The 69793-nt window shown below is 57.9% G+C and overlaps 2 long non-coding RNA genes across 3 annotated transcripts; both read right to left on the bottom strand.

Annotated features, from left to right (window-relative positions):
* Positions 1 to 24488: 24488 nt before the first annotated feature.
* LOC306666354 lies at positions 24489 to 29631 on the bottom strand. 2 transcript variants are annotated; one of them, XR_013765282.1, is made up of 4 exons: positions 28928 to 29631; positions 28648 to 28768; positions 27053 to 27273; positions 24489 to 25244 (listed from the first exon to the last, which is right to left on the bottom strand). It is a non-coding gene; the product is annotated as an uncharacterized lncRNA (long non-coding RNA). The 2 variants fall into 2 exon arrangements; XR_013765281.1 differs by having other exon boundaries at positions 28648 to 29631.
* A 13347-nt stretch (positions 29632 to 42978) lies between these two features.
* LOC306666281 lies at positions 42979 to 53464 on the bottom strand. Its single transcript, XR_013765260.1, has 3 exons — positions 53126 to 53464; positions 44700 to 46336; positions 42979 to 44666 (listed from the first exon to the last, which is right to left on the bottom strand). It is a non-coding gene; the product is annotated as an uncharacterized lncRNA (long non-coding RNA).
* Positions 53465 to 69793: the final 16329 nt, after the last annotated feature.

Below are 69793 nucleotides of genomic sequence, written 5' to 3'. Positions count from 1 at the left end.
CCCAGAGCGTGGTGGGCCTTGCCCGGCACTGCTGGCTGGAGTGTGACAAGGACATAGAGGCTGCTTTGGACAAAAACACTGCAGCCTCCTTGGGCCTGGACCCTCCTGTGGGCCTGTGAGGGGGTATCCAGTGGGCATCTAAAGCAAGGCGGGAACTTTGGCGCCTCTGCCCCACTGCACATCTGCCTCCTGGGCTCCCAGGCACCGTGGGGTCCAGGAACCACAGGTCTGATGTGTGGAGGCCACCCAGGTAAGAGCAGCCCCTTGTCATTGCTGAAAGAAGCCCCTCCTGACACTTTTGTGCCAACGACCAACCAGACCACCCTGCACCAAGACCCCCTGACTGCGCAGACCTCTGTCCCCTAGTCTAGATGACCTGGGAGCCCAGGCTGGAGACGCTGGTCCCGTGCTTCCTGGTATAGCTGTGCTGACCCAAACGTCTTTCCTGCTTCTCTGTTTGGCTTTGGAGTGAGTGGCCAAAACTGATTTGTTGGGACAGAACCCCAGAGTCCGGCCTTGGGCCTGGGCCTCCGTGACAAGAGGCCTCCTCCCTGCCCAGCTCCTGCTACCTCGCTCTGAAAGAGCAGGGAGGCCGCAGCACCCAGCCTCCTCCTGCCATCCAGTGTGGCGCCGCCTCTGACATTTGTGTTCTGCAGTGCTGTTCTGTTATGAATTTGCTGGTTTTTGGTAAAAGAGATACCTACATTCTGAACAAGCGTCATCGATAAACAGCTTCTCGAGAGAGGAAGCTCGAGCAAGGACAACACTTCAAAGTCACAGGCGTTTTCTGAATTCTGGAGCAAACAATCACTTTCCCCTTTAGAATGTGGCCCAGCGCCCTGAGAAATCGGGGTTGCAGTGGCATGTCCAGGGTGGCTGGCACCTCCTACCCAGTGTTCCGGGTCCCTCTGAGCAGAAAGTGGGCACAGTGGTCACTCCTCTCCCAAAGTCCCCCTCAGATGGGTCCATGCTGGGCACCAGTTAGTGAAGAGGCAAGGCAGGGGCAGAGAGGAAGGACAAGCTGGCTGGTCCAAAGATGGCCTGGCAATGGCCCTAAGGGCCATCTCAGCTAGCGACAGCCAGCAGAGAGCCCGGATGGTCAGTGGAGCGGAGACTTGCAGCCGCCATGGCGGGCGCCAACGTGATCCCGGCCCTGCAGTGGTCATTTCTTTGGCGACATTCTGATGTTATCTGAAAGTCACCAGATGTTCTGGGTTCTAAAACTCTAGAGATCACTGGCAAGCAGGTCACGCGATGGGGTTTCCTTGTTCCTTCTCCTCGGAACCCTGACGCCAGCAGTCAACAGCGGCGTTGTTTAGATATGATTTTCTTTAGAACCTAGAAAGCTGGGTAAAGGAAAAGAAAATGGAGCAAATTTGCAAGGGTCAGCTTGCAAAGGGCCTGCGGCCACATCCTATGGATGTTGACACCCTCGGCCCTTCTTAGCTCCTGTGGGGCTTTGATTTCAATGGATCCAGGGCTGGCTGGAAGTTTGGACTATCTCTTCAAAGTGATGTCTGTGCAAAGTATGCGATCTGGACAAAAAAGTGGCTGAGGGCCCCTCTCGCAGTGGTGTAGCCCCTGAAGTCACATCAGGTGGCCGTGCAGAGAGGCGTGGCTTCTGTGTGCACCCTGTGCACCCCCACGGCATGCCGGACGCCACCCGGCTGGAGCTCCTACACCCCTCCCTGCCCTCCCTGCATTCCAGGGTCACCCTTCTCCCAGGACCCGCCATCGCAGTGAGCAGGCCCGGGCTGCTCCCACAGCAACAGGCGTGTGTGCCCTCGGAGCAGCCTCATCCCCGCCCTGGCTGCGGAACCAGTGTCCCCTTGCAGAAGGTGCGAACCCATGGCAAGACCCGCACCAGCTCAGGAAGGTCGCCCTGGGGCGGGCGGCTCCTCAGCCTGAGCAGGCCTGCCCCATGGTTTCTGAGGAGCCCTGAGCGGGGGCACCTTGCACACCTCCCTGATCTACCCAGTACTGGACATCACGGACCAGGAGGCAGGGAGCCTGGGTCGCCTGGATGTCCACACCAGAGGGAGTGACCCAGCCGCAGCCTGTCTGCTGGTGTCTGAGGGGACACACTGCTGCCTTCCTCTCTGCACCCTGGAACTAAGAGTGTGGTGGCGAACCAGACCGGGCTGTGGGATAACCGCAGACCATCATGGGAAGCTTCCGGTGCCCAGGAGGGTCCGTCCCCTCCCTCTCTCAGCCATTCTCCAGGAAGCCTCACCTACCGAGGCCCTCCCTTCTGCATCGTCCATGCTGCCCGAGAGTCCGACTGCTCCCACCTGGAACGCGAGAGCTGCCTGCGAGCACAGCCGTTTCTTCCCTGCTCTGTGAGCGGCCCTGTGTTAGAGACCCCACACGGGCTGTCAGCGCAGAGATTAGGAAGCTTTTCGGAAAAGAGGAAAGAGCCCAGTGATGGATGGGTCGACAACGACGTCAACAACCTGGAGACACGTGAGAGTGTGGACCGGCTCGGCCCTCGGAGTTTCGCTTTCCTCTGGGCCCACCGGGCTGACGTAAAGTCCTCCCCTCCAGTGCTGCTTGCTGCTTCTCAACCCGCCTGTTTCCTGCAGCCAGAAGAGGGCCAGAACGAGGCGCCGCTGCGGGCTTTCTGCGTATGCGCAATTAGGAACAGCCTGTTTGCAGGTCCTGCTTCTGTGGCAAGCACAGGCGGCCGAGCTGACGCCACAGGACTCGGCACGTCACTTCTCTCCGCCTTTCTCGACGTGTGAAGCACGGGTTTCCCTAACCAAGCCTTGTTTCCTGGGGGTCCACCCACCCATGATGGATGAGAGGGCTTGATTTTTCTAAAGTTGAATGTCTTGATTCTGCTTGATTTTCTAACATGCACGACCTGGAGTTCTTAAATTGTTAAGAGGTTGGAAAAATATCAAAGGATGAATAATATTTTGCAACACATAAAAATCATGTCTGACTGGGTGCAGTGGCACATGCCTGTAATCCCAGTGGCTTGGGAGGCTGAGGCAGGAGGATCTTGAGTTCAAAGTCAGCCTCAGCAACTTAGTGAGGCCCTAAGCAACTTAGCAAGATCCTGTCTCTAAATAAAATATTAAAAGGGCTAGGGATGTGGCTCAGTGGTTAACCCTAGGTTCAATTCCTGATACCCCCCCCCCCCCGGCCAAAAAAATCTTGTCTAATCAAAGTTCAGTGTCCAGAGTAGCTTCCTGGAGCATACCCACTCTAGTGTGTGGACACCCCCATTCCACACGGGAATACTGTCCCCAGGCCAGCGTTGCCAACCACCACTGCAAGGACCACGTGGCCCACGTGCCTACACACCCAGTCTCTGTCCCCCTTGGGAAACATTTGCCGCCCCTGGCCCGAAGCACAGCAGGCTCACCCACGGCGTCTGAAATAGCCACATCAGCTTGTGCCTTAGAGTCTTTTTTGTCTTATGACTATTGTTACTGACTTTTGCTAAATTATTTCTTTTCTCTTTTCCTTTTCTGTTTTAAAAGTCATATATGTTTGTTGTAACCAGTTAAAAAATAAGAGAACGATGTACTCGCCTGAAGAGGGCTGAAGAGGTTTGGGGGGGGATGTCAGGGCCCCTAAGGAAGGCTTTCTTGAATTGAGTGTCCCAACCTCAGGGCCACCTCTGCCCCGTTGGTCACCAAGCACCCCTGAGCTTGGTGACATGGGTGAACTGGTGCATGCATCCACAGGAGTTTTAGTCTGGGAAGCTGGCACGCCTGCCTGCCAGCTTCGCTGGGCTGGACACTGGTCTCCACTAAGCCACCGCTCAGTTAAGTGGGATGCAGAGAGAACACACCTGATGTGTTTCAGCAGCTGTTTGAAAAAGAAAGGAAGAAATTCTCCATGTGGAACAGGATCCTCCAAGCAAACGAACTCCAAATATTTACCTAGGCTGGCCGCACAGCCCTGTGAGCAATGGGAATAACAGGAACTATGTTTATTTTCTTTTTCTGTTAAAAAAATTTGTTCCAGAAATCTTAACTGATCATGTTTCTCTTCAAAGAGCAAAACAGCTTTGTAGGCAAACTTTGGGGCCAACAAAGGAGGTCATAAAAGCAATCCTATTCTCTGACACACCCTGGACCCTGACCAGGACACCGTGGCCTGGAGAAACCCTGGCCTGGCTCCGTGCCTTGCCCACCAGCACACTGACAGGGTGCCCCCACTGGGCCCTCACCAGCTCCTGCATTGCACGCCTCAGACAGTGCCCTAACCCTCTCCTGGATCAGCGTAAAGCCTGAGAAGTTTCCAGAAGTTAAATAAAGCAATGCACTCAGCACAGTGCCCACTAAGAGCTGTTGCTTAGAAAACAAGCTATTTCTTACAATAACAAACAACTCACATCCTTCCTGTTCTCCACCTCTAAGGTCCTTGGGATGCATCGGCTCTCTGAGTTTCCTCACCACGCGCGGGACAGGTGAGGCTAGGACAGTCCTCACTGAGGTCTACACTACACCATGGGGAGGCTGAGCCAGGGGAGGGGTGTCCGCGCATCCCTGGGCCCTCGAGGACTGCGCAGGTCCCCAGCAAGGCTGGCTTTGAGGGCAGATCCACTCTCGCCTCTGTTTCCTGGCCTTGCTTCAGAGCAGAGAACGATCACCCTGCACGGACCCCAATTTCCTGAAGTCCTTTTACTGTCTGGTTCAGGGAGGGGTCCGCACGGTGTGATCCAGAGCCAGGCAAGAGGTGCACACACCTGGTCTCCCTCTCCTGGGGACAGCAAGAGGACAGGAGGGAGGGGGGATGATGCGGGGGTGCCCTCGGGCAGAGGCGTCTGTGGGGCAGAGGGTGCCCTGGCGGGCCCAGTCTGCACAGTGTCCACCTCTATCCGTCTCTCAGGCAAGCTGTGGTTGATGACGCTGCTCCGTGCCTGCAGGGATCCAGGAAGCCCAGACCCAGGACGAGGACCGAGAGGACGGGGAGGCACAGGGGCTGCCAGCGTAGGTCCCCCGGAGGCGGAGCGCTGCTGGGGTTTACACCAGCCTCCAGGCTTCCCCTGGCCTCCACCAGAGTCCTCAGGGAGGAACCAGCCAAGGTCCTACGGAGGCCCTCTGGGCTGGTCTCCCTGATCCAAACCCGAGGGTGGGCTGGCTGGGAGGGGCCCTGGCTGGGGCTGCAGCCCTGTCCCCAGCAGGGGCCAAGCCATGTGGCTTCTCAGGGGCTCTTCAGCACGGCAGGCTCCTGGGAGGAAGGGCGTTCTGCCAGCAGGAGCTCTTGGGGAGGGTGCGGAGACCAGGCCTTGGCTCCTGCACAAGCTCCTCTGGCTGGAAACGCAGCGCGGGGCCCAGGCGCTGCTCTAGCCTGCTCTCCAGGCTGTTCCCAACACACCGCCTTCTCCTCTCTCCCAGGTCTGGCTCTTCCTGGGAACCTTTGGGATGTTGTTCTTTGAATAAACCCTCTGGACTTCCGGGTGTTATTTTCAAAGGTTACGTAACAGGAGGCTGATTGGTCCGGGGGGGAGGCGTGCTGAGCGTGCCTGGAGCTCCCAGGGGCCATGGACCCGAGGTCTGCCAGGGTGTCCTGGGGTCCGGTAGTCCCGGAGGGCCCTTGCCTCTGCCCCTGTGTGGGCCCTGCTGAGGTGCAGAGCTGAAGAGAAGGGCGCACCTTGCAGAGGGGCTGACGGGCCTGCGGTCCTCGGCGGGAGGAGCACAGCAGAGGCCCGGGCTGTTCACGGCAGCGAAACCCAGGCAGGCGAGCGGCTGGGTCAGTCCCAGAGCACCGGCCGAGCCTCGCGGCCTCCACCGCTTGGGAAGGGCAGGGTGGCGAGCTCCGAGCCACAGGGCGATAAGGAGACCGGCGCGCTGTCCTGTGCGGAAACTTCACAGCACAAAGCACACCCGAGCGCGCTCCGGCATCGAGGGCCTTAACACGGAGAGCTCCTGCGCGCTGGCCGGTGGGCGCCCGCTCACGCAGCCAGGCCGTGTTCTGGGGGGCAACGCGTGCTCTTGTCTGCTGCACGCGCCGCCTGGCAGTGTCTCTGCCGCCCTGCCTCCCCTCCCCCGCCACCCGGGGCTTATTTCTGGGTCTCTTATTCCTGTGCAGTGTGTATGTATGTGTGAAGTGTGTACATGTGAGTGAGGTGTGTGCACTGGGTGTGTGTGGTGTGTATGAGTCACATGCACGCTACCTGGGTGTGTGGTGTGTGCTGTGCACTGTGTGTGGATGGTGTGGAGTGTGCATGGGACACGTGTGGTGTATGTACATGGCGTGTGTGCGTGGTGTGGAGTGTTCATGGGACACATGGAGTGTGTGGTGTTTGTATGTGTTGTGTGCATGTGTGTCTGTGCTGTGTGGAGTGTGTGGGACACATGGTGTGTGCTATGTGCGTGTGTGCTGTGCTGTGTGTGGAGTGTGCATGGGACACGTGTGGTGTGTGGTGTGTGTGAATGGTGTGTGTGCGTGGTGGGAAGTGTGCATGGGACACGTGGTATGTGCTGTGTGCTGTACTGTGTGTGGAGTGTGCATGGGACACGTGTGGTGTGGAGTGTTCCTGGGTCACATGGTGTGTGCTGTGTGTGTGTGCTGTGCTGTGTGTGGAGTGTGTGAGGGACATGAGTGGTGTGTGTACGTGGCGTGTGTGTGTGGTGTGCAGTGTTCCTGGGACACGTGTGGTGTGTGGTGTGTATGTGTGGTGTGCGTGTGTGGTGTGGAGTGTGCATGGGACACGTGTGTGGTGTGTGTGTGGTGTGCGTGCATGCATGTGTGCTGTGCAGTGTGTGGACAGCACCCTTGTGTGTACGTATGCCCCCGCTCTGCTCACTCGTGTGACAGGCACCTGGCTGGCTCTGTACCCCGAAAGCATGGGCAGCGCCCATCCCCTCTGCCACAGTCCTGCGGGGCTCTGGGGTGCGCACTTGCTTCCTTCAGGCAAGTGCGGGAAGGAGGCTCGGCTGGGCACCTGGTGGGCCTCCTCCTGGGTTCTGGGCCTCCGCCCCCCTCTGCCCGTGCAGTGCTCTCCCCGCTCCCACCGCAGCCCGCGGTCCTGTGCCGGGTTCCCCTCTCCCCCGAGAGGCACAAGTGCAGAGCCGCTCTCAGAACCCCCGCGGCCTCTTCCCATTTCTGCTAAAAGCCACACGACCTGGAGGAAGGGGTGGCGAGGCCACCCTGCAATGTCCTCTCCCTCCCCTGCTCGCTGGCTCCCTGAAGTTGGCTGTCAGGAGGCTCGGTAGGCCTGTGGCCCTCCGTCTCCTGCCCATGGCCCTCCGTCTCCTGCCCGTGGCTCTCCTGTCTCCTGCCTGTGACCCTCCATCTTCTGCCCGTGACCCTCCATCTCCTGTCCGTGGCCCTCATGTCTCCTATCCGTGGCCCTCCCGCCTCCTGCCCGTGGCCCTCCGTCTCCTGCCCGTGGCCCTCCGTCTCCTGCCCGTGGCCCTCCCGTCTCCTGCCCGTGGCCCTCCGTCTCCTGCCCGTGGCCCTCCGTCTCCTGCCCGTGGCCCTCCCGTCTCCTGCCCGTGGCCCTCCCGTGTCCTGCCCGTGGCCCTCCGTCTCCTGCCCGTGGCCCTCCCGTGTCCTGCCCGTGGCCCTCCGTCTCCTGCCCATGGCCCTCCTGTGTCCTGCCCGTGGCCCTCCGTCTCCTGCCCGTGGCCCTCCGTCTCCTGCCCGTGACCCTCCGTCTCCTGCCCGTGGCCCTCCGTCTCCTGCCCGTGGCCCTCCCGTGTCCTGCCCGTGGCCCTCCCGTCTCCTGCCCGTGGCCCTCCCGTCTCCTGCCCGTGGCCCTCCCGTCTCCTGCCCGTGGCCCTCCGTCTCCTGCCCGTGACCCTCCGTCTCCTGCCCGTGGCCCTCCCGTCTCCTGCCCGTGGCCCTCCCGTCTCCTGCCCGTGGCCCTCACGTCTCCTGTCCGTGGCCCTCCCGTCTCCTGCCCGTGGCCCTCCGTCTCCTGCCCGTGGCCCTCCCGTCTCCTGCCCGTGGCCCTCCCGTCTCCTGCCCGTGGCCCTCCCGTCTCCTGCCCGTGGCTCTTTGAGGGCCCTCTGCTTCAGCGCCTCCCATTCCCCCCGGTCTCTGGTCCACGTTTCTGCTCCTGCTTCTGGGCTGCTCCCCGCCCAGGTCCCTGTCCTTCTCAGCCAGCTCTCTCCAGTCAGCTGGATTCCAGCTTCCTGAGTCCACTCAGGGCAGCTTCCTCCTATTGTCTGTGCGTCATCCTCTGGGGGACACAAAGCCCAGAGAGTTAAAGGATACTGGCCGGGGCTGTCCACAGGGTATGAGCTAAAAAGCAAATGGCACCTGGGAGTAGCCAGTGACTGTTCTAGCCACACAGCTTACTGGGAGCAGCCACGCAGGAGGACTTCTCAGGAGATATTCTTCATGTGACTTAGTATGAAATTACATTTTCAACATGAAAATGTGCACCCTGTGGCCAGCAATTCAATGGATCGCAGGAGATATTCTGGCCCTGGCCTCTGTGTCAGCTGCAGGCTGCTCCAGCCAGGGACCCACATGGTCCTTGGAACACCATATACGTGGCCTGGAACCTGCGGGAGGTGCCCTCACCACCATTTCACCTGCACAGGAGGAGCCTGAGGCATAGCGCCTTGACCACCCAGAGCAGAACCCGAGCAGGATGCCCAGGGCCACACCCCACAGCCTTCAGACACTGGTGTGTGGGACACTGGCCCAGCATGGCCGTCCCAGCTGTTTCAGAGGAGGACCCGCCACAGGCATCTGCAAACCATCACAGACAACTGAGAGCACAGTGCCAACCTGGTAACCAGGCCGTCCAGCACAGATCCATGCAGGGGCAGGCCCAGCTGTGATGGGGTCACAGTGGAGGCCCCAGAGCTGAGCCCATTTCTCTAGTAGAATCAGTCGGGACATGGCCCCCAGGAAGATATGCAGCCTCAGCCCAGGCAGGACCTCCTGGAACAGAACTGTCAGGCTGAGGGACACTGACCTGGAGAGCCAGGTGCTGAATTTTCCTGGATAAACCTGACGTCAGTGTGTAAGGTTTTCCTGAGCTCACAAAAGTCACTTTGCTAAGTCACATGCCCAAATGCTACATGTAGGGCCAAGACCACAAGAGGCAAGGACTTTAGCAGGTCACTGGGGCAGAAACAGGGTGCTCAAGGTAGAACGTGGACACTCCTCAGGGAAGAGTGCGGAGTCAGGAGAAGACAGGGTGATCCAACAGGGAGGAAGACATGCTCAGAAAAGGTGCTCAGGAGCCACCAGGGACACCCTGGCCATCGAAGGCTCAGATCCAAGCAGCTCGTGCATGTCTGAGGTTGACACTCACCTGGACATGGTACCAGAAGTGACAAGGGCATGAACAGATACAAGAAAACCAAGGACGAGAAGCTCTGTATCTAGATGTCTGCCACTCACACAGGAGCGGCAAGCCCTCTCCACAGAGGCCACCCTGTAGATCCTTTCTGTCTTGCAGGCCTCCTGTCCCTGTCACAGCCACCCAGCTCGGCTGCTGCAGGGAGAAAGTGGCCTCAGAGGGAAGGCAAGGGATGCAGGAAGCTGTACATAAAACGATTTACAAGGCTGACTTGAGGGGTCGGGGCTGAAGCTCGCCCACTCCTGCTTGGAAAGCAACACAGGGACGCTTCAGAGAGCTGGCTAATGTCCTGTGAGTCTCCTCTGCCCATCTCCAGAGCACCCCAGCTTTGTAAGTAAGAGTTGGCATGACCGTGTCATCTGGACTCACACTTCCTGGGTGTTGCTTGCACACACATGCACGTACACTCGTGTGTGTACACACTCAGACCACATGAAGGTTCCTCCAAGGGCGTGTGCTTTCTTCAGCCTTCAGCCAACTCTGACCCCAGCTGGCTGAGCCCCCGGAAGCCTCACCTCTTGCACAATTACTGCCATGGGTGGAAGGACACACCCAGGCTCCCTCGTGGGGCCAGGTGGTGCCCTCAGCTCCCTGAAGAAGACATGGAAAAGATGAGCTGATAGCCTGGACTCAGGCCTCATCCCTGGACAGGGAGTGAGGGGCAGGCAGGGCTTCCGTCGGTCAGTCAGAAAAGAGACAGTCAGGGTTTCCTTTGGGGGGCCAGCAGGCTGCTGGCCAGCTCCCCGGTGCTGAGGCTAGGAGGTGGGAGTCCTGGGGCTCGTCTGTGAGGGATGGTCTCCGGCGCAGCAGCATTCAGAGACGGGACTCTAGGAAGTGCTTGAGCCTGGGGTCCAGCCTCACCAGCGATGAAGCCAGTGATGGATTGGTACCTGGTGGCTTTACTGGGGAGTCGTGGAAGGAGATCACAGGCCTGACTGGAGAAGTAGGTCCCGGGTGATCCTGCCCCAGCCCCTTCCTCTTTTCCTGCCCTCTCTGCCTCCCAGCAGGAGCTTCGTCCCTCTGGGTTGGCGAGGTAGGGTCCACAGCCCCGGGTCCCTCTCAGTAGGCGTGGGGGGCTGGCCCAGTCTGAAGAGTCTCTGTGGTGCTGGGCAGCGACCACAGCCAGATCACCATCAACAGAAAGGACGTGAGCTTCAGTGTTCAATGGCCACCAGAACAAGGATGTTCACATTTGGTCTATTTGATAGAAGGAATAAGAAATACGTCGAAAGCAGACATACAGGAAGGACGAGGAAAGATTTTAATTCAGAAGTTCTGCATTCTTTTCTGGGCCTGTCACCCCCAAGTCCTGCCTCCCTGGCAGGCCTGCCACCTCTGAATTCCTGGGCAATCTGAATATCTACCTCTGCACTGTTCATTAACTCCCAATCAATCAGTAGGGCAAAGAGAGATAGGAGACCCCAGGAACCTAAAATTTAGGGAACTTTCCAGCACTGCCTATTGAGCAGACCCTTCTGAGGGTCTGGAGATGATCCTGATCCCAAAGCCGTCTCACCATCACTGGCCTGATACCATTTCTACAGACTTTCCCAGGAAACCCCTTACCCAGTTTCCTTTAAAAAAACCTCAAAATGCATCTCTCACCCTGAAATCGACCCAAATTCTCCCTTGAATATGTCTCTACTTTCCTCAATAGACCTGTCTATGCCTTCAACTGGCACTTGCTGCAATATTTGTCTGTCCAGCATGCCAAGCACCCCACTGACCCGAGAGCCCCTCTGTCTGGAAACTGCTCAGACCCTTCCTCAGAGATACTCTCCAGCACACGGTGAGCACATGCAGTGACCATGAGGTTGCGGGTCCCGAGTGAACGGTGTAGGTCGCCAGTCGCCGCAAGTGCCATGGTCTCTCCTGCAATTTCTTGTTCTTTGGGACGTGATTAAATCAAGAAGCTGCATATGAGCCATCAGAGCTAAGCGCGTCAGTGACCCTGCTGACGTGCTGGGTGGAGGGGATGCCAGCCCTGCCAGGCATGGCCAGAGGCAGGGGTGCCACCTGGCTCCGGGTGCTGAGGCCACAGCCCAGAGAGGCATCACAGGCTCAGTGGCTCTCCACCACCTGCTGGGAAGAACCCACCCCTGGCTAGAGGGCATCCTGGCATATGCTATGAGATGCGGTCACCCTGACCCTGGTCCTCCAGGAGCTCCAAGGCCTTCCTGTGGCCTCCTCCCCGCAGGCCACAGAACAGGCTACGCAGCTCCTGGCACCCCTCAGGCCACCTGCCCCCGGTACCCCCACCGCACATCAGGAATTCAATATCCATCCTCCCAACCACAATATCAGCCTCACAGGGCAGGGCCACATCTGTGTGCCCCGCCCGGTCCTGAACCCGGCCGGGGTCTGTGTGCCCCAACATAGTCCTGAACCCAGCCGGGGTCTGTGTGTCCCAACATAGTCCTGAACCCGGCCGGGGTCTGTGTGCCCCAACATAGACCTGAAACCAGCCAGGGTCTGTGTACCCCAACATAGACCTGAACCCGGCCAGGGTCTGTGTGCCCCAACTTAGTCCTGAACCTGGCCAGGATCTTTGTGCCCCACCCAGTCCTGAACCCGGCCAGGGTCTGTGTGCCCCACCCGGTCCTGAACCCGGCCGGGGTCTGTGTGCCCCAACATAGACCTGAACCCCGCCGGGGTCTGTGTGCCCAAACATAGTCCTGAACCCAGCCGGGGTCTGTGTGTCCCAACATACACCTGAACCCGGCCGGGGTCTATGTGCCCCAACATAGACCTGAACCCAGCCAGAGTCTGTGTGTCCCAACATAGACCTGAACCCGGCCAGGGTCTGTGTGCCCCAACATAGACCTGAACCTGGCCAGGGTCTGTGTGCCCCATCCGATCCTGAACCTGGTCAGGGTCTGTGTGCCCCAATATAGACCTGACCCCGGCCGGGGTCTGTGTGCCCCAACATAGACCTGACCCCGGCCGGGGTCTGTGTGCCCCAACATAGACCTGAACCCGTCCGGGGTCTGTGTGCCCCAACATAGACCTGAACCTGGCCAGGGTCTGTGTGCCCCAACATAGACCTGACCCCGGCCGGGGTCTGTGTGCCCCAACATAGACCTGACCCCGGCCGGGGTCTGTGTGCCCCAACATAGACCTGAACCCGTCCGGGGTCTGTGTGCCCCAACATAGACCTGAACCCAGCCGGAGTCTGTATGCCCCACCCAGTCCTGAACCCCAACATAGTCCTGAACCCAGCCAGGGTCTGTGTGCCCCAACTTAGTCCTGAACCCGGCCAGGGTATGTGTACCCCATATGTTCCTGAACCCGGCCAGGGTATGTGTACCCTAATATAGACCTGAACCCGGCCAGGGTCTCTGTGCCCCAACATAGACCTGAACCCGGCCAGGGTCTGTGTGCCCCACCCAGTCCTGAACCCGGCCGGGGTCTGTGTGCCCCAACATAGACCTGAACCCGGCCGGGGTCTGTGTGCCCCAACTTAGTCCTGAACCTGGCCAGGGTCTTTGTGCCCCACCCAGTCCTGAACTCGGCCAGGGTCTGTGTGCCCCACCCGGTCCTGAACCTGGCCGGGGTCTGTGTGCCCCAACATAGTCCTGAACCCAGCCGGGGTCTGTGTGTCCCAACATAGTCCTGAACCCGGCGGGGTCTGTGTGCCCCAACATAGACCTGAAACCAGCCAGGGTCTGTGTACCCCAACATAGACCTGAACCCGGCCAGGGTCTGTGTGCCCCAACTTAGTCCTGAACCTGGCCAGGATCTTTGTGCCCCACCCAGTCCTGAACCCGGCCAGGGTCTGTGTGCCCCACCCGGTCCTGAACCCGGCCGGGGTCTGTGTGCCCCAACATAGACCTGAACCCCGCCGGGGTCTGTGTGCCCAAACATAGTCCTGAACCCAGCCGGGGTCTGTGTGTCCCAACATAGACCTGAACCCGGCCGGGGTCTATGTGCCCCAACATAGACCTGAACCCAGCCAGGGTCTGTGTGTCCCAACATAGACCTGAACCCGGCCAGGGTCTGTGTGCCCCAACATAGACCTGAACCTGGCCAGGGTCTGTGTGCCCCATCCGATCCTGAACCTGGTCAGGGTCTGTGTGCCCCAATATAGACCTGACCCCGGCTGGGGTCTGTGTGCCCCAACATAGACCTGACCCCGGCCAGGGTCTGTGTGCCCCAACATAGACCTGAACCCGTCCGGGGTCTGTGTGCCCCAACATAGACCTGAACCTGGCCAGGGTCTGTGTGCCCCAACATAGACCTGACCCCGGCCGGGGTCTGTGTGCCCCAACATAGACCTGACCCCGGCCGGGGTCTGTGTGCCCCAACATAGACCTGAACCCGTCCGGGGTCTGTGTGCCCCAACATAGACCTGAACCCGGCCGGGATCTGTGTGCCCCAACATAGACCTGAACCCAGCCGGAGTCTGTATGCCCCACCCAGTCCTGAACCCCAACATAGTCCTGAACCCAGCCAGGGTCTGTGTGCCCCAACTTAGTCCTGAACCCGGCCAGGGTATGTGTACCCCATCTGTTCCTGAACCCGGCCAGGGTATGTGTACCCTAATATAGACCTGAACCCGGCCAGGGTCTGTGTGCCCCACCCAGTCCTGAACCCGGCCGGGGTCTGTGTGCCCCAACATAGACCTGAACCCGGCCGGGGTCTGTGTGCCCCAACTTAGTCCTGAACCTGGCCAGGGTCTTTGTGCCCCACCCAGTCCTGAACTCGGCCAGGGTCTGTGTGCCCCACCCGGTCCTGAACCTGGCCGGGGTCTGTGTGCCCCAACATAGACCTGAACCCGGCCAGGGTCTGTGTGCCCCAACTTAGTCCTGAACCTGGCCAGGGTCTTTGTGCCCCACCCAGTCCTGAACCTGGCCGGGGTCTGTGTGCCCAAACATAGTCCTGAACCCAGCCAGGGTCTGTGTGACCCAACATAGACCTGAACCCGGCCAGGGTCTTTGTGCCTCAACATAGCCCTGAACCCGGCCAGGGTCTGTGTGCCCCACCCGGTCCTGAACCTGGCTGGGGTCTGTGTGCCCCAACATAGCCCTGAACCCAGCCGGGGTCTGTGTGCCCCAACATAGCCCTGAACCCGGCCAGGGTCTGTGTGCCCCAACATAGACCTGAACCCAGCCGGGGTCTGTGTGCCCCAACATAGCCCTGAACCCGGCCAGGGTCTGTGTACCCAAACATAGTCCTGAACCCAGCCAGGGTCTGTGTGCCCCAACATAGCCCTGAACCCAGCCGAGGTCTGTGTGCCCCACCCGGTCCTGAAATGGCCGGGGTCTGTGTGCCCCAACATAGACCTGAACCCAGCCGGAGTCTGTGTGCCCCACCCAGTCCTGAACCCCAACATAGTCCTGAACCCAGCCAGGGTCTGTGTGCCCCAACATAGACCTGAACCCAGCCGGAGTCTGTGTGCCCCACCCAGTCCTGAACCCCAACATAGTCCTGAACCCAGGCAGGGTCTGTGTGCCCCAACATAGTCCTGACCCCGGCCTGAGTCTGTGTGCCCCAACATAGACCTGACCCCGGCCGGGGTCTGTGTGCCCCACACGGTCCTGATTATGATGCATCCTGGAGACACACTGCTGGGTCAGCCAAGGATGTGGAGGTGAGTTGTGGATTAAAGGCAGGGTGTTCTCCAAGACCCGAGCAGAGATGGGGACGGGAGGGCTGATTGACGAGTACATGGCAGTTGACCGCATGTGGATGATTGGGGAGCAAGGGTGGGCCCTTCTCCGGGGGTCAGCACTAGCCCCTGGGGTCATGGTGTGATGCCATGATCAAGACAGAGGACGGTAAATCCAGTCCAAAGAGAGGATGTCTGTGTTGCGTGTGCCTGTGTCCCTGCCTGCCGTGCACATGTGTGCCCAGGGAGAGCCCAGGAGGAGACCCTGTGGTGGACCAGCTCTGGTTACAGGACATGCTGGTCTCCAAGAGACAAATGAGGGGTGAGGGGGCTGTCAGTCCTGCCACCTGACCTGGCCGCAGCCCTGCCTCTGTGCCCAGGAAGGCAGAGGACCAACTCCTCTATGGAGGGCACACAGCGTTCCCCTGCTGCTGCCGGACGTTGCAGCAGCATCTTCACTGCTGGCAGATCACATCAGGGCTACAGGTGGGCCACTGAGGCTGGTGGGCTGACCAGGGGCCCTGGGGTCTCCTCTGCCGGGGTGCGTGTGGGGGATGGAGGGCCAGGATGCAGCTGTCCTGGGGTCACACGTGGCCTCTTGAAGCAGTCTGCAGGCTGCTGCTGTTCCCAGCAGCCGCTCTGAGAGCATACCTAGGAAGAGGCAGCGTGCGCATGCAGGCTGCACTGTTGTCCCTACTGAGCACCGACGGCAGGCCCTGGGCCCTGTCCAGCTGAGCTGTTCCAACCTACACAGCTACCCTGCAAGGCCAGCACCCCTGCCCACGTTCTGCTGCTGGAGGCGGGTGCCTGGAGGGGTGATAACCCCCAGTGCAAAACTGGAGCCATGGAGTCCCCAGGCTGGACCAGGAGGGGAAATGCCCAGGCCCAGCCCTCTGCAGAACCCAGGGGCACTGCCCTGTCCGGACCTGCTGCGGGAGCGAATCGGGCCCTGGAGGCTGGCCGGACCTCGAAGCCGTCTTGCCACTCTCTTGGGTCTTCAATGGCTCCAGTGAACAATGACACGGGCTCCTGAGAAGCTGCTCAAAACGTAGAGCTGGGGACTCCTCTGACCTTCAGGCCCTGAAAGGCACAGAGCATGTTCCAGTCAGACCTTAGAGCTGCCTGCAGAGACCATTCTGTCCAGGCCTGGAGAGGGATCTGAAGTGGGCCACGCAGCGCTGAGCTCCCTCTCAGAGGCAGGGTGTCCAGGAGAGGCTGGGCAGACCCCAGGGAAAGCTGTGCTTGGATCCACTCCTTGACCTGCAGAGCCACCACCGGCAGGAGACGTCTCCTCTGAGCCTCACCAGAAACGTTGGTGAGGACCATCTTCCGTGACTGTGACGCCACTCTGGGTGTGAGCTTGAGCAGGGGACCCAGCAGGTCACTGCAGGCCCACCCTTCAGGAGAACTAGGAGGCAGAGGGACCTCATCAGCAGGGCTCCAGGACAGTGCTCTGAGCTGGGAAAGGAGCTGGCGCAAGGGGAGAAGTGCCACCCCAGTGAGGAGCTGGGTACACGGGAAGAAGTGCCCCCAGTGAGGAGCTGGCCCGCTTCTGGGGGCAAGCTTGGTAGTCTGCAGGCACCGACTCAGAAGGGCTGCTGTAAGAACAGAGGCAGGACATGTCTCTCAGGAGAGGACTGTGTGCCTGGGACCAGCACTGTCCAGCACCCAGGAGGGAGCACCCAGGGAGCGGGCATGGAGGGTGCCTGGAGAGAGGGGCACTTGCTGCCCCAGGCCAGTCTCCAGGTCACAGTGGGTCTCCTTGGCAGGGAGGGAGAGAGACTGCAGAACAGATGAGCAGGAGGAACAGGGGGCAGAGGCCTGGAAGTCCATGGAGACCTGGAGTCATCCTGTGGGCTTGGCTGAGGGCCACGTGGGGTGCAGGAGGCAGGCAGGGAGGATGCTGCCTGGGAGGCAGGCAGGGGGAGGCTTCCCTGGAGGTCAGCAGGAGGGAGAGGCCGCTGCCCTGTGGGAGGACAGCTGCCACCACCCTCAGACCTTGGATGCCACTCAGGCTTGAGGAGTCGAAAACAGCCTCCTGCAGGCCGAGCCACAGACACTGAGAAGCCCTGGCTCCCGCGGCCCGTCCTCCCGCAGGAGCCTCGCGCCAGAGGGGAGACACCCGACCGCCACCCTCCTCCCTCCCACACCCTCTCCCTCCTGCCAAGAGGCACAGGAACTCAGCGGAAATGGGAGTCACATTCCCAGCAGCACTCCTTAAAATTCCTCTGCCACTCCCCCAAATTCCAGACTCCTGGCCCTGCCAAAAGGCCTGGTTTTCTTTCTGCTTCAAGACATGTCCTGGGGTCGTGCTGCGGCCAGGACCTGCCCACTGCACTCCTGCTGACCCTTGGCTGGGTGGGACCCCAGCATCCCTGGGATGCTGTGCCCCACCCCCAACTGGGCCTGTGAGGGTCACTGGCGCTGGCCTTTCTGCCTGCTTGGCTTTCCACAGGGGGACATCCAGGTTTTGAAGACCCTGAAGCTCACCCAGTTAGGCGCCCTCTTTATAAACAAAGAACACAAACGGCAGGTACATGAGGCAGACACTGGGGAATCATTTGGACTGAGAAGCCTGCGGAGAAATCACAAGCCCTGGTGACCGTCCTCCCAGACAGCACAGGGCCCAGGTGAGGGGCTCCGCTCCAGGACACCAGGAGCCTCTCAGAACCGCCTGCCAGAGCGAGGCCCTGAGGCTGCTGACCTGTTCCAGGTCCCTGTCTATCACTCCTCACCTAGAATACTTACCTCAGGGCACAACCGGCATCGCCATTGGAGACCCAGCCCGCTGCCTGGAGAGGGTCTGAAAAGACCCGTGAATCTGTCCCCCTGGCCTCCTCCTTACCCTTCCTCTGCACAACCACAGGCTTGTGAGGAAGGGTTAACGGCCCCTGGATCCCTGCAGAGGACCTGGACTCTGCAGAGGGGGACAAATCTCCATGGTCAGAGACCTTGGGTTCCAACATTCCTGGTATCTGAATAAGAAAGGTTGGTTTCCAGGCAGGTCAGGAATTTTCCAGACAGGTTGGGCTCTTGCATAGTCAAAATCTGGATAATGGAGAACCCTCTGTCCTGACCTCTGTGCAGCAAGACCAAGGGTTCAGATGTTCACAGTTAGAGCTCTAGACCCAGAGCCACCTGCAGGCACTGAGGCTGCTGACCTGTTTTCAGGTCCCTGTCTACCACTCCTCACCTAGAACACTTACCTCAGGGCACAACTGGCATTGTCATTGGAGACCCAGCCCGCTGCCTGGAGAGGGTCTGAAAAGGGAAAGCAAGACAGGAGCCTGGTTGATGGGAAAAAGGGGCACAGAAGTGTGGGCCAAGAGTGCCTTCCCATAGCACTGGCACCGTCCCAGGGCCGCACTTTCCTGCACTGTGCACTCTCTCTCCTTTGACACAGGTCCTCCCTGCCCAGCTAAGATACAAAGTCAGGAAGAGCTAGAATTCCTTCCACACATATCCTGGCTCTGCCCCATGGCAGGAACTACAGAAGAAAATGTCTAGTTTGCAGGTAGGTGAGCAAGAGTCTGCAGAGAGCCATAGAGAGCTTGTGTGCAGCCCTGTGCAATGGGGAGTGTGCAGGGCCTGGGCTGTGCAGTTCCCAGGCTGTGTGCGGGGACCAGGCTATGTGCAGGGCCCAGGCTGTGTGCAGTTCCCAGGCTGTGTGCAGGGACCAGGCTATGTGCAGGGCCCAGGCTGTGTGCAGGGCCCAGGCTGTGCAGTTTCCAGGCTGTGTGCAGGACCAGGCTGTGTGCAGGACAAGGCTGTGTGCAGGGACCAGGCTATATGCAGTTCCCAGGTTGTGTGCATGGACCAGGCTGTGTGCAGGGCCCAGGCTGTGTGCAATTCCCAGGCTGTGTGCAGGACCAGGCTGTGTGCAGTTCCCAGGCTGCGTGCAGGACCCAGGCTGTGTGCAAGGCCCAGGCTGTGTGAAGTTCCCAGGCTGTGTGCAGGGCCCAGGCTGTGTGCAGGGCCCAGGCTGTGTGCAGGGCCCAGGCTGTGCAGTTCCCAGGCTGTGTGCAGTTCCCAGGCTGTGTGCAGGGCCCAGGCTGTGTGCAGGGATTAGGCTGTGTGCAGGGCCCAGGCTGTGTGCAGCTCCCAGGCTGCGTGCAGGACCCAGGCTGTGTGCAGGGCCCAAGCTGTGTGCAGGACCCAGGCTGTGCGCAGGGGCAAGGCTATGGTCAGGGCCTAGACTGTGGGCATCCAGTCTCTGTGCAGGGCCCAGCTCCATGCAGCAGCCATTGGAGGGTGCCTTGTCCAGAGCACATCATCCGTGCTCCAGCCTGCAGGCAACCACTTGTGCAACCTTGTCACTGGACCCCACCTTCCTGATTGTACCTTTCATCTGTTAATGATAGTGTTAACAAACCTGATAGGACTATTTTGAACAGAAATGAAAAAAATGCAAGAAAAGTGCTCAGAACAGTATACGTGCAGCAAGTGCTTAATAAGAGTGGTCAGCGCCTTACGTGGGAGTGTGTTAATGTTAGATCTGTTAACATTTCCCAGGTAGCAGGACTATTTGTAAACAAAAGCATTCTTTATTTTTTAATTTCAGCATGTAGAAAGCTTCCCAGTGTACTTTTAGTGAAAAGCAGTCAGAAAGACCAACATTCTATGCTCTTGATGTTTGGTCACAGGACAGGGTGGGGAGAGAGAGCAGAAGTTTGGCACAAGGGCCTGTGGACACCCTGCAGCCCTCAGCAGCCATTTCCAAGTCAGACAGAGGGGTCCCGCTCCCTGAGCCCAGGACCGTGTGCAGAGCTCCCCACGAAGCCTCTGCTGTGCACCTGGCTGCTGATGATGCGTGTGCACCTCTCACCACAGAGAACTGGCAAGGAGATTTGCAGGTGCATCAACAGGTGAGACCTGCCTGCAGTATGACTCGGGAGCTCTGGGCCTTGGTAAGCAGCAGCCAAGGCTGGGAGGTATCCAAGCAGGCTGACCCCAGACAGGAAGGATGGGGTTGGAATGTGGGAGGGAGCTAGACACCACTCCTTGCTCTGTGGAAAATCTGTTCGGTGTTGGGCATGATGGTGGTGCCCACCTGTAATGCCGGCTACACAGAGGCTGAGGGAGGAGGATCACAGGTTCAAAGTCAGCCTCAGCAACTTAGGGAGGTCCTGTCTCAAAATAAAGAGTGAAAGGACTGGGGCGTGGCTCAGTGGTAGAGTACTTGCATAATGCACAGGCGCCCCGGGCTGAATCCCCAGTACAAAAGAAGAGAAGAGAGAGAGAAAGAAGGGAGGAAGGAGGAGGAGAAATCACCGCCACAGGGATTGCTGAAGCCCTGTGGCCCCGGCCCTCAGGCACACGAGGGTTGGTGCCACTCTCTGGTGAGGGAAGGACCTCAGTGGGCTTTAGAAGGCGCTGACATCAGAAGACGAGAGCAGGGGTCTCTGGTGCCGTGGGCCTGAGAAAACGGAGGGGCGCTGGCACTGCAGCGCCCCAGAGCCTAAGCGTGGTACGGGTTTGCCCTCAGGGTCCCGCCCGCCCCTCCCCGGCCCTGGCACGCCTTTTCTTTACTCAGCTTTTGAAGTCGGAGATGAGAGCAGCCCGAGCTGAAGGGCTGTTACCCGGTTCTTTCCAGCCCAGGGTTGCACTGGTCACTGGAGGACGGGCTTCATTTCCCAGCCCTCGGTGATGAAGTGTCACGGACCAGGAGTCTGGAAACAGCAGGTCTTCCTCTCTCACAGTCCTGGGGCCACACACCTGGGAGATGCAGGGGGGACTCTTCTGGGCCTTTCTCCCCTCTCCTGGTGCTCCAGACTCTGGTGACCGTGGCTTGAGCAGCCAGTCTTGTCCTCAGATGCCTCCTGGCCCCTGCCCAGTGCCCACTTTCACAGGCATTTCCCGCGTCTTATGAAGACACCAGTCCAGCTACTTGAGTGGGCCCACCCGAAAGGCCCCCTTAGCCTGGTGACACTGCAAGGCCCTGTTTCCAAACAAGCTCAGGTCAAAACTCGGTGCACGTGCCGGGGTCACAGTTCGCCCGCAGCAGTGCGGACTTCAGTGCGCGACAGTTCTCAAAGCCCCCGTCAGTGGCGGCACACTCTGAGCCGCTCTGCTTTCTCAGGGCCTGTGTCCATGTGAAGTAGCCAGGTGGTCTGTTTTGCTGCCATCTTGCCTCCTCTGAAAGTGAACTCGGGAGGCACTAGTTAAGGTGCTCTGCTTCCTCCAAGGCCTCTCCTGAGTTCAGGACTTCCCATTTTCTGCCCTCGAATTGAAGGTCGTGTGCTGTGGAAAGCAGCTCAGGGGCTGCCCAGTCTGAGGCTGGGGCCTCCTCTTGCCTGTCTCCCTCACATGACCACCTTGGAAGCCAGTGTGGCACCAGTACTGCCCAGGACGTGAGCCTGACCATGTCTCCCTGCTCCCCTGGCCCCTGAGGACTGGGGAGAGAAAAGAGGAATTCGGGAAGGAGCGAGCCCATAAGGAGGAAGGGGCTGCTGGAGAGAGCGCCTCGATTAGGGGAAGGACCAAGTTTTAACCCCTGGGCTGCAACATCAAGCCGCAGAGAAGCCAGTGCTGAGTCGCTTTCTATTACGGACACCATTTTCCTCTGCAGCCACTCTTGGCAACGCCAGCAAAAATGCACTCACATCTCAGAACAAACAAAACCCAGACTGCTGAGTTGAGAATAAAGCAGCCTGTCTCTCAGAGAGAGGAAGTGTTCACATTTGCTCCAAGGGTTTTCTGGGGTTCCTTGTGAGATAACCTGCCCAATGCAGGGTAGTATGTACATGTTATCATTTCAAAGCCAATGTCAAGAGTGACACTCGAGAATTCTTTTGCCAAACTAAGATATGGGAGAAATGAACACACAAAGACACTGAATCCTTAAAAAAATTACAAGCTGTCAATGGCTGAGGCTAGTGAACGACAGGCACATTTTCCCAGGATAATAGTAGAGCAGGCTAGGAGAGAATCCATGGCCTGCGTACACGGTGACTGTCGTCCTCCTCAGAGCGGTAAAAGCAGACAGAGGCGATCAGAGGACCGCTGAGTAACCCCAGGGACCATTAAACACCACCTCCAGAGCAATGGTGACTGTTCTACTCAACGATAAAGAGAAATAGTGAAATGCTGAGGCAGAGAAAGCTGGGCAGATGCCCACTTTTCTGAAATGGGCTGATCTAGGGCAGCGCACACCCAGAGGGCCCTGCCGGCTGGCCTGCCTCCTGTGGCCAGCTCAGCCTGCGAGCCGGCTGGGGCTGCACAGGAGGGCCCGCCACAGGGAAGCAGCACAGCAGTACAAGGCTCCACGACAGAGACGCTCTGAGAAGTCACCACCTGCAGGCTTCACCACCTGCGAACACCACTGCAGGCACCGCACAGACCTGGCAGGTCCGTCACCGCAGGTGGCCTCCTGCGCACTCAAGGGGTGCGGCGAACTCAGGCAGGCCAGGCACTGCGGCGCAGCCGGCCCACTGTTCCCCAGCGCGTTTCAAATAAGCCTGAGCACACGCTGTAGGAAGGACAGGTGGAGCGCAGGCTGGCGGGCGCACGCCGGGGTCCCAGCGACTCAGGCTGGGGCCGGAGGGTGGCAAGTTCCAGGCCAGCCGCAGTCGGCCTGGCCTCTCAAAGAGAAGAGGCCGTGATGCCGTGGAGGAGCTCCCAGGGCTCAGTCCCAGCACCACCGGGAAGAAAGAAGGAGGAAGGAGAGTGGACACCCAGCTGCGTGCCCTGCCCTCGGCCTGTGCCCTGTGACGGGGGTCCCCACTTCTGCAGAAGTAGCCCAGCTCGCATAAGGACCTCGCTGCGCTGGACCAGGAGGCGGAAGCTTTCAGCTCAGTGACGACCCTCGAGACCACTGTCACCCACCAATCGGAGGGCTGCAGCCGTGACCCCACATCTCCAATTGGGGGCGTGGCTTAAGAGGTCCTGGCTATCAGCGCTACAGCAAGCTGGCGGGTCAGAAGTGGGGGCTCCCAGGCCCAGTTAGCAGGTGTGGACTCCTCAGAAGACCGCAGGACAGGACGGCCACCTGGGAAGGGCAAGGCAAGGGCAGCAGGCCCAGCGCCTCTGAGCGGGTGTCTGTCTGTGGGTTCTTATGTACTGGCAGGAGCTTTCAGAAACTCAGTAAGATTGTTTTCTAAATAAAGTGCAAGGGCTCAGAGTCTAGAGGTGAGGCCGGTTTTGAATGAAGCAAGGGTCAAAGGGTCGTTGTAGGTTTAACTCTTCATGGTTTTACCTACTGACTGGCTTGGTTTTGCCTCCTTTTCCTGGTGCTGGGGTGGAGCCCAGGGCTTGCACATGCTGGGAACGTGCTCCACCTCTGAGCCACGCCCCAGCCCTGACTGGTTTCTCCACATGCTACCGAATATTCTCCATTCACAGACACAACTGACAGGATTTGATTCATAATTCAGATGATTTGTCTGAAAGGAGGGGGGAGGAGATTTGATTTACTGTCGTATTCTTTCTTTTTAAGAGTAGTTTTCTCACTAGCTCCAACCTGCTGTGTTCCTGTGCCTTCCGGGCTTTGCCAACAGGGAAAAATGGAGCCAGGGAAGCACCAGGATGGCAGGGAGCATCCTGGACTCTGGCTCACAGCCCAGCCTGAGCCCCTTCTTTCTCCCTCACTCTGCTCACCCCACAGTCCCCTGCATACTACTGGGGTTCTTTCCTCCAGACCCTCAGGGTAGCCACGTGGGACCGGAGAGGGGATAACAGCCCCTGAGCAACACTCCAAGTTTACCTCTGAAATCTGATTTGAGAGAAATTCGGCCAATCCTAGTCTCCCTGTGCAGAATGGGCTGTCAGAATCCAATGTCTGAAGTAGATGAAACCGGCCTCTGCCAAGTACAGATAAAGTCTCAAATCTGCAAATACCCTGAAGAGGTCTCTTCAGGTCCAGCGATTACACCCAGCACCTTGCCTTGGGGCAAACCCCTTCTCCCAAGCACCCATCACCCAAGGATGTCCAGGCAGAGCTGCCCCACCAGCATGCATGCTGTGCATTCCCTGGAAGATTTTTTTCCAGGCCTTGGACTTCCTGGGTGTTATTTACACTCAATCAAAACACTCCTTGGTGGGCGAAGGATGTGACACTGAGCCTCAGGGAGAAACCTTGCACTGTTTCCCAAGGCTGCCAGCAACAAGGGGCAGGGCTGGGGAAGCCCACCCAGGGCCTTGCTGCAGCACCCGGCTGGTCCTCTGGGTCAGCTGACGGCCTTAGGGCTTTGTGGAGGAGCAGGGCCACTCCACAGTGGCCAGTCGGGCTCAGCGCCACTACAGAGCCCCTGCACCTCCAGCCATGTCTGGCTCCAATCCTCAGGCTCAGGCAATCCTGCTGCTTGCTGCTGCCCAGGACTTGGTGCTTGGTGAAGGGCAGTGAAATCCAAATGTGCCAACTGGGGAGAGGCTTCAGAGCAACAGACATGTACTGAAATCCACTGTTGTCAGGCTGTGCCGGGCCCTGAGGACAGGAGGTGACGAGGCACTCCCTCACCCCTGGGAGCTGAGAGTGAGAAGCCTGATGTAGACTTGAACACACAGCCCAGACCCTAACGCAGCTGAGAGAGATCACAGAAGGGGCAGAGGGCACAGAGGCAGGGCAGAACTGCAAAGAGAGGGGGGAGGGAGGATGGGGAGGCGGAACTAGAGAGGGGGAGGGGGAGGAGGAGTGGAGGGGAGGACCATGTTTCCTTAGGGACGCTGTTTCCCTCCCGAACCTGGATATGTGGCTGCACTTACCCTGCCCCGCTCAGGCTACTCCAGTGTGGCCCTGGCACAGAGCACCTGTGGAGTGTGGCTGTGGACCTGAGTCTCTGGCTCTTGCCTGGAGCCTAGTGGGTGTGTGGCTGCATGCAACTCCATGGTCACCTAGCACTCTGGGCAAGTCCTGACCACTCCTGGACCCCGGTTCCCTCAAGCATAGAGTGAGGGGGATAGCAGAGACCCTTTTGTTCCCTTTTGGTTCCTGCACATCATCCTTAGGAATCAAGACCTCCTAAAGCCTTAGTCCCTAGTCTCTAAGACCCTATGGGCTCAACCCCACACCACCCTGAAGACTCACAGCAGCACAGATGCCAGTTGCCACCTGGGCTGGGATTTTGCAACACAGCATATCAGACACAACCTCTGAGTTTCGGATGCTTCATGGAGCTGGGGCCAGGAGGGAGCAGAACTAGATGGCTCCTGCCTCCGATAGTGAGTGAGTGTTGAGTGGAAATCCCAGCCGTCACCCACTGCCCTCAGCATTCAGGTAGCCGGCACTTGCACGGCCTTCATTACAGACGATCGTTCCCCTTCGTTGCTCTTCCCCTCGGTCCCCACAATGTGGTGTGACTGTCGGTTCATCCGCTCAGATGAGCAGGCCAGCACAGAAAGACTGAACAAGTCACGGGCCTGAAAAGTGATGGACAGTGGAGTTAGGAAGAGACATGACCCCTTCCAAGACCCCAGAGCTGACACGGACCCAGGAGTTCAGCACCAGACGTGCCCTTCCTGTCTTCTGGGATGGGCATCCCTAGCCCTCATCAGAGCTAGGGGTCCCAGAAGACCACACACACACCCGCCCCGGCTGCCAGTTGCCTGCTAGGAGGCCATTCTCCTCTGACACCAGCCCCGAAGTCACTGAGGACGCAGTGGCAAGGACCCAGACCACTATGGGAGGCCCCAGTAAGAGGTGGAGCCGACGGTGGGCCTGGGGCCCTCCTGGCGCCGCTCTCAGCGCTGAGCAAGGCTTCCTGAGTGCCCTTCTCCTTCCTGGCGTTCCTCCAGCGTTGAGAGACCCTCCCTGCCAAGCCCTGGAGAGACCTAAGTAGCTAACTCATAGTCCTTGCCCTCAGGATCCCAGGCTGCACGGAGAGGAGGGGAGTAGGCTTCACAATACGGGTACGTGCCGCCCCGCACGCATGCCAGTAAGCGCCACGCTGCAGGAGAGCAGGCCCTCCCATCTGCAGGGCAGGACCAGCCAGGGAAGCCACGCCTCTGGGCGCCTTTCCTCCAACCAAGGAGTCTTACGGGTGGCAGGGCCCGTGAGGGTAAGGTCTCATGGCTTGTCCCCAGGGACTGTGCGCTCAAGTGGGAGTCCATCTCACCGCTGGGCTCCACTGTGGCCTTGGACCGCAGCCAGCACTAAGGCTATAGGTTCACAGAAGGCTGTGCCTTTAACGGGGTCCAGCACCAGGTCCCAGGAAGCCAACAAGCGCCACAGATCGAATGTCATGCCAGAAACAGTCTGAGCAGCCTGCGGCACGTGCTCCCTGCCAGTCAAGCTCTGCGTACTGAGCACACAGAGTCAGAGGAGCCAGGCCCGCGGCCTCCTGCCCGCCAGCTCCCGCCCGTCGTGATGGCAGCAGGAGAGTCTCCAGCTCCTTGATCAAGGTGCCTGCCGCGGAAGCAGGTGGCAAGCTCTGATCTGCAGAGTTCGGATGAGTCCCGTAAACTGCCCACAGGGTGTTTCCTCTCCCTGCAGGTGCTCAGCATTTGCCTTTGACTGAAGGCGCAGCTCGCCGGGCATCTGCCTCCTCCACCCAGCACGGCAGAGCCACCCAGAGGGATGCTGGGGCTTGCATGGAACTTGCTCATCGCCACAGGGGTGCAGACAGGGAAGCAGGAGCAGGGGTCCTGTCAGAAGTCCGGCCAGGGCCGCAGGCCTCCTGCGAGCCCTTCCTCCCGTCCACGCTCCAGAAGAGGATCCGCGGCCCCACTGTGGCTCAGCAAGCCCCCCGCGCCCGGGGCAGCCGCTGCCACAGCTCTTTAGTGACCTGCTCCTGGCTTCACACTCGCCCTCTGATCAGGTGCAAAGTCGGCCTACTTTAACTTCACACCTCAAGTTACTCATGGATTTTAGTCACAGCCCTAAGTGATGGGAACCCATCACACCCTACAGTCATCCGGAGCCCCAAACCCTCTCTCTGCACTTTCACTGTGGCCTCGGGCTCCTGCAGCCACCGTCTCCTGCCTGGAGGGTCCCTCTGGTCAGGGAAGCCTGGTGCACTGGCCATGGTGCTCTCCCTGGATGCCAGCCCCCTCATCCTGTGGCCCTGGGCAGCCCTGCTCACCAAGTTCTCTCCCAAGAGCCCCACGGGCCCCCCTGAACAAATAAAGGACCACATTTTAAATGTGAAGTCGGCCCAGTGGCTGTTGGTGAGGGTTTGTCTTTCCTCCGAGTGTTCTCTGGTGGGTTTCCAGCCTGTAGAGATACCCACCTGAACACTGCCGAAGCAGAAACTCGGTGAGTGCCACCAGGTTCTCACCTAAGTTGGGTTTTCCAAAGGGGACACTTCCAGCTGGTTCAAAATGTAAAACAAGGTCACACATGGCCGGTCTCTCTCCCATGCTGACCCCAGCCAACTCTCCTCGGGGTCCACACGGGTCTTTCCAGAGATGCTTTGATACATACAATGAATGCACAGACGTCACATAAAACCTAGAAGAGGGAAAACAAGAATCACCTGCAGGCCTCACAACCCAGGAGGAAAGCCACATCTGAGAGCAAGCTTCGGCCTTTCCCAGAACTGAGTGTTTCTTCCAACTTGCTGGGCGTTGCTGGGCCAGGCCTTTTGTGCCCACCCGCGCAGCGTGCTGGTCATGAAAGGGAAAAGTGTGCTCTCCAGGTGGCCGGTGGAAGCATGGCCTCCGCCTGCCTCCCTGATAGGAGGTCTGGGATGTTTATGGTGGAGGCCTGGGGAAAGGGCACTGGAGGCCAGGAGGCAGTGGTAACCAAACACCAGTGGCCGGGACACGGGCACAGGTGCCACTCATGGCCAACCGACCCTTGGTGACGATCTCCACGCGTAACGAGGAGCGGAGACGGCAGCTATAGCCGCGAGCAGGTGCTGTCTCGGCGTTGGCAAGCTACGCTCTGCAGAGAGACCCACCTCGTGTTTAACTCTCCTGTTTCTATGGCTCCTCTGGGGGAGCTGAGAGGAGGGCGAGAGAGCCCCAGCTCCACACGCCTCGCCCGCCTCCTACTCACTGTGGCGGAGGGCGAGCCTGCCTTTCGTGGTATGGTGACACCAGCGGAGGTCCCAGGGCAGAACGTCTCAGCTTCTGGAAACCTCCGTGCTCTTTCCTCTCCTTTTTCTCCCCCAAATGTTCCCAGTTCCAAAGTGTGACACTCCACACAACTGCTGCTTAGCCCAGGTGATCGAAAAAGGAGAACATCTCTGGACTCTGCCCAGGAGAGCGCTGCAGAATGCAGAGCCAGAAAGCCGCCCACCCGGCTCCACGCGCACGCACAGGGACCCCACGCTCGCTCCCAGCCTGCAGCGCTGCGTGACAGAGCCACGTCAGCTCTGTGGCAAAGAAAGGGCAGCAAGTGCTGGAAAAGTAAAGGGAGCATGTGACCAGGGAGGACCCGGCCTCCCAGTTGCAGGGGTCCACCCAACGGACGTAAATAGATCATGCAGCGTCAGAGAGAGAGCCCCACACAGCTCGCAGAGACACGCCACAGAGGAGGAGGGAGCAAATCCCAGAACTTACCTTTGTTGTATCTTTTTCAATATTTCCCTGCCTGGGTGCCTGAGTCAGTCTTTTTTTTTTTTAAGCCACAGACAACTTGACATTGAACTGTAATTTCTTCGAGCCCGTTGATCAAGGAACCTCAGTGTTATATCATTCCTCAGAGTTTTTGCAGCCCAGCTTCCCTTAAGCCAGCCAAGAATGTTAGGAAATTCAACCAGATTAATAATAAAATATCCGGATGGGCGTATAAACTTTCCCTCAGAATCCAGGTCAAGCTGTTTTGGGGTCATGAAGTTTGGCAGCATTATTGGGAAGCCAAGACCAGCATCAGACACACCAACCAAACTGGGGTGTCCACAATCAGTCACGTGTCCAGCCAGGACTCCCACGGTGACTCCTGGTCTGGTGGCTCGAGGTTCACAGCTCCTCACGGATCCCTGGCAAGTCAATCGTGAGAGCTGCAGCAGAAACAGATACTCATGAACATGTGGCCAGGGTGCTAAGCCACGCCCTGACTCCATGAGACCAGCCATGGAGGGTCCCTCCATCCCAGGAAGGGGGACCAGACCCCAGGACACGCCTCTGCCACCTGGGAGCAGTTTTGAGCTGAAACTGACCCCTCCTCTCCCTTCTTCAAGTCCCCTTCCCCACAGCCTGGATTAGAGAACTGAGTTCGTCCTTTGAGGGGAAGGTGTTGGACGGAAACCAGCTCAACTCTTTGAGACATTGCAGCAAAACTTGAATCACTTGTTTGCTGAGGAGCAGAGCCTCCTCCTTTGATTACAGCTCAGAGACTGAGATTTCCAAGCCTTTGCAGCACCAGGGGGCCAGCACTGCCCCTGCTTGGTGTGAGAGCCCCTGCAGGCCTGGGACCTGGGAAGCTGAATCCTCCGTCCCAGGAGAACTCTGCCTCCTCCACTCGCTCCCCGCTTGTTCTGGAACCAGGCAAGGGGCAAAGGACACACTGCTGCTGGGCTCGGTGCCTCCTGCCAGGTGAGGCCAGTGCAAAGTCTGTCACCCTGGCTGAGTGGGTCACAGGCCTGCCGAGATCTGTTTCTGCCAAGTCCTGAAGGCCCTGTGTGTGTTGCCAGTCTCCAGAGTGATGAGGCTGAGGGGACCCCCATCCTCACGAAGAGACCCTCCACGTATGATCCGCTCCCTGACAGCTGGCACCCTGCCTGCCTGGTATGGCCCACACCCATCAGGCAGACCGCTCCAAGTCTTTGGTGCCACAGCCTAGCACCCCCACCCCACACTCCTGACTCTGCCCCAGCTTACAGTCCGCAGCTCTTACCTGGCGGCAGCTGGGGGTGGGTGGTGGCCCTGGTGATGGGTGTGGCCGCAGGTTGGGTGCTCCAGGTGCTGTCACCTTCGTTGGACCGTGGTCTCCTCAAGGTCAGTGGCAGGAGCGTAAGGTCCAATAAAGCTGCCGATTGCATCACCTACTGCATCTGTTGGCCAGAGCAAGTCACCTGACCAATCTCAATGCCTGTGGGCAGAAGAGGAGCCAGAGGGCTCTCGCTGATCCTCCAGCTTACCACTGGTGGTCTATTGCAATATCGACCATCGCAGGTTGAAGTTTCGAACACAACGCAACGATGACAAAATGCAATTACAGATCCTGTGGAAGCCCTAGGCCCACAAGACTCGTGGAGATGAGAGGGTGAGCCTTTGGGCCCTTGCAGGGAGACACACTCAGAACGTTCATCTTCAACTGGCCATCCGAGGGGGAAGCAACCCAGATCACAGTGCAAACACATGTGCACGGAGTCCCCTGCATGTTGAAGAGACACCTTCAGGAAATGTCCTTTAGGATCATGCTTCCACGTCTGGAGGGAGTTCATGCTGCCTGGAACTCCATGCAGAAAAGTCCCACCAAGCCCCGCAGGCACGTGAGTTCGCCCTCGCGTCTTCTCATTTGGAGTCACGATGGGAACTGGACTTAGCCATACATGGGAGAAAACAGATCGATCTGCATGCCTCTAGCGCTTTGAGATTCAGCCCTGAAGCCAGACTGTGTGCCACTGTTTATTTTGGATCTTGGTTTCTGTTTGCTTCGGATCTTTAGGCAGATGTACTTTAAGTGGATAAAGAAGACCTTCTGAATAGAGGTCGGAGTTTAGGCTCTGAGACAAGGACACCTGGGTCCCAGCTCCCACGACCTGGGACGGCTGTGTGACTACTGGTGTGCTACTTCACCCCCTGACTCTTTCCTCGCTGCTCCTTTAAGGGAAGGCATCAGAACATATTTTCAGAGCAAACGTAACACTTAAGGGGTATCATCACTCAAGAAGTGACAGCCATTGAGTGGATCGGCCCAGTGGCTTGCTGATTTTATGTATCATTTTAGAAGAGCTAATTGAAATAAAGTTCACAAGATTAAGCAAACATTATGCAATCAAAGCTGACCATGTATTTGGAGAGAGAATTTTGCCTGCTCTTCTGCAACTTGCTGATATAGCATTTAAAAAGAAGATATAAACAAATAATGCTACTTATGCAAAAATTTAACCAGCATTGGCCGGATATAATTAAACTCACAGCTCCCATGCATCTGGGGCAAGACTCCGGGTGCTTCAAGAAGCTTGAAGCGTGGTGAAGACAGGCCCTCCCAGCCACCTGTACACGTGCCCAGGCAGGAGCTGCTGCAGGTGAATAGACGCTGTGGTAGAAAAGCAGAAAGGGAAGAGAACTGACAGGGAGTGGGGACCACTGCTTCTAAAACTCCTATTGCAAGATTTCAGGATCTATTCTGTCTTTTGTGGCATTGAATTTCAAATAAATTAGTCTAAGTACAAAGGCTGATTATGTGAGCAGGCGACTGGCAACGCTTCTCAAGGACATAAATGTATTTGTGAGTCCTGCCATAGGGAAGTGCCCAGGAAGACACCCTCCATGTGACCCTCAAGTCAGCGGGGCGTGGAGCTCCTGGCAGCCTGTGGCAGGAAAAGACCCCTGTGGATGGAGGACACCGAGATGCGAGAGAATGTGTGTGTATGCATGTGTGAATGTTGTGTGTGTGTGTGCGTGCATGTCGCATGTGTGCTTATATGGGCATGTTGCATGTGTGTGTGTGCATGTGCATGTGTGTGCTTGTGTAAGTGGGCATGTTGCATGTGTTCTTGTGCTGTGTGTGCATGTTGTGTGGGTGTGTATGTGCATATGTGTGCTTGTGTAAGTGGGCATGTTGCATGCATGCTTGTGTTGTGTGTATGCATGTGCATATGTTTTGTGTGTGCATGTTGTGTTTGTCATGTGTGTGCATGCTTGTGCAACTATGCATGTTGCATGTGTGTGTGCTTGTGTAAGCATGCATGTTACACATGCACTTGTATTGCCTTGTGTGTGTGCATGTGCGTGTGCTTGTGCAAGTGGGTATGTTGTGTGTGTGCATGTGTGTGCACTCCCCTCTTGCAGCCAAACTCAGTCCTCACTGACTGGGGACCTCCAGACTGGGGCACCCTGACCCCCGATGAGCTCGTGCATGGGTAGCAGCCCTGGAGCTTGTCTGGGAAGACTCCATGCCCCATGCAAGGTGAGTCCTCTCCTTGGTCCTTCAGGACAGCACTGCACTCAGCCAGCAGCTGAGGCTTCCACGCACAACGAGCAGTTGTGCATCATGCATCCCACATTGCTAGGTAACCAAAGCACACAGTACTTGCAACATAATTTTTATTTAAGCATGCATGTCTCTTTCCACTAACCTGTTGTGACTTTGTTCATTTACTGACAGAGGGCAGGAGACACACGTGCGTGTTGCTCATGGACTAGATTTAAATCTCACTAATTCCAACAGAGGCAAAGGGGTGACCTGAGCCGCACCAGAGCTGTAACTGGTGGTTACCCAGAAAGGGAAGTTAGGGCTCAGAGTAACCCACGTGGCTCAACTCGAGCCCTGAGACAGGTGCGAGCTGCCCAGGCCAGCTATTTAAGCTCCTCTCCTACACTCCGGAGTTCTCTTCAGTGCAGAAAGACGTAGCCGTCAGCAGGGGTGTTGACAAAGACATTAAATGAGCTGACCGGCGCACTCTGCTCTGACTGGCCCCAGCTTGGCCCACCTTCTCATGTGCTTCAACAACGGCCTTCTAGCCAAGTGCTGGGAGCCGAGCTGGATGGGGAGTGGTAAGGTAGATCTTTCTCTGGTGGTCCCAAGCCTGCCCAAGAGTTCAGGGAGCCAGCAGGACTCCCCTAGAGAAGGATGCTTATCCAACATGCCCCTCGTCTTCCTAAACGAGGGCAGAACTGTGAACGGGCTGAATCAGTCGGCAAGTTGAGAGGAGTCCAGCAAACCTGGAAGGTTTTTTTCTTATGGGGAGCCCTAACCTAACAAGCGTGTTGTATACTCATGCTGGCCACCCATGGAGTCCACTCAGAACCTGTGGAGAGGTCCCTCCAGGTCTCGGGAGCCAATGGTTAACTTTGGGAGATTTTCACACTCACTGTTAACCACAGCTAGGAGAAATGATGTAACTGAATTCCTTCCCATCCCTATGGCTATGCAAAAGCTAAAATGATGGTCTACCGCCGCGGGTGGTGCAGACGCGGAGAGAGGTCTCATTTTAATCCTTGTAATTTGCACAAGGTGAGGTAAGACATCACCGGGGGAGAGCATGCCAGATCTCAGGACAGCTCGTGGAGAAGATGAGCAGATTGCCTCCTGTGTGGAGTCGTGGCCGAGCTGCCCCAGATGCAGACCCAGAACTAGCAGAAGTCACCAAGAGCCTCATGTGGGATGGGGTGGGCTGCATGGACCACAGGATTCAGCTCTCTATGCTACTAGTATTTGAGATTGTGTGCTTTACACTCTCTATCAGAAAACATATGCACAAGCCAATACTGCATGTATAAATTTCTCACTCCAGGGAGCCATTTTTAAAATATTTGCCAGTACTGCTCTTCCTGGCCCGTCTCTCCCCCAACCCCCCACACTCTCTTCCCAATCTAAAAATAAATTTCCTGGTATCTGGGCAGAGAGTGATTCCAGCCAAGTTTCGAGGATCCTGGGTGAAGGAGTCATTGTGTGGCCTTGGAAATCTTCCCGAGTCTGAAAGAGACCTGTGTCATTTTGTTTGACGTGTGGGGGGCTGGGAGGGCCTTGGCGGGCAGCAGCAGGGCCTTCTGGAGGGAGCTCTTTCTCAGCTGTGGAGCCGTGGCTCTGCAGGAAGAGACTGCCCTGTGGGGCTGTGTCGGACCAGCACCCCACAATCCCGGCGATGCCATCTTTTGAAGTGGGAGCTGCAGGAAGCTGCTGGCTCACACCAGCCCACCCAGTGCCTAAAATAGTTTGGGAATCCCCTCCTGGACCTGCCTCCAGGGCGGGTTTGCGAGCTGCCCAAGAGCCAGCCTAATTTCCGTTTTCAACAATAATTATATTAACCAGCATTATTTTTCACTGTATTTACCTGAAAAGTCCCAAACAACTTCCACCTATTTGTAGAGTTTGAAGCGACAATGGAGGGTGATGACGTGTAGTAATGAGAGAGCCATTTCAACATCTAAGGCCAACTGTGCAGACCAGAGCCAAAGTAAGCACACTCTGGGGGGATTTCCAAAAGAACTTCCAAACGCTCCTGAGCCAAGTCCTACTCATCGGGTAGGTGCCCAGCCTCCCTTGGTGACCAGGCATCTGGAGCAGGGCTGTCTGGACGCACCAGAGTCACTGGTACAGCTGAGTTCTTGAACACAACTGCCTCCCTGTTCCCATAGCCGGGCTTCTCAGCCCGGAGGCCAGGAGCCCCGAGCACAGGCCCTGAGGCCCCTGCGCCCCCACAGGCTCCCAGACCAGGACCCAGGGCCTGCGCTGGCGCCTGGTCTTCTGCAGTGTGACCGCGACTTTATGCTGCCGAGCCCCAGGTGCCACTTGAGTTCTGGGATAGAAGGGCCGTAGCTCTGAGGGTCAGCGATGCGCCATCTTGAGGAAGGCCTGCTCTGCCAGCCACTCAGGCACATGGCCAGAAGGCCTGACATGGCGCCACGGTGGAGGCCACCAGGGAGCCCCCAAGGGGCAGCCACACGGCCACCCTCTCTCCTCACCCCCATGCCGCCGCGAGCCGGTTCCTGCTCACCTCACCCTCACGCGGCGGCCAGCCGTGTGCAGCGCCGTCGGGGCACAAGTGCCAAAGCTGATCCGTCAGCAGCGCCTGCCCAGGTCTTCCGGGCAGCCGCTATGCTCGGGCACCCAGAGCCGACTCGGGCCTTCGTGCGGGTCACAGCAGCTCTGCCCTGAGGCCAGCTGCAGCGCCAGCCCCAGCCCCGTGCCAGCCTCTGTAGCCTGGGGACGCTGCAGCTGCGCTCAGGCCCGTGGGTGGTTTAGCCAAGCTCTGGAAACCCTCCAGAACTCTCCGTGGGGGAAGGAAGGAACGCGCTCCCGAGGTCGCTGCAGGGGTCACAGTGGGAGGTTATTTACAGCCCCCAGAGGACGCCCAGGATTCCCCTGGGGAGGTCTGCACAGCCAAGACCTTCACAGAAAAGACAGCCAAGCCCGTGTCCTGTTCTGGGAGGAGAGAGGAGGCCTGCGTGCTGCTCGGGCTCCCGGGGGTGCCGGCCAGGAAGGCACGCAGCTCTCTGGCGGTGAGGGCAAGCGCACCTGCCCCAGGTCACAGCCTGAGGTGGAGGCACACTCTCAGACCTGCCAGCCCTCCCTGGGAAGGCCCGTGAAGCTGCCTCATGACCCACAGGTTGCACACGTGCCACACAAACATGCAACACATGCGTACACCCCCACCATGTGCAGACACACACGGTATCACCATCTCACACACACACACACACCACCACACGCTTACACACGCGGTACCACCACCTCTCATCCGTGCACATTCCATCTCATCCCAACACGCACCGTGCACACACATTCACACACAGTGTGGCTATCACTCATCCACCTTCACACACACTGGCTCCTCTGCATGTACAGCCTCCATTGCCAGCCACCCATCCCCGCGCAGGGCCCCTCCACGCCCCGCGGCTGCGTGAACAGCCAGGAGCTCCATTGACCCTGTGCGCTCCCGTGAACTGCAGCTGAGCGGTTCCGAGGGTGTTCAGCGGGTGAGGTCTTCGTGGCACCATCTCCCTGGCTCATCCAGGGAGTGGCGACAAGCCTCCCCAGCCCCCGCAGCACCCCATGAGGGTGACCATCCTCAGGGACTCCTCTTGGTGTCTTTGTTCAGAGCTAATGGAAGGAGTGGGCAGTTCAGTGACGCCAGCTCAGACAGGACAGGATGAGTGGTCCTGGGCTCTCCCCCTCCGCCCCAGTGCTGCCCCTGCCCGTCACTGTTGGGGCCAGAGTGGACAGACCGGGTTCCAGCCACTGCGGGCTGCTACTGTGCATGCTCTGACCAGCAGTTATGTCCTCCCGCACCTGCCTTTCTTCTCAGGTGCTCACAGGATAGTACGTCCACCCTGTGGCCAAAGCTGCTGGGAGGACCGGGACAAATCACCAGACATTCCAGGTGTTCAAGGTCAAGCTGCCCCACACACGAAGCCAGCAGGTGACATGAGGGAGACTCAGGCCCAAGCCTAGGGGACGGGGCCTTCAGACACATCCTGCGGAGGAGACCCATGAAGGGCAGTCCCCACGGTTCAGGGGAAGCTCCGCCGAGGAGATGTGAGCCTTGAGTGCCGCCTTTCAGAGACTCGATCTGTGCCAAGAGGAATTTACAAAAACTCAACAGCGGCCACTTCGATGTGCGGATGAAGTCAATGGTTCTGTAAGCAGCGCCCTTAGGAGAGGTGGTGAGGCAGAGTGGGCAGAGTCAGAGCCTTCCAAGCCCCTCTGGGCCCTGACATGCCATGTCCCAAGGGCTCAGGCCTGACCCCGAGGGCACACAGAGGCCAAGGTTGAAGAGGTGCTTCAGTGTCACATGGTGCTGTGCAAGGCAGTGAAGGTGACGCCCACACTAGCTCCCAGGTGCTGGAGTCAGGAGCCGGCAAGGGGAGGGCGGGAACAGCACCTCAGAGGGAGAGGGCCCTGTCCAGTGGGGCGACCAGGACTTGGCACAGGTCTGGAATCACAGCAGAGCTGCCTCGGGTAGCCTGTGCCATTGATGTCCTTCACCCTCCGCTACTTGTCACTTATACACACCTTAGGGCGGAGCACACTGGTGCACGCCTGTAATCCCAGCGATTCGGGCTGAAACTGGAGGATCCAAGGTCGAGGCCAGCCTCAGCAACTTAGCCAGACCCTGTGTCAAAAGCAAAGGACTGAGGACAAAGCTCAGTGGTGAAGTGCTGCTGGGTTCAGTCTCCGGCACAATAAATGCTCCTCAGTCAGCTCAGCCCCTCTAAGGAAATGCGCAGGCTGAGCGTGCCACTGTGTCCTCAGAGGGGTCCCTGCAAAGTGGGATGTCAGGGATCCAGCCTGACCCTGACTTCACACCTGCCAAGTGTCCCTGGGAGCAGGTGACATGAGAAAATAAAAAGGCAAAGGCTGTCCTTCCGTCCTGGTATGAGGAAAACACGAGCAGTGTGCACACAGCAGGCGCGGCCCATCCTGGGCCAGTCTGCCGGGCTGCTCTTCGCTGGCATTCAAGGAAGGGCAGTGACAGATCAGCCTACCCACCCCTGGGCTCCTGCCTCTGCTAGACTGTGCTAGCATTTCTGCTGCCCTGAGACTCTCAGCTGGTCTCGGCCTTTTCGTTGCAAATCCCTTCCCGTGGATGAGCTCAGCGGCCCATCTGCAGGTGCTCTGCCCGTAACCGTGAGACCCCTTCGGATGCTGAAAAAACCAATCCCGTAGCTGGATCCTGCAGCGGAGTCCACCCCAGACGGCACAGAGGACATCTCTGGAGTCAAGCCCAGCCTTCCAGACATGGGTAGCCTGGCCCACAGACACCTTGGCTCTGATGAACATGGATGCCATGAGGGGCCGGGTTCTAACAGCCGTGTCTCAGACACACAAGGACCCAGAAAAGGCCCCTGACACGGGCGGGTAAGCTTGCTCTCAGACCGAACTTCAGTGAGGACCAGAGATGATTCTAGAGTCTGCAATGAGAAGAGCACCCCAAGAGGGGGACAAGTCTCGGGGAGGCCATGGTGTGGGCAGGACAGTGGCCAGAGTCTGGGAGTGGAGCTGGAGAGCAGCTGTAGGCCCACACTCCAGCACACGTGTGTGTGTGTGCTCGTGTGCACACACTATGAATCTATGCACGTGTGTGCACCATGTGTATGTACACACCTGCACAGTTGTGTGTGTCCATGTGCAGGCACATGTGGGTGTGTATGCTCATGTGCACGCTATGAATCTGTGTACGTGTGTGCACCATGTGTATGTACACACCTGCACAGTTGTGTGTGCCCACAGGCAAGCACAATACGCAGGTCATGCCAGATTTGTGCTTCTATTTGGGGGAGTGGGGATTGAACCCAGGGTGCTTACCTGCTGGGGCACATCCAGCTCTCCTTTCTATTTTTTATTTTGAGCCAGTGTCTTGCTAAGTTTCTGAGGCTCGCCTGGAACCTGTCACTCTCCTGCCTCAGCCTCCCGAGTCCCTGGGCGTGCACCACGGTGCCAGCCCGTGTGTGCCATGCATGTCGCGTGCGTGTGGTGGCTCACGTCACTGCATGTGTACCATGTGTGCAGCGATGTGTGCATGCGTGCACAGAGCACGGCTGCCGAGTGCCCATGTGCCCGCAAACCTGGCCACTCAGGCTGCATGAGTGAGGACCGCAGAGCAAGCTGATCTGCCCTGGCCAGTGCTTCTATCTGTGTGGAAGGAGGGAGGCAACATCCTGAAGGGCACACTGCGATCTCCCTCCTGGGCTGTTCTGGGAAGAGGCCCATCTTCTGCCCCCGCCCTGCCTGCCAAGCCCCTGGGAACCCGTCCCTGTCCGCTGCTTGCAGGGTGTCAAGGACATGTGGCCTTTCAGTCTCTGTTTGATGCAACTGCTCAGTGTGAAGGAAGCACCATGGTTTGGGGGAAGCTCCTCTGAGCTCCAGCAGTTGCAGAGAGGGACCAATCACCAGGACTCTGCCCACCAGGGTTGCTTGGAGCCCAGTGCTGCCTGTCCTCTAGGGTGGAGAGCTGCCCACATAGTGGACAGGCTGGAAACGGCAGCACCTGGCCATCGAGAGCGCCAAGAGCATGTGTGTCGGGATAGGAACGTCCCTGCTTCTCGACGCACAGCTGCACAGCCCGGGGACTCTGAGCAGGGGCCCGCCTCTCCTGCACTGGGGCATGGCTGGAGGGCCCTGGGGAGCTTTGGGACGGGCTGTGGCTGGCGTCTGAAGTGGGGCTGTCCTGAGGCAGGGAGCCCTCGGCCTGGGGGTCTGACCCTCCTATGGACCTTGAGGACACTGGCTGCCTCGGGGTCTGGGGTCAGAAGTGTGGAAATCCTGCTTTTCCTTTATGTACACCTGTCTAAATTGTGCCCTTCAGGGCTCGCTTCCCCCGGGGCTGTGCTGGGGTGGGCGCTAGCTCAGTTGACCCTGCCTCCCCTCGTGGATAGGACCTAGGAAGACCCTCAGATGTGACAGGAAGCTCAGGAAGACCCACAGGGGAGTCCACCACCCCTACTTGACATCTCCTGCGTGGAATAGCCTGTGATGTTTTGCTCTTTTTGTTTACTTCCTCTGGGCCCAGGCAGGACCACAGGAGATGGTCGAGGTAATAAGCAGAAATGGCCAGACTCACATTTTTCAAGTTCTCAAGTGGGACTTGGGTGTCCAAATGCCACCCTCATCCTGCCCACAGAGCAGTGTATGGCCCAGCCTGAAGGAGGGGACACAGCCAAAGCCTGAGGATGTCAAGGGAGCAAACTAAGCCTGTGACTGTGGACAGGAATGCGGCCGCACTCCCCCAAACCCCAGAGTCAGGGCCGGGGTGGGGCAGGCAGGGCAGGGGTCGGCATTCCCTGTGCACAGCTTCCATTTGGGAGACAGCAGCATTCTGAATGGCCAGTGGGATGCTGCATAAGGCATGAGCTCAATGCCGAGGAACGGGTCCCTTAAAATCAGGGTGGCGAACTTCAGGGTGCCTGTACTGTATCACAGTGAAGTGCCCCCACTCCGTCCCCACTGCACCTGTCCAGCTGGGTGGACAAGCCCTTCCTCCCTCCAGTTGTCCTAAATCTACCTCTGGAGCGTCTCAGAGAGAACTCTTGTTCTGCGTCCTGTACATGCAGGCGTGTCCTGCCTCCACGGCCGGATTCCTCCAGTCAGTGAGATGCTGCGGGACTGCACAGGGGCAGGAGGGGGACACAGGAAGCCATAGCGTACCACACGCCTCAAAGGGCTGGATGCTGTCGCCATAGAGCAAGCATGAATGTTCGAGGAGAGATAAAGGTACCCTGATTCAAACACTGCAGAATGCATACACGCACGGAATGTCCTGTGCATCCCATAAACACGTGCAGTTTGGAGAGAGAGACAGGAAGATGCAAATGACACTCAGTTCCCTTGCTGTGTCTCTGATGCTCTACGCCAAACCCTGTGCTCTGAGCTGGGAAGCCAGGCAGCCTGAGCTTTGCACACAAGGACTCAATTAACACCTGGACGTCTGCTGGTGCCCCTGTGGCCACTACCACGTGTCGCTATAGCAGAACATGCTCTGGCTTCTGCCTTGAGGAGGGTTATTTTGAACACACTTGTTTGTCGCAGCCACGCTGTTGGTGGAGCCCAGACCACTTCTCTGCCCTCCTGGGTTTCGTCCAAGGCCGTGCACTTCCGCCCTGTTCCCAGAACCACGCTCCAGGCAGCACTCGATCACATTTATCTTCCACTGCATTTCTAGGTCAACCCAGTTCTATCCTTCAGAGCAGATGACCAGAAGGCAGTGAGCCCAGCAAAGGACAGCGCCCTGTCCCTTCCGCACGCACAGCCTTTCCCTGAGTGTTGCTGTTCTGTTTATTCCTCCCGACAGCCCCTTCTCACTCCTCATCCCTTCCTTCCTCTGACAAGCTGGGCTGGGGAAACAGCTGAGCGAAGGAATCCCGAACTGACCCGCCAGCCATTCAGCAGCACGGTTCAGGTGTCTGCAGGGTGCACAGAATGGCAGAGGGTGAAAGCTCCACCCCTGAGTCCTGGGCACTGACCTGGGATGCTCAGGGGACAGCACCTGTGGGGACAAAGGCAGACCTCACGTGACTGTAGCTGGAAGCATGGAAAGGGTGCTCTCGGCTCCCCAGGGACGATGCAGGAACCAGGGGCGTGAGGATGAGCAGCGGGGCCCAGGACTGACCAGGCACTGGGAGCCCGCCCTGCCACCTGGACCCCTCACCACAGGGCGCAGGCCCAGAGGAGGAGGGCATTCTCCCTGTCCACACTTTGAAAAGCGGTGTGTTGTGTTTCCAGAAAGCGCTGTGCTGGGCGATGACAAGCGGGAGGAGCGGGGGCACTGACAGGCAGCAGAGGGCAGGCTCCTCCTGGACATGGGCCGTCTCTGCTGTCGCTCCCAGCAGCCCTCCTTAAGGCTTCGTTCAGCCTCCACTGCAGAAGAAAGACCAGGCCAGGCAGTGGCCATGATGGACCTTGAGCCAGTCCTGGGCTTCCCTTGCTCTGCAGGTTGCCACCAGCTGTCTGTGGCCTGGCCCAGGTCACCTGTGTGCAGGAGGCGGCCCAGTGCTGTGCCCAGAGGCAGAGTCCAGTTGGTGTGTCACACCTCAACCTACACTCAACCGTCGGCCCAGAAGACCTGCACGTGGTCACAGGACACGAGGCTCATTCTCTTTTGCTCCAAGGAAACCCCTGGAGCTGAGGTCATCCTGGGAAATGGGCCTGCCCTGGTCCCCATCACTGCGCTTGACTCTGCCTCGGGGCCTCCCAGACGCCCCGTTCTTCTCCTACGATAATGCTGGTGCTCTGGCACCATCTGAGGTCTCCCACCTGCCTCTGCTCCTTTTCCTCCCAGCCGAAAATCGGAATGCCCTCCCCTGTCTTCCAAGAGGTGGTCAGAATGCTCAGCTGCCTGGCCAGCCCCTGAGCTCCATGCGGACACAGTGACGCACCGTGAGGTCTAAACCTGGTCTGGCTGGGCACTGGGGAGGCCGTGGGCAGGGGTCACACGAGCACAGTGGCCTCAGGGCAGTTTCCTGGGGGAGGCCTGCATGAAGGTTCCACAGCCTGGGGTCACTGCTCGGAAGGGGTGCCAGGGTCCTGCATCGCCTGTGGATGCTGCTGGAGGCCTGCAGAAGGTCGGAGCCGCAGACCCACCGCAGGGGGAGAGCTTGCCGTTCCAGCAGCCTTTCCTCAGCAGCCCCGGCAGGCTGTGGAGAGTAAAGCCCCTGGGCCATCTTCGGCACGTTGGGGGCTTCTCCAAGCCCGTCTATGCCTTCCTACATGGGTGGCGGGAGGATTAAGGGGTATGTGCGAGTGTGCATGGGCAAGTGTGACATTTTATACAGAGGACACAGACGTGCACGGCTCCTGACTGGCTGGTGACAGTCCATGGTTCCCGTCTGACCTCGATTCCTCATTCAAGAGTTAACTCTGCCTCCTGGATAGGCCTCAAGTTGAAAAGTGTGTATTCTTGATCTTTATGCAGATCCCATGTTTTCTTGATTCTTCGAATTTCCTTGTCCTGCCTTGATGTTTCTGAGGAATGGTGCCTCTCACAGGCACTGTTTCACAGGGTACTGGGTTTCACTGTACTCACAGGGTACTGAGTTTTCCCCCTGAAAAGCCATTATTGAGTCAGGGTCCATCTTTCAGCTAATGGCACTTTTGAAATGAGTCACAGCCTGGGGAGGGACCACAAGAGGTTTCACGAGTGACGTCCTGCTGGCATGGGGTTCTCAACTTGGCCACACGGCACTGTGGGGGTCATCCGTGAAGGAGGTCATGTCAGCCTCTCCGCACCCCATGAGCAACCCTGTGTACATGGGAGTTGGGAGGTGACAGAACCCTGGGTGACCTCAGGAGCCGTGGAAGTCGAGCCTGCTCCCACCTGAGCTGGTGTGATGACCGGGGCCCCCAGACTGCCCTTGGGGGACAAGTTGCACAGTTCCTGGGACTGGTCTCCCTCCCCAAGGACAGGAGGACATTGCCACCCAAGGCACAGAGATGCCCTAGGCATGAGCCCCATGGATGGATCCCTGTCCGTGTCCATCACGTCCACATTCCTGAGGGTCACAGCCAGTTGCCGCTGTCCAGACTGCAGGCGCGCGGATGGAGCCTCACACTCCTCCTGCTTGACCCCAGAGACAAGTGGCTGAGCGAGCAGCTCAGGACGCAGCAGGAGGGGCGGCCTGAACTGCTCCTGACCACTGCCAAGAGAAGACTGTAGAGTACACAGAGGGGGAGGCGTGTGAGAACGGTGGGTTGTATTAGCTGGGAGACATTGTAGGACTCTTCTAAAGATCCCTTGGTTCATGCACTTGGCGGAAGGAGTCCCCCGTGGCGGCTTGACAATGACTCACCACCAACTTGGCACCAGCCATGTGTAGACAGTTGCTTAAAGCAGGGTTCTGGGCAATGTGACCCTAGACAAAGGCCTCTGCCTCACCTCTCCAAGCCTAGGGAGGCCCTCAGGTTCCTCCCCTGATGGACAGGCCAGGAGGATGTGGAACAAAGGCAAGGAGCTTTTTATCTCCTGGTGCGCTCTCCTGCCCCTGCCCAGGAACCCCAGCTGCCAAGCATGCCCTCCCGCCCTGTGGTTCATTGTGCCGTCCACCCGTGGCTGGTGGGCTCCCACACCAGCTGTTGGAACAGCCAAGGAGACAAAGCACCAGCAGACTCACTAAGGCGGAAGCCCAAAGGCTGGACCCCGGCCCAGTGACTGTCACTCGAGTGTCTGCTCTGCCAGACAGACCGCTGCAGCTGAGTCCACCACAGGGATGGCAGTGTGGTCCTGCCAGAGCTGGGCACGTGCCCGCCTGCAGGCCCGAGGCCCCACCTGCATCTGCGTCCTCATCGCATGCATGCAGAGGCGCCCAGGCCTCCAGGAGCAGCCCCGCGATGAGTGTTCTGCGCGGTTCCTTCCACCTCCATCAACAGGGGCCTGGGTCACTGCAGTCTGGATCTTTTACATACAGGCAGCAATTCTGCGTGTAAGAATCTATTGCCTAGGAGCAGATGGGGACAGCTGGGGCTAGCCAAGGCCTAGCCTCACCTGAGTAGGAAATGAGGACAGGACCCCCTCATGAAAGCTCACAGTTAAAAACAGTATTTAGATGTTAAACCACGTAATGCTCAAAACCACACTGTGGCCAGATCCTTCAGCCAGCCCTTCCCGGGAGCGGAAGGAGATGGTGTCGCACCTGCCTGGGGCCCCTGGGCCTGCTGCTTACAATCCTTGGAGTCTGGATAGCTTTCTTACTTCCTTAACTGAAGCCCTATCAAACGTCTTTGGCACTATGGAATTCAGCAGACTTTTCCTTAAAGCAAACATTAAGAGAAAATCCCACACCAAGTAGAAAGCCCTCACTATTGCTGTGAGACCCACACTGTGTGACCTGTTTCCAGACATCAGTCGCTACAACCTGACTCATGTGAGCACACAAAGCAGAGCTCCCTGTCCAGACCTCTCCCGTGGGTCTCTTGGCCAGGAGCCCGGCTGCACACATGGACAGTTCACACTCCAGCTAGGAAGAGACAATGAATTAATTTGACTGGACTTGGCCGGTCCCCAAGCTGGGCTTGCCTGGGAAGCAGCCCTGGTAAGGGGCCATTGCTTTCCTTCTTTTGGCAGCTCCAGAAGAAAAGCTGCAAATTTATCCAGAGCGTTCTAGGGTCTTCGAGGCTCCCTCCTGCAGGTAGGACACAGCGAGCAGGGCTGAGGAGAAGCTGCAAGGCCTGGAGAGCCAGGGGGGCCTGGGAATGTCCCCCCACCGCCAGCAGGGCCACCTTCTCAGATCCCATCAGGAGGTCTCTCCACAACTGTCCCCAGCAAGAGGCCACAATGTACTGACACTGGGTGCAGATGCTGAGACCGGTGCCCTGTGCCCAGTGAGGGTGGGGGACAGGACTTCGTGTCCAGGGCACAGAGAGAAACACTGAGGTGCATCCAGGTGGCAGGCTGGATGGGGACCCAGCCCTGGGGCCTGGGGTCTACAGCTCAGGCCGTCACCAGTGTCACCTCAGTCCCAGCTGCTTGCTCCCTGCAGCTCCCAAGGTCTGCACTGCAGCCTCCCTGCGGGGTCACGCTAAGCTGCTATTCATGCTCAGCACCCCACAGCGCGGCCCCAGGCAGCTGCTGCACTTCCCTGCACACCAACTAAAGCCGAGGTCTGTGCTTCTTAGCATATGAATCAATCGCCTCAGAACAAGCTGCTTGTTCAAGTTCTTCCCAGATCCTCGCTTAGCCTCCCTCAGACCCAGCCCCATACAGCTTCGACCGCCCTGTGATGCCCTCTGCCCAGCATCCCACATGCAATTCTGGACTCTCACCTTCCTGTGGCCAAGTGGGTCCTGGGTCAGTTCTCCTGAAGGATTTCAAACTTTCACCCCAAGGGTGCCTGGGATGCATACCAGTGGGAAAATAGAATTTTGGTAGAATATCAAGCTGGCATCCTAGAATTCTGAGCTGAAAAGAATGCTGAAAGGTCACGAGGCATGAGGAATTTTCTTACTGAGTGTGGTGCCCTGAAATCCCTCTGCTGACCTTCCATCTGGAGGAGGAATCTCATATTTTAGCGCTGCCCATGAATGCAGATGCTGCAAGTCACTATGGACAAATGATTGGATGTGTTTTGAAACAAAGCAGGAAGGTCCCTCTGGGAGGGCAGATGGCAGACACAGTGGCAGGAAGCCTGGACCTTTGAGAAGCAATATATTGGAATTAGCCATGAAGCATATCCCCAGTGAGGCTGCAAGGTGGGTCTCTACAAATCAAGCCTCCACCACAGTCTTTACCCTCCTGTAAGAAGCTCAGAGGAGTGACTGTTCAGGACAGGAGGGTCTGTGGTCTTGGTCCACAGATCAGCAGAGCATTCAGAAGCTACCCACCGCCCGCCTCAGCGGAGTTCTGTCACCTTCATGAAGCCAGGAGAGGAGAGACTCTGTGAAGACTTCACCCAGAGTCCAGGCTGAGCCCTGGGTCAGTCCCAGGCCGGTTTCCCTGCCCTCACTCAGTTCAGTACCTGCCAGGCCCTGAGGTTCTGTTCACGAAGCCCTCAGTGTAGCCGGGTGGGTCCTCAGATATGCAAACTGCTGGGTTCCTGGTGACCTAAACACATTCCCCTCTGTAGGGAGAGCACAGAGCACCCCCGGGGATGCGTGGTGGACTTGAGTTGGCCCAGTTCTTCTTCATCAGGACAGTGGAGCTGGTGACGCAGCTGAGGGTTCGGGCCCCATCTTCCTCTCCTCTGACAGACAGAGTGAGGAAGACAAGGGTCAGGAGCTGCTTTTCCCTGTTCTGTCCAGCACGGACACAGATGTCTAAACGCCAGAACCAGCACTGCAGATGTTAAATGGGCTCTGGCAGGATGGTTAGCCTGCCGTATGGACCCCCAGCCCTGCAGGGTCCCATGACCACTCTGCTCCAGGTGGGCTGCAGCAAGGGGAGGCGACAAGTCCTGCAGTCTTTGTTCCAGAGACGTGGCCATCTCCAGAAGTCAGAGGTAATGGGCAACGCTAACATGAAATGGTAAGCTACGTCAAAACCGAGGGACAGTTGGGCTAATGTTCTAAAAGAACCCACGTTTCACCCGGCAAGGGAAAAATGGGGGAGCTTCAACCCTCTGTGACCCTGTCCGCAGGCCTCCGAGTACAGACTCTCTCCCCAAGGCCAGGGACCCAGGAAAAAGGAAGGGCCCCTGAGACAAGGGAGGGGGAGAAGGTGTGGAGAGGGGTGCAGCCAGCCCAGGAAGGAAGGCCAGGTGATCTTGTGGCAAATCGCAATGCTGGGGCTTAAGGAAGCAGCGTCAGAGGGTCACTGTCCACCATGGTTAGCTGAGACGGTCTCACTGGTTTGCAGGATTCCCACCTTCTCTAGAGCCTCTGTTGGGGGCTGGTGTGCTTTTGTGCAAGTTGCTCTGGAGGAGGAAGCAGGGCAACTTCCACTTGGGACCCTGAGTCGAGGGCAGGGGTGGAGACAATCCAGGCGGAGCGGGATCCGGAAGCCCATGATGCTGGAATCTGAAGCAGGAAGCACCTGGAAGCACATGAGCAGCCTTTGCCCCTGCCCATCCCCACCCCAAACAAACAAATCCCCAGGAACACTTGGGAGATCTCTAGGTTTCCTACAGGCAGAAGACAGTGGCTCAGGTCTCACGGAAACCAGAAAGGCCAGAGGCCGCTGTTCAAGCACCTGTGCTTCGGGACTCTGATCCAACAGCAGAACGGGCCATGGATCAGTCCAGGCTTGTTCTCTGCTTGGCCTCAGCTGGGCCAAGAAGGGGCAATGCCAGCATAGTCCTTCCTGACAGTCACTTGGCAGCACTGGACTCTCTGTGACCCCCGTGAGCCCTGGGCGGCAGCGCGCAGCACAAACACTGCAAGCTGGGCCACTCCCATCCAGCCCCACGGACATTCCCAGAGGTGCCCACCTGTGCCACAGGGCGCTCGGGAGAAACTCTCGGTACTTGTCATCAGCTAAAGCTGGTGGCCCTTGACAAAGAAATCAGCGTTCCGACGTCTGCTGCCCAGCCAGCCTCATGGGCGAGTGACACACTCGCTCTCGGCCTCTGCAGCCTTTATGTCGCCTCTGGGTGATGAAACCGTCCACACATCCCCCTGAAGAGGGGTGGTGGTGTCTTCTAGTTCAGGAGCTGATTCAGGAGGAATCGTCCAGGACCTCGAAGTTACTTGGAACAAAGTTCTTAATGACTTTATTATATTAGCTACCCAGGAAGTGTGGGCTTGATCAACGAAATGCTCTGCGATCCTTCGGAAGGGAACTTACCGTGGATTATGAACTTGGCACCCTGGAAGGCTCTGTCCGGGGAGTGGCCCAGGGTGGGGCTGGCTCTGGGGCTAAGCAGGCAACCCTGCCCTCTGTGTGTCCCTTCCACTCTCCAGGCACCCACTGGGAAGGATTCCTTCTTCCCTCGGCTGGAATCTAAGCCTGGCGATGGTTTGCACAGTCAGCAGGAGCTCACACTGGCCGATGGCAGGGCCACTGCCTCGGCTCCAGAACAAGAGAGCTTTGTTTCTTGTTTTCTTGGGAGGTCAAGGTCCACTGGAGGCTTGCATGTGGGTTTTCCGTCTGGGACAACTTTGCCCTGAATGTTTCTTCAGTGCACAACACTGCCTACACCTCCGGGCAAACGCTCCTCTCCATCCTGGGCCGGGCGGGGCCGGGTACAGAAGGGGCTCCCGCGGCTCCACCAGCCATGTGCAGCCCCACAGGGAGAGGTCCCTAGCCTCAGCCCTGAGTCCAGCCCCTGCAAAACAATTTTCTGTGGCAAAGCCTGGTGTCAACTGAACTCAGGGTGCCAGCTTGTGGGATGGGCCATATTTGGCAGGCGGCTTCCCAGTATGGCCTGTATCAGACTAAAGCAGTCCTACCAGAAGCTTCCCCCAGAAACAAAGAGCATAAGGTCCTTGTTGGTCATTGCCGGAGGGTGTTTACACATTTGAACTTACTCGATTCAGAAAGGGAGAATTTGTGGCCAGTCTTTGTAGGCAGTTTGAAGAATTTGTGATTGATAGTTAGAAATTCCTTGGGACACTTACTGAGTGGAGAAGGGACACGGTCCCAAGCTAAATATGGAGGAAACCAGGGCAGAGGGTCTGCCTGCCTGAAGCCCGCGTGGCATGGGGGCTGTGCAGCTTAGTGTCGGTTCCTTTTGCTCCTTCACCACCCTGAGTCCCACAGCAGGCAGATTCTAAGGTGGGAGAAACCAGTTCCCAAGGCAGATGAAAAGCGGCCACCACTCCCTGACTGTGCATTCAGTCCAGTCCTAGCTACACACCCAGACTGGAGTCTCCGGTCCACCCTCCTGGCCGTCCCCGGCTGCCGAGTGGAGGTAGCCCCCAGCGTTGGACGTACCCGAGTCTCCTCTGGGCGCTGGAGTGTGTACCCAAGTGCTCAGCAGTGCTGGGCAGGCCGACTCCACCTGGAAATGGAACTACCCCAGGGGAGGTCATTTGCCCATCTCAGAAGGAGAAGCAGCACTTCCAGCCAGCCCGGTGGGCGGGCCACGCACAGCCTGGATCAGCCCCTCCCCGCCCACCCTGTGTCCCACCCTGTAGGCCTGTACCTGCTTCCCTCTGTCCCACCTCAAAGAAGCCCAGAAGCCATGGGGTCCACCTGCAGCGGGAATGCTTCCTGCCCTTCTCCCAGCTGTCAGGCTGCTCTTGGGCTCCGCTGGAAGTGTCTCCCAGGAAGGGTGGGCACTGCCCTGCCCAGGACCCTGCGCTGGTGGCTTCGAGACAGTTGGCTTCAGGATTGCCTCCTACTATTTCACTTCCAAGGCCTTGCGTTCTGTCTTAAACTGGCTCTTGTGCCCTGGTGAACCTGGGCTCTGCTTTGGGCGTCTTCCTTTCCTCCTCCTGCCTGGGCCGGTGGCAGGAGGGCTGGGTGTCTAGCTCTTCAGCAGCTGCACCACCTTCCTGATGAGCACAGACCCTCACGCTCGGCTCTCACACTGAGCCCTGGCGTGGGGCTCCTGGACACAGGGTTAACTGCCGTCCAGGGAACCCTGCTCTGGGCCCTGCTCCAGAGTGTGCGAGGTGGTCTGCCCGTCTCTGTCCGTTCCTCACCTCCTGCCTGCAGGGAAGAACCTGCCTTCCCGACACAGAGCCAGGCCTGAGACAGCTGGTCCTCAACAGCCCGTGCTGGGTTTGGCCAGCACAGATGCACTCGTGAACACCCACGCCACCACCCTGGCCTCCAGGTCAGCAAAGGACCCCGGCAGGGTTCTGCTCTCTGCTTTCTCTCCTGTGCGCGTGCGTGCGTGCGTGCGTGCGTGTGTGTGTGTGTGTGTGTGTGTGTGTGTGTGTGGTGTCTGTGCACACATGGGAGCTGGAGGAGCAGCGGGCTTGTCTCTTCCCCAGGGCGAGAGAGGAGGGAGGCCATGGCCTCTCGTTCGTTGAAATCACTGCTTTCTTTTCGGTTTTTGTTTTTGTTTGTTAGTGGTGTGAGACAGGGATTTTTGATCGTGAAGTGGATTCTCCTCCCTGGAGTGAGAGAAGTGCCAATGTGCTGCAGGATTGGCTGGACCACGGGCTCAGGTGGGTCACTGTTCACCTGGCGGTGTCAGCGGGCGAAGCCTTGTCTCCGGGGCCCAGCGTGGTGCTCTGCGAGACCGCCTTGCTCCAGCAAAGGCTAACTCCAGGCCGGCTCCTAAGCCACTGCTGGGAGGAGAGCACAGACAGTGGGGAGAGGAGGCAGGGCGAGCAGCGGACAGGGTACCAGGAAGGGCTCCCAGCACCCCAAGAGCTGGAGGGTGGAGAGCCAGCTGTCCTCCCAGGCCAGGATCCCGGGGCAGCCCCTCCCACGCTCCCACCCACCCCTGCCAGCCACTCACACTGCCGGCTGCGCCCAGAGGCCCCAGGAAACTGTGCTCAAGGTTTGTGCATTTCCAGAGACACAGACGACCCACGACCCTGAGCACAGCTCTCGGGGGCCCCACGTTCTCACAGAGCCAACGCTCATGAGCCTGCGTCCCCTCCTCTGCAGCGGCCAGGCAGATTGTCTCCTCAGTTGGAGGAACTCTGAGTGGCCGGGCCCAGCTGTGCCCACTCATGAAAGGGACTGCAATGGCCTACGCTGGTCCTCCTGCCCCTTGACAATGGCAACAGGGGGACCTTGTGAGAGACGTGACACTGTCAGGCAAGCAGCTGGCGGGAGGTACCAGCCACAGGACTGGCCACACTGCAGCATTCCCCACTCCACAGAGCAGGAGGCAGGGCCCAGGGCCGGGCATGGCGCTCACCTGTGGGAAAGGCTGGGCACCCCTCACTGCCCTCCAGGTGCGGCTGTGGCTGTGGGGTGTTCAGGGCCTGGCAGGTGTGCTTTCCCAGTCATGCCGCACCCACGAGGAAGGAGCCTGCACACAAGCAAGAGGCTTCGGGTCCCCGTATGAGGTAATCTGCAGGTGATGCATCACGGGGAGCAGCAGAGACCGCAGGGCCGAGGAGGCTGGGCCGCTCAGGCGGAGGAGTCTGATCCTGGCGGCACCTTCTCTCTGACACCCCCATATCTTGTGCTGGAAGGTATTTGTCACATAGCTATTGGGAGGAAGGACGAAAGACAGGTGGTGTATCACAGGAAGTTAGACTGCTTCCTCTTTCCTGTGCTGTGCAGCTGCCTGACTGCCTTGTCCCTGGTCAATTTGCTGCATGAGCAACCAGACCCAGAATTATGGAGAGGACTGCCCAGAACTTTGGGGTTGGCCCAACAGCCCAGGAAGCCCTCACTTCTTGGGGCATGGCCTCCAGCCCTGGGGGTGCTCTGGAGGCCTCAGAGGTCTGCCATTCTCACCTGGACCAGGTCAGCCTGCAGCTCCTCCCCTAATAGAGGTGGCCTGGAGACCCCAGTGCGTGGAGATTGGCAGATAAAGAGGCCACATCTGGACATCAGGGCTTCCACTCTGCTTCATTGGGACAGCTACTGTGCCCAAGCCAGAGCCCTGGGCACAGAAATGAAGCCAAGGTTCGCCTGGCCACACTTCCAACAGGCCCCAAGGAAGGATGGGAGCTCTTGCCCCAGAACGTCCCAGTTACATGTGCTCACGTATGCAGTTCCTCCTGACCCCGCAGGCCAGGCTCAGGCAGGGAGAGTTTCTCCCCAGAAGTGGAGGCAAGGGCAGAATCCCACGGTGTCGCCACGGCCTGGGGTTTGCTGTGGACTTGCCACCGCAGCCATCCATGGGGCATTCTCTGCAAATCTGGCTTTCATTGACCACTTGGCCACTCATCAGGTGTCTCGGCAAATGGGAGGCTTTAACTAGGACATCACCCCCTATATTTTTGGAGATGCCTCTTTGCTCCAAGTTTACGTGAACTCTTTTGGCAGCTGCTCAGCAGAGATGCTCCCAGGGCACTGCATCCCTGCTTGCTCTGCCCAGTTGGCCTGCCCAGGTAGAAGAGGCTCACCAGCGCCCACCGAGCCAGAGTTGCTGCCAGCAGCTCCTTGCTTCCTTCCAGCGACCGCTCTGCAGCAGCCATCTGCAAGAGGATCTGCCTGCTCCATCAAGGAATGTTCTGGAAGACTCCATGGCAGTGTCAGGATGTGCTGCGGACGTGTGGACGGGCTGCTGCGAGCACTGAGCCCAGCCCTGGGCTTAGGGAAGCCTCGGACGGGAGCTTCCTCCCTCCTTCAGTCAGCTCCTCCAACCTCGCCAAGGGCAGAAGCCCAGGTTTAGAATGCACACTGCACACGTGGCCTGAAATCATCTCCTAGGACTAATTCGTGTTCTTGTCTTTATAAGAAAACAAATACTGAGTTATCCCACATGTAAAAACTAGAAAGAAGGAAAAGACCCTGTTTGCACAACTTACCATCTCAGCTTATTTTCCCAGCTGCAGTCTGCCTTTGGAAATGTCCAGGTCACCCAACTGTCTACCTTAAGTCAACAATCTTGACATATTCACTGCCCTGACCCCAGGGCAGGGGGATGAACTACCTGAGTGACAATTTGTAGAAGCTGACCTCTGTGAACTGAGTAGAAGCACTAAACATGAACTGAGTAGAAGCACTAAACGTGAACTCAGCAAACGAAGATGCCAGGGGCCTCAGAGAACAGGCTTCCACTAAGAAGGGGGCTTTACACCCAAGAAGTCCCCCGTGCAGGCCTCCATGTCAGAGGATCAAAGGTATAACAGACAGCCTCTTGGCGAAGCTCCTCAGCTCCTGAACCACTGAACCACCATGCCTGGCCTGCTGCAGCAGATCCCCAAAAGCCACCTCCAAACCCAGCCGAGGAGTTGTGAATGCTCAGCATGCAGGCCACGGTTTAAAAGGACAGTGTGTATGTGATCCTAGGAAATAGAAGTCTTCGTGGAGAATCTAGCAATAATCAGGGGGAAACGGGCCAGAACAGAACTTTCCCATTCAGCCATGAATAATGAGAACACCCGGAAGGGACATACAAACGTTCTTAATGAGAAAAGAGAGAGGAAGGGGGGAAAAAGGGGCAGAGACAGAGGCAGCAGAGGGAGAAGGAGAAAGGGGAGGAGGAGAGGAGGTGGAGAAGAGGAGGAGGAGGAGGAGGAGGAGGAACAGGAAGAGAAGAGGTGGAGGAGGGGGAGGAGGAGGCAGAAGAGGAAGAGGAGGAGGAGGAGGGAGAGGGGGAAGAGGAGGAGGAAAAAGAGGGGGAAGAGGAGGAAGAAGAGAAGGAGGAGGAAGTGGAGGAGGTGGAGGAGGAGGCAGAGGAGATGGAGGAGGAGGAGGAGGTGGAGGAGGTGGAGGAGGAGGTGGAGGAGGTGAAGGAGGAGATGGAGGAGGAGGAGGAGGTGGAGGAGGTGGAGGAGGAGGTGGAGGAGGTGGAGGAGGTGAAGGAGGAGGTGGAGGGAGAGGGGGAAGAGGAGGAGGAACAGGAAGAGAAGAGGTGGAGGAGGGGGAGGAGGAGGCAGAAGAGGAAGAGGAGGAGGAGGAGGGAGAGGGGGAGAGGAGGAAGAAGAGAAGGAGGAGGAAGTGGAGGAGGTGGAGGAGGAGGAGGAGGAACAGGAAGAGAAGAGGTGGAGGAGGGGGAGGAGGTGAAGGAGGAGGAGGAGAAGAGGAGGAGGAGGAGGCAGCCAGCCTGGAGGGAGGGAAGAGGCGGGATCAGCGAGGCACAGAGGCTGACCCGTCTTGTGGTGGGCAGAGCGAACCGGCTCAAACTTGCCCTCAGCTAACAGCTGCCCAAAAGTACAAGGGAATTGAGACGCATGTGGCCTAAAATTGCATTTCTTGCCTGAATATCATATACACATCAAAGCAGCAGAAATGACTGTGGAATATACAGAAACTTGAGAATTATAGTTCCCATGAAATCTGCCCTAACAATCTACTCACTTTCAATAACAAAGTCAAGTGAAGATAAACAGGACTTATGCGTTCCTTCCTCTTCCCTTCTTCTCCTTTCTCTTTTACCTTCTTTCCATTTCTCTCTTGAGTCAGTCAGGGCTGGCGGGTCAGCAAAACCAGAAGTGAGGAGGCCTAGGAGAAGATCCTGAGCTCGCTGTCCTCCTGGAGGCCTGTAAGTGCAGAGGAATTCCTCCTAAGAGGTGCCCCAGGTTGCTGCCAGATCCTTCTCCTCCTCCAGGGCAAGGGGCTGAGGGGCTGCTGCAGCCAGGGCCTCAGGGTGCAGGAGGCCAGCGCTCACCCTGGCCTGTGCTCCCTGCCACTGGAACACGCTCCCCTGTTCCCTTGTGTCAGCAGGGAGCAGACACCTGCATCCCAGAACCCTCGCCTGCTCTCCACTGAGCTGCAGATACTTCTGTTACTCTTGCTCTTTAAGCCCTAATAGTACTGGGTCTTCCAGCTGCCAAATTAACCTTTTACCCCATGAAGGGAAAGCTGATTCCCTGGACTGCACTGGGCTGTTCCCTTGACCCAGAGGAACTTGAATGTGTCCATCAGTAGGGAGAGGACACCCCACTTCTATCCTTATTTCTCCACGCACAGCTGCACACTCTTCCTGAGAAGATCTTCCTTCACCCTCTGTCACCTTCAGGTAGACCCTTCTCTTATTAGGGGAGCTGACCAATTCCCAGAATTTATGCTCCCAAATCTGAGACAGAGGACCTGAAAAAAAATTCTAGTATCCTGTTTGAAAAAGAGTCAAACAAATGTCTAGAAATACAGACTATAGGCAAGGCGACTAGAAGTACTCAATGCATCCATTAAATAGCCAGCTGGAGAGAAGTGAGTTAGTGAACTGGATTCAGAGCTAAGAAAATCAGCAAGGCCATAGCATGAGGGTGAAAGAGAGGAAGAAAGAGTAAGGGACACGGAAGACAGAGTGAGGTCACAAGGACACGGGACACATTCCACAAGACAGAGGAAGAGAAGGAGTGACCAAGAGGTGATGACTGAAATTGTGCCCAAGTTACAGAAGCCATGGGGCCTCAGATTGGGGATGATCACCGACAGCCGAGCAAGACAGGGTAAAATGGAAACACAGGCCTGTGGAGACAAAACCAGAGGCAAAGAAGAGCTTCCCAGAGAGCAAAGGCAAAGGCTTGCCCCTGGCAAGTGGATGGCCACGGATACCCCGTGAACTGTGTCGAGCCCACTTTGTCCAGCAGTGAGGGGAAGACACCTTCAGACGAGACCGTGGGTCACCACTGCAGAACCCACCCTACTGTGGGAATGGAGGTGGGCTCCCGGGTGGGACAGCCAGGGAAAGTGTGCTGCCTGTGCATGCCCCAAGCACACAGCAAGGTCAAGACAGGCAGCGCAGCCGCCGTGGAGGTGGCAGGCGGCAGCCTCAGGCACCTGATGGGGCAGGAGAGCAGCTCAGTGGTGGGGGCTGGCCTGGCATGCACGGGCCCTGGGCTCCATCCCCAGAGAGGCCCAAGAAAAGGGTGTAAAGCAAGCAGTAAAATAACGGAGCAATCAGGAGGAAGAGAGGGCAAGGGAGATGGAGGCCACTCCCTTACACATGTCGTTACTGCACAGCTAAGCGGTCCCACCTCCTCCTCTCTCGGCTCTTCTATTTTGTGGGAGGGGAGTGCAGTCTGTGGAAGACACATCTGGCAAAGGAGCCCTCTTGCTTTGTCACAGAACTACTTTGGAACATGCCTTCCGTCGTATTTTTGTTCTCACAACAGCACTGTGAAACGCCACACTAATTTAATTCATCATGGTGTTTGTGGACGAGTTTATTTTTATGACAGAGACAACTGATGAGATAACACAAGCAGCGTCTCTAAGCCTCTGCAATCCGAACTCAGTACCCATGTCCTCTGATGGATGAAGACCAGGAGAAGACCACCTGGTGAGGTCAGATGGGATCACGGCCCCAGCAATGTTCACACTGCCCCTAGTGACCGTGCCCTGGCAGCCACCCTGAGGAGACTGAGGAGACCAGGATGTCCCTCTTCCAGCAGTGACCTCTGCCTTCAGCAGCAGCATTGGCTCCAGGCAGCAGCCGGGTCCTCAGCCCTGCCATCCAGCTTCTTCCAAGACTTGGCTTTCTACTTTCCCAAGCAACGAGCTGGCCACAGCAACAGGAAACTCCTTAAAGCAGGCTCAATGCTGAGAGCAATTATTTTAAACAGGTTGAACCAAAGCTCCCATGTGGTTCTCTGGCCTCTGACTCTGTGGGGAAATTGAGACAGGTTCCTCCAGGGCCATACCCACCTACACCCATCTCAGGAACCCCAGAGGGAGGTCAGTGTGAAGCTGTGGGGCGCTTGCCAGGCTCAACTGCCCAGTGGTCACTATTCAGTTTGATGCCCACACACCACTATTCTTACTATCTTCGCTTCTCTTCCAGATGAGGAAATTGAGACACAGGAGATGAGACTGACTTGGCCAGCTGGGGCTGAGCCCTGCCATGCTGCACCCAACCTATCCCCTCGTGGAGGCCAAACACCCCACTCCAGGGCCCTGGGTCATTCCAACCAGAGGGCTACAGGCTGGTCGCAGTTGGGGGGGCAAGTCCCATCTCACTTGCTCCAGCAGAGACGCTAGACCAGCCCAGCCAGAGCCTTGGGACCTCTGGGTGAGTATGCCTCCGGGGTGGTCACTAGAAGTGGGGCCAGGCAAAGCCACCAGGAGGGGAGGAGGAGGCGCAGCTGTGGGCAGAGGGCGGAAGAGAGCTCACCCGTGTGCCCAGAACCTGGCATCCGCTGGCCATGTTGCTCGGCCAGGAGGGCAGCTTCTCCCCAGTAGGAACGTGGGTTCTCCCCAGTGATCCTTCTGCTTTCCCTGCTTCTGCCGTGAGTAACAGGCAATGAATATCCGTGTCCGTCCTCCTCCTCGGGCATCTTCTGGGTCCGGGTCCAGCCCACAGCCTGTCCGGGATGGGTGGATGGATGGCCGGGCAGGTCTGCCTGCAGCCTGCTGTGCAGAATCACCACCTTTGCAAGCAGCCCTGAGTCCTGGAAGTGGGAGATTTGGGAACCCTGCATTTGTGTGCCACCCGATTCCCAAGTCCCGTTCAGCCTCCAGGTCCACAACTTGGGGGCCACGAGGCCCTCGCACGTTAAGCATCTCCACATGGCTCCCGTCTCTCTCTACCCTTCAGCCAGAACCCCGAGAGGAAGGGCGGGCAGTGTGCCTGTTTCCACAGGAGCCCCTGCTTCCTGCTGGCAGGACCTGGTTAGTTCAGATTCCCACCTGTCCTCTGGGATTTCCTCTGTCAGCCACAGGGCTGGCTGGACCTGCTCCCTGGGAGCAGGGAGGCTCCCAGCCTCGGCGTGCCCAGTTGGAACTCCCAGCGGCCTCCTTAAAATGCAGACGCTGCCAGCCCCGGCATCTGCATCCCTGGTATGCTCCACACTGGCAGACCCTGGTGGGCGACTCCATGCCAGCCGCCGCCTCCGGGAAGGGCGTTGTGTCCCGGGAGAGGAACGGACTTCGCAAATCCGCTGTTTCCTTGGCTGGGCCTTGTCTTCAGCAACTGGGGTGATCCAGGGCCACCCTTTGCTGCTCTCCGCCTCTGACAGACATGAAGCCAGGCGCCCCTTCAGGCCTTTGGCTCCCACTAGGCCCAGGCTTCGGCCATTGTTCAGGCATGATTCATCCCTGCGGGCCACGCCTGCCCTGCACTTCCTGTTTCCTGATGAGTGAGGTGACATTTCCTCTTCATTTCAAAGCCAGCTTGAGTCAGAGTTTCTGTGTCTTACAGCCGAGGGCACCACCTATTTCCTCTCAGTAAGCCGCAGATCTAGAACCAAGAAAGCAAGCGCGCTGGGCGCAGCACCAACCTCCGCCGTGTGCGCCCTGTGGAGGAAGCCCGGGCTGGGGCGCCCTGGGCCACCTCAGGTCCACATCGCCAGGGAACTGAAAACCAGTGGGCTGCCTTCAGTGTTCTGCTTCAGCGCGGTGAGCACGATGAAATGCCGTGTTTTAAGTCCAGGGTATCAGGTCTGTGGTTTTATGCCCCCAAGCACATGGAGATCAGGATTTTCCAACTAAGATATTCAAATTAGGATTTTTGAATAGTGATACAAGTGCATTCTACCTAGCCTTGAATGTCCCCATCAGCATAGGTCAGGAGATGGTCAAAATACGATAAGAACTGAGAAGAGAAAAAAGACACACAAAGAAATGCGAATTAAGACGATCTCTGCTTCCCGCACCCTCGAATTGTGGCAGAAAGCAATGGCACAGCAGGAGGAAAGCCTGTGTGTCCTGAATCTCAGACCAGCCAGATCTCCAACCATGTGTGTGGCGGGCGTGTGTGCCTAGAATCCATGTGTGAGGCAGGCATGTGTGCCTAGAATCCAAGTGTGAGGTGGCCTGTGACCCTAGAATTCATGTGTGAGGCAGGCGTGTGTGCCTAGAATCCAAGTGTGAGGCGACCTGTGTGCCTAGAATCCGTGTGTAAGGCAGGCGTGTGTGTGCCTAGAATCCAAGTGTGAGGCAGTTGTGTGTGCCTAGAATCCAAGTGTGAGGCAGGTATGCTTAAAATCACACTCTCTTCTTTGATCAATGAAGGAAATTGTTAACGTTACTGAAAGCTGTAAGGTTCCATATGCAGTCCGATCCACACCAAAGATGGCCCCTGAGCGGCTTCTTCTTCCCATAAGTCTCGGCTTCCCGCCACCTATTTTCCCGCCGGCGGCAAGCCGGACCAATCAGAAACCCACACGTCACTTTCTCCTTTAACCCGGAAGCCCCAAGAGTATATATGTAAGCCTCATCTTGTAATAAAGCGGACTTCTCCGGTGACTTGCCAACCGTCTCCATCTTTTAAAAGCTCTGTCCTTATCCCGAATTCCAATCAAATAACAAAGACATGGTTTGAGAAAAAAGAAAAACGTTTTATTCCTTTGCCGACAAAGGGACACACAGGCGACTTGTCCCAGAGGCTGTGATTCTGCCCCTCAGCAGGAACCGGGGCAGAATCAAAGCCCACATTCCACGTGTCCTCAGTTAGAGTGGTACTTACTTGTGAATCTGGGAGACGGTCATTTCTGAGATCTTCCGGTGCGGTCCCAAGGATGGTTACTTCTCCCTGTGGTGGGTGTGTGCTCAGGGCCAGGCAACTGCCTAGGATGGGGAGGGGCGGGAATCCTGTGTCCCCTGGGATTAGGGCGGGGAGAGATTAGGGAGGAAGAGAAACATGTCCTTTTAAAACACATCCCAGTGGCAGAGCAGCAAGAGCTGCATTCAGAGCAAAAGGAATCCTGTCAAATGGGCAAAACTTGCCAAGCTTGTACTGCCTGAGCCATTTTACTTGAAAATACATTCAGCCGATGGAGATGGAAGCAAAACTTAGCTGGAGAATGTAAAGGTGGCTCCACAGAATTGCTGACCCAAGTGACTGGAAAACCGTCTGAGTCCAGTTACTACACTGAGTTCCAGTGAAATCTGCACAATGAAAATGAATAGGAATAGGAACCAGATTAGGTTCGCCAGTCATGACAGAGAGAGTGGACCCTGAAGGTGCAAGCACGAAATCATGCTCCTTAAAAACCCAAAGCACGTGCACATTTGTGTAGGCTACTTCAGCAACCTTCGTTAAATGATGACTGTGAAAAGCTTGAATGTGTACTGTCATATAAAACAGGATGTGTGATCTCACGAAACACCGGAAAGAGTGGCAGAAAAGAAAACCCAGGCCATCCACACACGGCACCACTGCAGGGGAGAAAGACAGATGCCGTGAGACCCGCCCTTCGGTGGGGAGCGTGCGCTCTGTGAGGGCAGTGCTCCATCAGACCGGAGTCCTTTTGAGATAGGGACTTAAAGACAGAAATCCTGACTCCTGAAGGAAACGCACACAGCCATGAGAGGTGGAAAGCACAGCCGTAAGTCCTGGCAACACACCCTGGCCCACGCACTTGTAAAACAGGGAAATGCACAGTGCAGGAATACTGGTTGGAAATCCCGCAGCTCCACCTGGGCTGCACCTCCAGCTGGCCCCTGATATCGCCTTCTCTAAAGAGTGGACCCAGCCCAAGGCAGGGCTGCCACGTGCTCTCCAGAGAGCCATGTTCTCCCTTGAATATGCATCTACCTTCCCAAGCGCAGCTCTGTCTGGGCCGGTGGCTCCTGGGAAATTCCTTTCCAGCAGGCACTGGTCAAGGGCAACCCAGTGTCCCTGGTCAAGGCCAACCCAGTGTCCCTGGTCAAGGCCCCACCCAGTGTCCCTGGTCAAGGCCCCACCCAGTGTCCCTGGTCAAGGCCCCACCCAGTGTCCCTGGTCAAGGCCCCACCCAGTGTCCCTGGTCAAGGCCCCATCCAGTGTCCCTGGTCAAGGCCCCACCCAGTGTCCCTGGTCAAGGCCCCACCCCAGCAGGCACTGGTCAGGGCTGCAGCTATGTGGCTCCTACAGTGCAGGGCACCAGGTTGCCAGGGCGAAGGGCAGAATGCAGTCCCTGAAGCCTGGCACGAAGCGAGGGGAAGTCAGGGAGAAGCCAGGTGGGGCCGTGAGTGGCGTTTGAAGGGCTGAGCCTCCTCTGCTAGCCCTCACACTGCTCCTGGCCCCACCGTGGCCTCTGAGATGACAGCTGGATTGCAGCGTCCTTGCCAAGATCAAGGGTGCCAGCAGCTCCTGGGTTCCTGAATACTCTCCTCCTGGGCGTGGCCCTGGGCGGTGATGCGGGTGGCCAGGCCTCCAGCTCCACCACAACTCTCCACCCTGCCCCAGGATGATCTGCCTCCCTCCCATCCTGGGGTCCCCAGAAGCCCCCTGGGTCAGCTGAGACCCCGCCCCTCCCATCGTGCTTCCTGGGAGGTGACAGTTGCAGCACACGCTCACCCTGCACCCACCTCGGGCGACAGCCAGGGTCCTGCCGCCCCTGCCCATGGGAGGCAGAATTCCTGGAACTGCTCAAATGGAGTTCCTGCTCTCAAATGGAGACCTCAGGAAGCTTCCAGAAACTTCTAGAGGAGAGAGAGAGAAGGCTCCGTCCCCGTACTCACATCCTGGGTCCTCTCTGAGCCTCCTCACCATCGTATTCCCTCCAGAACCCTGTTGCTTCTGTGTCTCTGTCCTCCCACAAGGAAGACACCTGGCCACAGTGTCCTCAAGGCCACAGACAGAGCTGGCCCAGGACCCACAGCAGTCCATCTGCTTCTCCTGTGTCCTTTGTTCTTCAACACGTCTCAACATGCGTGGGGTCACATGCACTGCAAGACCTTCAGGGAGGGGCATGTGCCCTTTCCCATCCCCACCTTCATCAGGTCTCCACCAGGCCAACCGCGACAAGGGACAGAAGCTCATGAAAAGACCAGTGGCAGGAGGAAGAACATGGAGCCAACAGGCCTGCGTGGGCGTGTGGGTAGGACGCAGTAGCCATGGAGAGCAGAGCAGGCCCCAAGCCCCCTCTTCAGTAAGAAGCTGTACTTCCACTAGCAACCAGAGGGGCGGGGTGAGCTCTGGGGCTGGGTCCAGACGTCCTCAGGAAGCCAGGCCTCCCGGCAGTGGGCGACTGTGACCGTCCCTGTGTCGTGTCCATGCTGGACAATGTCCAGTGGAAGAAGACTTAGGGAGGGGCCCACCTTCCCCAGGCACCACCCAGAACATTTCCCTGGGCCTCGATGTCCCAGCTGGATCACGGGACCACCCTGTATCAGCGCCTGGAGAGGAGTGGAGCTTCTGGGCCTGGCTGAGACCCACAAGGGGTACGGGTGCGTACGGTGTCCTTACAGCATGTAAATGCCATTCAACTGCAATGACGTGGGCCGCCCCAGGCTGGGGACACTCCCGGTGATGGAGCCGGTGAGGAAGAGAGACGAGACCCCCATGCAGGTGCCGCCCGACCTCCTAGAAAGCCACTGGGCTCTTCGACACGGGAAAGTCAGACCCTGGCATCACTCGCCACGTTGGCATGCTGTGGAGTCGCCTCTGCGAGCCTTCCAGAGAACGGCCCCCTGCGGACACCCTGGGGCGGAGCCGTGCTTGGAGTAGCTGTGATTTCAGGGGCACCTGGAAAAGCAGCGCCGGGACGCCGCCAGCATAGCAGGGCCTCTCCGGGCCTGCTGAGACTTGGAGCGGCTCTTTCCACTTGGAACATTCTTGCTTTCTAGCTACTCCACGGTGAACGTGGGCAGACGTGACCGCCTCACCTTGGTTATCTGTTCCAGGTGGATGACCACAGGAAACAACCACAAAACCCCAGTAGGTGACAGCCGCCACTGGCCTTTGCTCCCAGGGTTGGGTCCTGTTGGTGCCCTCCTGAGACTGGGGCCTGGAAAATGTGTGTCTGTGCTCGGCACTGCCCACGAGTGGGACACCTGCCGGCCGACCCACTCGTGGTGTGCGCTACGGCTGTGCCGCATTCACGGAAAGTGCAGGAGCAGGGCCACAGAGGCCTCTGCTGGGAACGGCTGCCCGCATCTGACCACGCAAGCCACAAGGCCCCTGGGACTCCAGCGTCAATGCCCAGGGCTCAGTCGCTGCAGAGACGGCAGGCCAAGGACCAGAACCACGAGGCTCAGCCCACGGCGCACACACGGCTCCCAGCCCAGGAGACGCTCAGGAGAATAAATTCTAGGAATATGGTTCTTCCCTGTCGAACAACAGAGCACATGGACACAGCTCCCCAAAAGCAGCTGCTCCCCTGCCACAGCCGCCTTCCTGCATCCGTCCTCTGGGCGTGGTCCTGGGGCTCCGTGGTGTCCAGGACCCAGGAGTGGCAGAGCACCTGGACAAGTCTAGAGACCCACCCAGCAGGGCCTTCCTGCAGCTCTGTGGTGGGTGGAGTGCCCCCTTTCCCACCACCACAGGACCCTAATATCCTAGTGACACCTCAGGGCCACGCTTCTACCAGGGACTAGCGAAGAATGAGCTTTGAAGTGCCAAGTAAGGTCTGCCTCCTGCAGAGGGGAGTTTCCCGGCTGGTGCAGTGTGGCCTGAGGCTGCTCAGACCAACCGAGGAGGGTGTGGCTGAGTGACAGTCCCCCGTGAGGCCACCCTCTGTCTGGAGCTGTGGCCGCCCACCGGGCAGGCATCCCAGGGACCCACTGAAACACTGAAGGGAGGGGCCCTGTGGAGGGATCTGTTTTCTCGTCAAAAAAGACAAAAGCTTCTCTGAAGGAAAAACTGATGCTCTGCCTTAAGGTCACAGTGCAGATGGAGAATGACCTCAGGCTGCAGAAGTCCAGAAGGAGGTTCGCAGGAGAAGGGTGGTGCCAAGAACCCCAAAGCTGGGGAGAGCCACGCTCCCCAAATGTTCCTCCAGCTGATCAGAAGAGATGACGTCACCAGAAGAAACGGTCAACCAGGGGTGCTGTCCTATTTGAAGAAGCACCAGGCCAGGCTGGGACGCGATGGTCAGAGCCACACGTAGGACGGCTGGACACTTGCCCAGCTGGGGCATCGAGATGCACACACGACAGAAGCCAGGAATGCCAGGCATCATGGGAAAGGAAGGGCACCTGGGTGAAGTCAAGGGTCCACAGGTCAGAGCCCCAGCCCAGCCGGGTTTCAGTGACCTGTCTGCTGGACAGGTGTAAAACACAAATGGACCATTTCTCTAAAACGGAACCTGATAGAATGGAGTCACACTGTCCTCTTCAATCACACCAGTCCAGGTGTGGACATCACTTGGGTGTCTCCATTAAACGTCACCAGTGTGCTCCACGCAGATCTGCAAGGGTGCCCTAGGACATAGCATCCGTTCTCCCAGATTCCGAAATGCCCCAGAATCTTCATCATCTGGATGTTTTCTGAGGACACACATCAGGCTGGGGCAGCTCAGGGAGTATCCCGAACTCTTCCTATAGCCCGAAGACATTACCTGAGTGGCCACAGTGTCAGGGGGCAGACAGATACACACTGGGCCCACTGTGCTGACCCCCCATGTTGTACTTTCCAGGAAGCAATTCACCTGCAGCCTTGCCAGCTTAGTCATATTCCTCAGCAAACCACATACGATCTGCAGGAGAAGTGCAGGCCCAAGATACCGTGAATGAGCATACCCCAAGTTAGCCTGAATGGGAAGACCTTTGTGACACTCTTCATAGACCGTATCCCAAAACCCAGGGAGATTAGGCGAACTCCTCCTAATCAGAACTTCTGTAGAATTTATGGTTAAGAATCTAATCAGAACTGCTCAGCTTGGCCCGTAGGGACCTCCAGTGGCATGGCAGTGGGGACTTGAAAGCCTGCCCATCAAAAGTGAGGAGGGGGACCTGGGAAGGACTCTCTGGAGACTTCCTGGGATCCCCAATAAAACTGGGCTGCAGGAGGGGCATGCACTGAGAGGACCCATTGTCCCTTGAGAGTGTCTCCTTCTACATCCCTTTTGATAAACTCATGCCTGCTACTCTGAGTGACATGTCTGAAATCTTTCTGACATGGAGAGGGTCTTTGCGCTGCCTCAGTTTCCAGAAAAGCCCCCGCCCTTTAACAGCAAGAGCAACAACCAGGGCTGCAGGGGGTTCTGCTTCACTCAGCCTGGGAAACACCCTGCTCCCACCCAGGCCCTGCCCAGCTGACTTGGCTCAGAGAAGTTGGGCTCCCCTGGGGGAGGGTCCTCGGCCTGCGCAGACAGAGTGTGGCTGCGGTGTCCTTCCTCCCGCATGTCTGCTTTCTCCCTCGGCATTGTTTTTGGCACACGTCCAGGAGCAGATTGAGCAAGAGAGCAGCTGGCACCTGCCCAGCGGCCTGTGAAAAGCCTGTGCTTTCCTACCCTCCCAGGGGAACTGGCGCCTCCCTCCACCATGCAGGCCACGGCCTGGGGTCAGGAGGAACTCGAGAGGGCGGTGCACAGAGACTTGGCGCTGTGCTGCAGTGGAGAGGTCTCCCAGGGTCCTGCATTAATCTCGATCTTTGCACTGAGACTTGGGAAGGCAGAGAGCGGGAAGGAGGAGCGGATCTCAGGCTGGTCGCGTGACTGGCGTGACTCACACAGGCTCCTCACATTCACGAGGGAAGCTTGAGCAGGCGAATGGAGCTGGTCTGATTTCCTGAACTGCAGACCACACACCGGTTCACAGACCCCCTGTTCACTCACACCGTCTCTGAGAGCACCCCACGTGCTCAGCTCTGACGGGACAAAAGAGGGTATCCAATGTCATGACATCCAGCTTAAAGGGACAGAACAGGGTATCTGATGTCATGACATCTAGTTTTAAGAGCTGACGCGCTGTGAGCATAGGACACGCAAGAGCAGCACCTCAAGTGGAGGCAGGAGGCAAGGCCCAGGGCCTGGTGGGGGCCAAAGGCTGGCCTTGGCCTCCAGAGCGGGGACACAGGCCTCGCCCAGAGCGCTTTCTGACTTGAGAGCGTGTCACCGTGCACAGGCGTTCAAAGACAGACATGCACTTGCTTTGCTTTGTGCCGAAGGCCTCGCCCTGGTCAGCGGAGCAGCAGTGACTACAGGAAAGCCCAGCGGTTCCAGCGCCACCCTGGGTTTGGGCAGGAAGAGGGAGACTTCCGGCAACATCTCTTTTCACATTCCGAGCAACTGGCATGGCCGTGGGCTCCTGGAATCGGCTTCATTCTTGTTTGGGTGCATGAGTGGAGGGTGGAATAGCAGGAATCCCAGGGCTTGCCAAGGAGACAGTGAGTGGCCACGGGCACCGCAGACTTGGCAACCTGCTGCCTCCCGGGGCGCCATCCCTTCGTGCGTGCATTCTGAATCAAGGCATTTCCTGGGGACACCTTGCTGAAATATCCCACAGGCTGGCTTAGCATGAGCAAACGGGTGCCTTCAAACACATGTCCAAAAGCATGTGCCCTTTGGACTAAAGGGACAAAGAGACTGGTGCAGAAATATTGCCAACTGCCCAGAGCACACCCCAGGCCCACAACCTAGAGCCCGGCACCCCCCTGGGGGAGTGACCCCAGGGAGAAGCAGCCTGACCCCAGCAACGCCCCACCCTCCCTGGACAGCCCTGCACCTGAGGGAGGGGTGTGGAGTCTCCAGGGAATGACCGTGGAACCTGAGAGCTACCCCACCTAGGCCCATGACTCAGGCCGACGCCGGGGTGTAGAGGAGCACCAGCAAGGCAGCACCCGAGAGTCCTGTGTGACATGGAGCCTGAAGAGGAAGTGGAGACCCAAAGAAGCTGTTCTGCCTGATGTGCTTGAGGGCCAGCCTGGCAAGGAGTGGACGGTCGTGTAAATAGGGCAGCACAGGGTGTGGCCATGGAGTGAGCAGGGCCTCAGCAAGGTCTGTGTCTTCCCCTGGACAGGGAGGGGCCCTCGCGTGAAGCTCTGTCTCCGCTTCGGGCAGAGAGGCAGGGCAAGGGAGAGGAACCCCTGCTCCTGAGGCTTTCCGGAAATCCTTCACGATCGCGGGTCCGGGGGAGTGTGTCCTGAGGTCCCTCACCCGTGAGGTCTCCACACACAGGAAGGCTCAGAGGAGGTCACGCCGGACGCCGGCTCCCTGTCACTCAGGAAAGACCTCTGGTGGGAGTGCTGAGCAGCAGCGCCAGGGGAAGCCCACTCCTGGGGCCCTCATGCCCCTGCCCACATGGCATAGTATGACCACCCAGCACTGGACATGCACCTCCAACCCAGCCGTCCCCTCCACAGAGTGGCCACAGTGAAGCCCTCAGGAGAGAGGAGGGATCCCTTCTAAAAAGAGAAGGAAGAAGACAAAGGGCACTGGGCCACCCAGCGAGCTGCGGCCCAGCTCCACGGTCTCCGGAACGCCAGTGGTGAGCGCAGGCTTGGCGTTCTCCTCTCGGGGCACACATGGGGGACGGGCAGAGGTGCACCCCGAGTGTCTCCCAGTTGCAGTCCTGTTCGCATGCTCCTCCGGCTGGAGTGAGGAGAAGGGGCCCTGGGACTTTCCAATCCGTGCCTTCTGTGGATGGCCAGGAGGATCCCGGAGAAGGAGCTGCTGGCCACAGGCCACGCGGGCACCCTTCCCTCCCCTTCCTGAGGAGTCACTCAGGCCCTCACACACAAGCGCTTGAGAAGCTGGGTCCTCCCTGCAGTCTGTGGCTGTCAGCCTGCACCAGGCCTGTGTGCTCCAGGGCCCGGTCAGCTGGGACCCGCAGAGCAGGGCCAGCAGGGACACTCCGGACCAGACTAGACTGCATCTCCAAAGAGAGCTCTTAAAGAGACATGCCATGATTTTATTCAGGTAAAACCCTGACCATTTAGAATGGGCACAATGCCAGAAGGAAGAGCGTTCTGGAAAGCTGACTGTATCTTCAAGTGTGATGACAGGTTTGGGGTTGTAGGCACTCTGGACTCTGATCACTGCCAGGGTGGCCATCTGATTGCATGCTGGGGAAACGTCAATGGGATGGCACAAAAATTAAGCAGAAATGTCAGTCTCAACATGCAAATTGGACCATGAAGGGTGTCTTGGTAACTGAAATTTGTCCACAGCAGGTATAATACTAAGTCTAGTCAGCGAGTTTTTACACACTCTAGATTCTAGCCAGCGATGGCATGCCAGTCTGGGTCACTAACTCTACCCGGAGGAGTCAGGAGAGGCGGGGAAGCTGCCCTTTCACACCCTCCTTGCTGAGCTGGGGCTGCCGCAGCAGAGACCAGGCCGGGCCTGGGATGGACGGACTCAGACTCTCTCCCCTCAGAGGTGAACCTGGCACAGCACCACAGAGCCCAGCTGAGCTCAGGGCGAGGCAGGGTCCTTTGCTTGGAACCGAAGGCTAGGGTGCGAAAGGGGCTTTGCGGGCATCATCCACTCTCCATGACCCTTGGTGCTCTGGGCATCCCTCAGCCTTGTACCTGGACGTGCATTGTCCTTTCCGCTAATGAGTGTCACCATGACCGTGTGGAGTTCCACCCGCGTTAGGCCAGGGCCCGGGGCAGAGCAGCCTTGTGAATGGCACTTGGAACGGGGCTCCGAGCCTCCGGCCACTTGCTGGTTGCGTGAGGGGGTACATTCAGTGCATCGACATCGCCCTGCGTGCCAGGCACCGTTGGGAACAAGATGGAAAGAACCCTCCCCTCGAGGAGTTCCCAAGGAAGGAGTCGGATTAGATGAGGGAGAGGGTGCGGAGGATGGTGGCAGGGTCCGCAGGGACGGTGGCTCGGTGGGGCTGCAGGGGTCCAGCTTTGACCCAGAGGCAGGGGCTCCCCGGGAAGTGCAGGGCTGGGGGCGGCGGTGGAGCAGGAAGACGACATGGAGCCCGGCAACGCGGGAATGGGAGCGAGATGGAGGCCGCCGCGGGTGCCCGGGCGGAGGCGCGTCAGCCAGGCCCGACCCGGAAGTGCAGCCAGGGCAGCATTTCCTGACACACCGGGAGCTCGGGGCCAGGCTGGCGCCAAGGGGCCCTTCAGGGCAGGTGGAGGGCGCTGGCTGCTTAGGAGGCGGGTGGGGGGAGGCAGCAACACCTCCCTGGAGCAGACGGGGTCACCAGGGCCCAGAGGCAGTTAGCGCACCAGTCTGGGGAGACCAGGAGGGTGTGGGGAGGAAAGGCTAGGCCCAGCCTGACAGCGTGGACGAGGCCTGGCCTGGAGCGGACCCAGCAAAGGAGACAAAGGCCCTGAGGGGCTGTGGGGAGCCACAGCAGAGGCACGGAGCAGCCCCTGGGTGCTGGCGGCCATTTCAGCCCTGGCTCCCTGCACCCACCTGCCCGGTCCTTGAGGCGGAACACACTTAGAAGCTGCCCAGAGCAGGCTTGCTCTCAGGGGTGGGCAGCAGGGACAGCAAAAGCCTGGGACTCACGAGGACCCAGTCCCCATGTTCAGGGGCTGTCCACTTACAGGCTCTGGAGGGCCCTGGAGGACAGCCCCCCATGGTTCTAGGCCCTGGGCCATGGCTCACTGGGTGAAGCTTTGGAGGCCTCTTGCAGGAGCCTGACTGTGGAGTCAGCTCCTTCCCCAGCACCTCCTGCAGACTCCAGAGAGCTGCCAGGGAGAAATGGGGGCTGTGCATCAGAGGCCACCCCAGGAACCGTCCCAAGCGTCTCCAAGGGCAGGGAGTCAACAAACAGGAGGCGCACGCCCGGGCCTTGGCCGTCGTGGCAACTGCACTTACACCTTCAACTGTATCCAAAGTACACCTAGGAGCCTCCTCCAAGTGAAGCCAGACCACAGTATTCATCCTGTGACATCTAATAAAGCTGAAAGGAGGGTCGTCAAGTAAAAACCAGCTTTAGAACACAGAGGTGAACATCCACAGAAGGACAGACTAACTTGGTGTCATTATCTTTCCAAAGGGAAGTCCACACCAGGAACAGTGGCCACGCCTGTAATCCCAGAGACTTGGGAGACTGAGGCAGGAGGTTGCAAACTCAAGGCCAGCCTCAGCAGCTCAGCAAGACCCTGTCTCAAAGTGAAAAATAAAAAGGGCTGAAGAAGTAGCTCATCGTAAAAAATCCCTGGGTTCAACCCCCAGGAAAGGAAAGAAAGAAAGAGAGAAAGAGAAAGAGAGAGAGAGAGAGAGAGAGAGAGAGAGAGAAGGAAAGAGAGAGAAAGAAAGAAAGAAACAAAGAAACAAAGAAAGAAAGAAAGAAAGAAAGAAAGAGGAAAGGAAAGGAAAAGAAAAATAGATAAAGTGAAGTCCACTGTAAGAAGTGTAAAAATTGAGGATCAGCTCCTAAAAATCTTGGATCAGGATCCTGGGGAATAAATTTCTGACTTTTTTTTTTAACTAATACACCTAAATCTGGATGTCGACAGCTTCAGAAAACTACATGGAAAGTGTCTCTGGGGTGAAAAGCCTCCACACCCTCCAGGAGCCTCAAGATGATCAGCAGGAGAAAGGAGGGAAGCAGAGGAAGGGGAGGCTGCGGAGTCCAGGAGGGGAAGAGCCAGCAGAGGGAGGTCCTGGGAGGGAGGGGCCTGCACAGGGTCACTGTCCGCAGCAGGGAGAGCAGCCCCGCTCATCAGCGATCCCACCCAGAGACCTGGCTGTGTCTGGCCGGTAGGAGCAGAGTGATCTGCAGAGACCAGCAGCTAGTGTGTGGCGCCAGGCTCCGTCTTCCCGGAGCAGGCAGGGCAGAGCGGCCCACACAGTGAAGCTGTGGGGGTGGGCATCTAAAGACCCCGCCACCCCAAAGGAGACGGGAAGGGGGAGGCGGGTGTGGGCACTGCTCACGCGATCACAGCAGCAGATGGCTTAAAACACGTTCAGGAGGCAGGAAGTCTCAGTAACAAACCATCTGAAACTTAGCTAAGAGTGAAAAGTAAGAACAAAAAATGACTGAGAAAAGATGAAATGAGGCAACAGAATAAAAAGAAAGGAGACATTACAGGGATAAAGAAACCAACCGAGGCTAAGGATGCACCTTTAGAGAAGCAGTACCTGTGTTAGAAACCAAGGAAACTGGAGGATCCCGGCCGAAACCTCAGTAGTTCTGCAGAGGGACACAACGGCCTGAGAGACCAAATAAACGGGAAGAAAATGCCACGGAAAGCAGTGCCAACCCCCTTCCCAGGTCTGAAAGTGAGCACAATGGCAACTCCACCTGATCGCACAGGCACTAGGACGCAGGCGAGCCAGGCCCAGGAGCAACAGGTGCCTTCTGACTAGAAATAAGCAGAAGACAAGCAAATACACAACTGAAGAGACGTTCCTGAAATGAAGGAAAGAACAAGAGTGCAGAGACTGAGGGGCACGTCTTCCGCCCGGCCGCAGGTCGGCCGCAGGTCGGCCGCAGGCCCTGGAGAGGCTGCCCGGTGCCGGC

This window comes from Sciurus vulgaris (genome assembly GCF_902686455.1).
Source record: "Sciurus vulgaris genome assembly, chromosome: 7".
Lineage (NCBI taxonomy): Eukaryota > Metazoa > Chordata > Mammalia > Rodentia > Sciuridae > Sciurus > Sciurus vulgaris.
Note: the sequence above shows the minus strand (reverse complement) of the source record. Positions and strands in the feature narration are given on the sequence as shown.